At 41.2% G+C, this 72,089-nt stretch overlaps 1 protein-coding gene across 4 annotated transcripts; it reads right to left on the bottom strand.

Moving 5' to 3' along the window:
• Nucleotides 1-25,164: 25,164 nt before the first annotated feature.
• MYRFL (myelin regulatory factor like) lies at nt 25,165-70,812 on the bottom strand. Of its 4 annotated transcripts, none has more exons than XM_048941090.1 (25): nt 70,494-70,812; nt 64,638-64,728; nt 61,124-61,191; nt 60,773-61,031; nt 59,259-59,350; nt 57,343-57,490; nt 55,271-55,466; nt 54,481-54,557; nt 52,922-53,032; nt 52,303-52,393; nt 47,218-47,418; nt 46,722-46,830; nt 46,170-46,279; nt 43,692-43,855; nt 43,040-43,103; nt 41,836-41,921; nt 41,043-41,111; nt 40,885-40,931; nt 40,627-40,788; nt 34,633-34,695; nt 31,330-31,417; nt 31,018-31,092; nt 28,916-29,024; nt 26,850-26,924; nt 25,165-26,755 (listed from the first exon to the last, which is right to left on the bottom strand). In XM_048941090.1, exons 1-25 carry the CDS (start codon nt 70,537-70,539, stop codon nt 26,669-26,671), a joined length of 2,688 nt encoding a protein of 895 aa, XP_048797047.1. In that variant the 5' UTR covers nt 70,540-70,812; the 3' UTR covers nt 25,165-26,668. The 4 variants fall into 4 exon arrangements, with proteins under 4 accessions (XP_048797047.1, XP_048797064.1, XP_048797055.1 ...); XM_048941107.1 differs by having other exon boundaries at nt 43,040-43,100; XM_048941098.1 differs by having other exon boundaries at nt 57,343-57,487.
• Between the last annotated feature and the right edge of the window lie 1,277 nt (nt 70,813-72,089).

Genomic DNA, 72,089 nt, shown 5'->3' with positions numbered 1-72,089 from the left:
TTAGCTGAGATGAAGTGAGCAGGTGTGAGACCAAGAGGATAGGAAGACACATTTACCATGTTAAATCCATGTGTTGTGTGAAATTCCCATCCAAATGTAAACCATTATTTCAAATAGGTGATCCTGGGGCACGTGAGTACCTTTGAAGCTGAACTGCAAACTCCAGAAGAGCAGGAGGAAAGCAGGAACACCCAGCTGAGAGCCTTTCTCTGCCTCATCTAGCCCATCCATTTCACAACACATCTGAGCTGGATAAAGAAGTGTTTTCATCATTCTGCAAAGATTGCAATTTAGAAAATCACATCAGGCTTCACACAATCCCATCTTCTCCCTGGTCTTGAAGAACGAGGCTGTTCCTGCAGATAAAAGACCCACAGGTTCTGCCTGACTCTTGACACTCTGCCTGGGCACAGCCTATAAATAATCAAGTGTAAGAGCTGGAGGAGCCCACACACCCCAAATACTATATCTGAATCCTTGTGGGGGGCAAACTTCTTTTACTTTCCAATGGTTTTATTTCTTCCTCCTTGATCTATAACTCCCCAAGAAACCTCCCAGCCAGATTTCTTCTAATTTCGCCTTTTTGTCTCTATCTATCAGCCATTGGTTATTTTTACTCCCATGTTCCTAATGTAGCTTGAAATGAAGCCTTTTTATTTATGTATCTGCCTCCTTGGTGATGTATGCACAGTTTGAGGAGAGAAATAATTACAGGCTGCTGCAGAAGAGCACAACAGTCTGGTGTCATTATGTCCCAGGCAAACTCCAGCTTTGTTTGCAATTCGCAACATATGGGATTTCTTTTGAAAGGCATTTGATCTGGATGTTGTTTCTCTAGACAACATGATAATTTAAATCAGATCAGGACATGGGCAGTTTCGGACTGCTCCTAAGCAAAGTGTACAGTGCCTTGTAAGGAAATCACAGGAAAAAAATGGGCTGAGGGTGGGGCAAAGAGGATGCGTCCCTGCCGCCTGCTGGACAGGACATTCCTCATCCAGTGATTTCTTACTTTTAACTCCTTGGGCTAATCTATTACATTAAAGTCACCACAATACAACCTCCAGGTTACAGCATATCGCTATCAATTGTATGAATAAGCATATTAAAATACCACATAGAGATATTTCCATCTGAACAATTGCTTATAAGTAATGATTAATTTGGGTGCCCTAGCACGAACCTGGAAGATGCTGATGTGGCACCATTCAATTTTGCCATGATCCATAAAGTTGTGAAGCCAGGACAGCTGCTGGCCTGCGCTCCCACCGATGCAGAAATGCATCCTCTCTGGTTTCACGTAAACCATGGATTTGCTGCCGCCGCAAGATGCCAAGACTTGTCAGGTCTGGAGCAAGGCTTATTCCCTCCTTTTGGCTGCAAAGTAGAAAAAAAGACGGTGAGCGAATAGTCCCTGCTGATCAGCCACTAGCACGCAAAGGCCGTCAGCCAGCCCCGCTGTGCTGCCCAAGCTGATTGTCTGCATGCCCCACAGCCCGCACACAAAGCCCCTTTGTTTCTGGAGAAGTGTGCTGAATTTTGCCACATCTCAATGCAAAACATTCTCTGCCATGTTTTGTCTCTTCTCACTTCTGAGGGAAAGGTCCAGATTCTGCGGAGCTCTCATCCCAAGCTCGCTACCCAACAATGCACAGTAAAATGTCTGCAGAGGAAATACTGACCATTAAGATAATTTTGAATGCTAAGCCACCCTAACTAATTCCTTACTGAAACCAGCATTCGTAGCAAACATAACTCTATTTCAGTGTGATGTCTTCAAAATGGTAATGCTGTGATGACCATCTGACTGCTGCAACGGCTGTGTAATTGGGTGATTTAGGATGTGTAGAGCTTTTGAAATGCAATGTTTTTGTTCCTTTCAGTAAGATTGCTAACATTTTCCTTTAAGTCATTCTTTTTACATCAGTGAATACATTTTACAAAGCTTCCTCTTATTTCAGTACTGGAAGAAAATTCACTTGGGTCAATTTGCTCTCTCTATTCCCATTGTTTTTTAATATCTCCCACCATGTCTTTACAACCATCTCTCCTTTAAATGAAAAAATCTATTTTTTTTTCTATTGTATTTCCCAGAGATCTTTTTTCCTGCTATCATTAACTTTTACTGCCCAGTTCAGAGCACTCTTTGCTCTGTTAAACAGCAGGCAAACAGAACAGGGAACAGTGTTTCTTGTAAGGGGGACAGTGAATTCCTGGAGAGTGAAAATAATGATGCTACATAATTTTTTTCACTCCATTCCTTATACAGTGTTGCACTTAAGCTGTTATGTTTAAACCACTAAGTACATCAACCAGAGGTTCACTGTGAACCTCTGTCAGCAGTCACTCTGAGCTTTTCCCCTCTGTTCCTCCTGCAAATTAATCCGAAGTCCCCTGGGGCAAACCCATCATTCAAATCATGCATGTCAGCAGCTCCTGCACTCCTGGCTCACCAGGGCATGCACTGGTCCCATCCTCCCCACCTCAGCAGGGACACAGCTGTTCAGTGCCATGCCGGTCTTGTCCCCAGCCAAAGCCAGGTCACCTCGAGGCATGAGCTGCCCTGAATGTGGTCCAGCAGCAGGAGGCCCACTTGGCTCTTGCTCTCTTCCATCATTCAGGAAGGGCAGAAGTACGTCTTGTCTCTGCTGCTGTGCTGTAAACCGAATGGTTTGTGCTCCCCATCACACACATGAAAACACAAGGCATGAGCTAATTGCTCTTCCTAATCTGCATGCTCCATGCTCCAAGAGGGAAGTCACTGCCAATGAATAATAAAGCACACATTTGCATTTTTTTCTTTTTTTTCTTTCCTAACTGAAGCGCAGCTCTGCAAGGAAAGTGATGGTCCTTCTCCGCTCTGTGTTTGTGCAGCCCCACCTCAGGCGCTGTGTGCAGTTTGGATGCCACAGTATAAGGACATAAAATATTAGAGTGCATCCAAAGAAGGGCTACAGTGAAGGCTCCAGAGAGCAAGACTTAGGAGGAATGTCTGAGGTCCCTGGGTCTGTCCAACCCAGAGCAGAGGAGCTGAGGAGAGGCCTGATGGCAGCTGCAGCTCCACACAGGGAGCAAAGGGGCAGTGCTGAGCTCTGCTCTGTGTGACAGCGACAGGGCCTGAGGGAACGGCATGGGGCTGTGTGAGGGGAGGGAGCTGGGGGTTGGGGACAGGGTCTGCACCAGAGGGCGGTGGGCATGGAACGGGCTGCACAGAGCAGTGGGCATGGCCCCATCTGGCAGAGTTCAAGGAGTGTTTGGGCAACACTGTCAGACACAGGGTTTGATTTTGCGTTGTCCTGTATGGAGCTGGAGCTGGATTTCATGAACCTACAGGCTCCCTTCCAACTTGGGATATTCTATGATTCTATGGCTTGTCTAATTTTCCCATCTGCTCTTTAGATCCCTGTTAAGATGAACAAACAGTCCTGTGGCTCACCTCCTGTAGGCACTGCTCTGCCAGGTTCAAACCTGACTATTTCCTTGCTCCCTTGGTTGGCACAGAAACATTGTATGAAAGTTTGCTTTGCCTACTGTGTGCTTCACTTACTTGAGGCAAGGCATTTCCACAAGACATTGGAGGCACCAGAGCTTCTTGGCTGGGCAGAGGCCCATCCTTTCATGGTTGGCAGGAGTGACAAAAGTAGTGAGAAACCCCTCGCTTGTGAGAACCAGGAGGAGGCAGCTGCTGAGAGGTAAACATCAGGCTCAATTAAAGCCTCAAAGTAGTGACTTTGGGCAGTATGGCTTCTGTGAGGCGAAGGAAATCTTCACAGGTAGTGTGAATCCTGCTTGCCCAGATGAAAGCAAAACCAGAGGGAAACAAAGTCTTGATCACTATTTTATTTACAGGAATGTCACTGAGGCAAAACCCAGCTAAATAGCACATAGGCTTGGCCTTGAGTACAGTAAAATAATAAAAATGTTCTTCACTGGGAATTTTACATTACAGGAGCTATTTCAGTGCTGAAGATTCTGCATAGATACTTCCATCCTACAAGAAACAATTACTCTTAGTTGTGGGGCTTAGAACTTGTATTCTCTTTCAATAAACTTCTTGAAGGGTAATGTCTGAGAGTAATTCATTTTGTAGTATATTTGCAGAGAACTTGAGTACAAATAATTGTGTTTTACAGTCCTTGAGAGACTCCAGGAAGCAGTTCAATGTCAACTTTTCTACCGGGGGGATCCAGTGTTGCAGATTAAAATGCTATTAAATATACTGAAGATGGTAAACTTGGTAAACTTGGAAGCGGATCTTATTGTAAGGGTAAATTCTGTGATGACTACTTCGTCATTGATTGAAAACCACACCCAACATTGTTTTTGAAGTAGGCAAAGTGCTGACCTGGCAGTGCTGGAAGCTAAACCAGCTAATTCAGGGACACCTCATAGAGATGCAAGCGCAGCATCAGCTCCTGCAGACCGTCTCATTCCCATGTGCTCAAATCTACCCGGAAAGGCTCAGCTTTCAGAGCATGAAAAAAATCCATCCTTCACTTGTCCCTGATCTCCTGCCAAAACTGGGCACAGCAGAACTCTTTTGCAATACCAGCTTTTTGCAAGGGTTCTCCCTGGCTGGTGGCTGAATAACATGAATGACACACACAGATAACCTTCCTCCTGGCTGTAACAGCTATGGGTGAAAACTTCCAGAGTCAGCAGTCTTTACCTCTAACCTGTCCACAGGAAAGCCCATTCAGGGTGGATACTGAACCTGCTTCCACTGCTGTTCCACATGCATGCAGTCAGTCCTGGGTCTGCCACATTCTTTACCAAAGAAGCACATCCTTACCGTGGTCCTGGAGGGAAGTGGGGTGTCCTGGTGGAGTGGGCTCCACTCAGGGCTCTGTCACAGCCCTGCACCCCAGGCAGTAGCTCTGGGCACAGCTGGCAGAGCTGCTTATATCCCTGGCCACCATCCAGGCCTTCACCACCACCAGCACAAAGCATTTCGGAGTCTTCACAGTTTGTTGTCACATAACTAATACAAATTTACTGCTTAATTACATCCCTGTGAGAGAGCCTTTCTCTCCACAGAAAATATTATTGATATCTGACAGGGCTAGTGCTGGAGGGAGGGCAGAGAGGGCAGCTTAAATCTACACTCTGAGTTAGGAATTCTTGGAAAAGGTTTCTTTTACCCTCTTCTGTTATAAGTGATCAATAGTTGTTTAATTAAAATTCAGCAATTGCAATGCAAGTTTAAATACAAGGTAACAATTGTCAATTAATTAATAGCCACTTGATTCAAAGCATTTGAAGGTTAGTAACTTTGCAACTAATTTTATGTTTCGTAATTCCTGTTCTCCAATATTGTTTGAAAAAACCAATTGACACTTAATTAACCTTATGCCGTTGTCCCATTAAATCAAAACAAAAAGTACTTAGGACATTCAATTCAATCTTTTAACAACCCTGTTAAGCAAAATAGCCAAAGCCCCAACCACATCTTCTTAATGAAATTTCTTGAAGGCACATTCTGTCCCCAGCTTCTGGTAAAATGCAGATGAGTCAGATGTATCCTAAGGGGAAAGAGAAGGGCACTGTTGTCTCATGAAGCAGTACAGTTTGAAAAGTTGTTGGTTGTATGCTGGAGATCTTGTCACCACGATCTCTACAGAGCAGAACAGCACTCTCCCTTTCTGCTGTTGAAAAAAGTAAATTCCCAATGGGCCATCTTAGTGTCTTACTCACTGTACTGAAGAGCAAAACCAAACAGCTCCAGCCACCAGATTCTACCTTTAAAAAGTAAAAATAAAAATATCTGCAATCCACTAGAGAATGGGAATAAGAAGCCATGACCATGGCAAGGGGATCGCAGCCAAGATCGTCTCACAGGACACTGAAATAACAAACAGATCTCTGCAACACAAAATGTAAGCAGGCAAATGTAACGTAATTCAAGTTAAGGATAATAAAAGATGCTGCACCTCAGGCATGATCCCAGCACATGAGATCTGGAAGCCACCTGACCTCACAATCACATTTGTCTGCTAAAGTATATGATGGAAATCTTGAAGTGGTCGTGGGGACCATGACTGAGCTGCTGGTCTGGAGACAACCTGCATGGCACATTTCACTCTTGCTTTCACTGTGGCCTGGACAGCCAGGCACATCTAAAAGATGAACAAATCTTCTGCTCACCCAGTTAAAATTTACCCCTACGGGGGGGTTCATGGCCGCTCCCTGACTCTTTCATGGCTGCACACCAGCTCTTCAGCATGACCCAATTTCTCTACAGGGAAACTCCTACTTTCTGCACCATGCTTCCTTCCTATGAGCCATAGTCACTGAAGTCAGAGGAGAAGGACATCACCTCCCTTCAGTGCTGGGGGAAGCAGCTTCCATTTCACTTCAAGCTGAGCCTGACTTAGGGACAGATTTTAGCCTCAGGTCTCTCTCTGCCACTTCTTCCCATTTATTTTGACCTTCTGGTGGGATGCAGCTAGGTTCCACGCAGGAGAAAGCTGCTAGTGCAACCATGTGTGAAAGACTCTGGGAACGCAGAGGACCACAGAATCACAGAATCACAGAATGGCCAGGGTTGGAAGGGACCTCAAGGTTCATGAATCTTTTTTACAGAGGTGCACGTATCTTCATAGTTTCTTTCATATAAAATCTGTGAGGATATCTGGAGCTATTAATTTAAGTGGAGAGAACAAGGTGTGCTCAAAAGGCACACCTGAAAATAACATTTAATTCTATTTTTCAACACATTTGATTATCTCAACACGAGTGGCTGAGATTGGGGTAGATTTGGATTAACTGACCCAAACCTTTTGTTCTGTGCTGTATTTTGTATTTTAAGCACATATCAAAGAATAATCATCATTAGCCAAGGTTTAGGCAATGCATGTGATCTAATTCTTAACAAATCTTAAATAACGATGACTAAGACATCCTTTCCAAGTTCTATTTCCACTCATCTACAAAATAAGTATAAACAGCATCTGCCTGTCTGTCCCTCAGGGAAGAAACACGTTAGCGTCTTTCTTTCAATTTTACATTTTGGGTGATATCTCAGTCCCTATTTATATCGTTATTCTTCCTTATTATTTCATGCTTATCATGCTTCACTTCGACATATATTTGATAGTCTCTCTTTTCAAGGGTATGCATATGATTACAAGTTTATTTTCACAAAATATATGGAGTGGTTATCTCTACTAAATACCAAAACAGCATTCAATCAGGAGAATTAAGCCTGTGAAAGAGATGTTAAGCCAATGTCAAAGATCTTCTAGGAAGACAGAAATTCTATGCAATAACAACATGGTTGGATTAACTTTACAACAAAAGGAAATTAGACTGGATTTCTACAGAGTCAGTTTTGTTATTCTAGCTAACAATATGATTAACATTGAATGAATGGTAAAGGCCTCATTCATGCTTCACTTGGCCCAAATTAATGTGACTGATTACACAGTCCTTCTGCTCTGGCAGAAATTCTCACATCTCCTAGGCCTTGATTATCCAGAGCGTCTCACTTTTAAGGGGACTGACCCCAGCAAGAAGGAAACAGTAGCTGAAGCCTTTGAAGCTTTTGCACTTCATTGCCCTTCCCTCACAACAACCAGCTCCAAATTCTTCCTTATGAGTGTAAAAGTCTATGGCCTCTGTTAGAGTAGGAGATCCAACCAGACTTTCCAACAGACATGTAGGTGTTATTACAATAACTCCAGGAACTGTTCCTTCATCAAGGTTGTTCATTTTGTTGTTAAATTATTCCCACACTTCATGTTGCCAATTACCAGACCATCCTAGATGGATAGTAAGACTGTGCTTGGGATTAGCTGCCTGCCCTCCCAAAGGAGTTTATCTGAATCCCCCAAGAGCTGTAAATTAAGCTGCTGAGGAGTAACCCCTTTCTGCCAAGCACCTGAGGAACCTGACAAGGCCATATGGACTGTGAAAATGCCAATATGCAAACCAAGTGCTGCTTGTGTTCACTGTAAGAAAACAGGTCGGTGCAAACTGACATCAATTTCAGCGTGATGAAGGCTGCAGGAAAAATGCAAGACATGCATTTACCCTGAGAGGCAGGAGACCAAGTGGAGGTAGGTAATCCTCCACTCCTTCCACTCCCCCTGCCCCTTGATATCACTGATGGTCTCTCACTGGACTAAAACATTATCAACATGGAGATCCTTGACTTTTTCTTCTCTTCATTCTCCCCTAGGTACACTACAGATCGGGTAGCGTTTGGAATCACCCACCTCAACCAAAAGAAATCTTTAGCTACATTTATGGAACTGGACTTGCTGGTAAACTGAATGCTTTATGCTGTAACAAACCTGTTTCATTTCATGGCTGATTCACAAGAAAGATGCTACATGCACAGTTACACTGTGCTGCCAAAGTGCTTACCAGGATGTTGGCACGGGCCAGTGGGGATCTTACTGACCACTCTTCAACTTCTGTCTCTTTAGCCATCAAAATACTGACTATGCTCTCTTAAATGTCAGTTTTATTCATTTATGGTGAATGAAGCTGCTGGCACATAGGATAGCACACTTAACAGCTTAGTTTTAATGTAATTTACAAGTATGCAGTATTTATTACTTGCTATAACTTACCTCAAAGTCGGCATTTTTAAAGGTGGATTCAAAACACTTTATTTATTTGTTTATTTATTTATTTATTTAACTTCCTCTAATCTACCAAAGCACTGAGAACACCAAATCTCTTGCTCAACTGAGAGCAAATAAGCCCTGGGCTCCACTCCTACAAGTCCTACATACCTATGCAGATGAATGAAAGTCAGCACATAAACCCTGGCAGAATTAGCAGTGCCATGTTGAAGGCAAAACAAGAGAGGTGGCTGACCCAAGCACCAACTGGAGGGTAGGAAATGGAAGAATATGCACTGAGTCAAACAAGCTGCAGCTTACATGGCTGCCAGTACTGCCCGGCAAGGTACTGGGATGGGAGCATTGGAGATACCACTTGAGAGGCAGGGACATTAGTGGTCCACAGGTGGGAGTCAAATAGAGCAGGACAGATATCCAAAGTGAAAACTGAACGCAGCTAAATGTGTTGTCGTGTTACTTCCATCTTTAAAGGCACATGAGGTGGTTGAATGCCTTACTTAGTACAAGGAAGTTTGAGGTTTGACTATTCCACTAGTAAAGCAAAGGCAGCAACTTTGTTTTCAGTGGACTTGCCCCAGAAGAGTCGCTGAAGGAAATGGTTCAGATTGGTCATTAGGCAAATTGCTTGTAATATAGTTCTGAACACTGTGAACCAGGCAAATCTTAACTGCTGTGTTACTTCAGGTGGACAAAATCCAAAAGTATTTTTACAGTGAAGCTAAATATAAAATCTGTTATCACTGGCTGTGAAACACCTACACATCCTGGAGGCTTCTGATCTTTTAGAGTAGTCAAGGGAGCTTTTTTGCAACGTGCTTGATAATTATTTGAATAATTTGGCCAGGAGGCCATAAGGCTGAACATTAGCACGTACTGTGGACCATTTGACTCAGAAAAAAAGTTCTATTCCTTCACTGATCACTGGTTTGATCGTTGGAAACCACTGTTTTGGTTTGTTTTCACCAACTCATGTCAGAAGCACAAAAGGAATTAGTGAATGAGTTCTCTAAATTGCATACAATGACCAATACCAGAAGCTGCTCATGAGAGTGTGGGAGTTCCCAAGAGGTCCTTCTGGCATCTGCAGAGTGTATGTATCTGGCAACAAGAACTAAACCAAATTCCTCTTCCCAAGATCAACAAGAGAAGGATGGGTATACAACCTAATGTTCTTCCTGGCAAGAGTCTACTCTAGCTTAGTTTTTTATTGCCATCCTGTAGATTATTTCTGCAAAAGAAAACAGAAAGAAAGGAAAAATAAAAGGTTTCTCTAAGGAAATGCATGTAATTTTCATAGCCGAATAAGTCCTTGAGTCGTGCAAAGGACATAACTGTGCAAATGCTAAAGCAGTAGAAAGCAGCCCTACAAGCTGAAAGATTTCATATCTAGCAATGTTTATGTGCATTTTAAAAGGTAAAAATATGAGTTCTTACAGAAACAAGTATTTATAATTACATTTGTATACATATAAAATAAGTTTTGCTCTTGGCTGGAAAAGATAAAGGCTTGTATGTTAAATTGAAAAGCCCTTATAGCACAGGAAATATTTCCAGAATGCAAAAGAAAACTTCATTCCATTAGAGTGCATTATCATAGTTTGTCCTTAGTTGAAAAAAAAAAGGACTATTGGACTATTTTATAAAACCACTATTAATTCTAAAGGTTTCTCATTGGAACAAATAAATGCAGTCTGAGCAAGAGATGAAATTTGATCAGAACCTGCTTGTTGTTCTATCTTTGTTTGCTGGGTTGTTGGTTGTTTTTTTGTTGTTATTGTTATTGTGGTTTTTCTGTTAAGCAGTTCACTACCAGTTAATTCATTTATAGATTTAAATATGTGCACAAAATGTTGGGTAGAGCTGAATGAATTTATGCTTTTTATAACTACCTTCCTATCCAAAACAAGGCATTGTGAAACCACTAGTGTGGTGCACCACTGTTTTGAAGCTGAAGCTGGAAGCCAGTGAGATAGCTAACCACCTTCCTGAAAAATAGTACATTGTTTTTATTAGCATTTATAGAAGTGGGATAGCAGTAATATGGCACTTGGACACAAAAACAGTGGATAGGGAGGGATGATTTTCTAACTGAATATCAGTGAAGGATTTGGGTTTGGGAACTTAAATCGTGACAAGTTAAGACAAAGTTAAGACAAACATTATGTCAGAACCCAGGACAGATTGTATACAGGACTGACTTCATAAGAAGACACACCTCTACAATGTTGATCAAACACTACACGTACGCATATACGTGTGTATACTCCGTAGGTACAGTAGATGCCCAGTGCATTATAAACATTTCTTCTAACCCTAGTGTGTCTCCCTGCTCCATCACACACGAGCTTTTCCGTGCTGGCTGTTTCAAGGGCTGAAGCCACACGGCCAATGTCATACTGTCAGCAAAGCTCTGGGATGGATGAGGAACCTGAGCTCCCTGAAGCTCCTGACCAGAGCCCCTCAGCAGCCCCCACCAGGAAAAATCTGCATCTGTAATTCCTGGCCAAGAAAGGGTGTAATTCATGGGAGGGAAAACCTTGTCCTAGACGCCAAGTGAGCAAAACAAAATGCCTCCTGGCAGGATACAGATGAGGGATTTTTCAAGCACAGCAGATCTAGGCATCAGCTTGCAGAGTCAGGACTGAACAACTAATGAGACAAGTGCAGCTAAGAGGGAGGAGGAGGTTCAGATGGGCCTTGGGAGATCTTGTATGACAAGTGGAGGGATACAGAAGAAATAATCCCCCTCTGTGAGCTGAATGTACTGCTTTTGGCAAAAAAAACATGATAAAGATTTAATTACTAGGTAAGAGCAATCTGGGAATCCCTGAAAAGGAACCTCACATTGTTCAAGGCAGGAATAAAACATCCTATCTATTTTTGTCAGCACCTATATAGTCCAGGCTGAGGTGGAACTAACATTTGACTTTAAATTCCTGATAGAGCGAATCTTCATCTTACCCAGTCAGGGATCAAATATCCACAAGCAAGCTCAGTTGTGGTATCACAAGCCAATAGGATTTCTGGTGGAACAAACATATGGAACACGTTTTGCAGAGTTCATTTCACAAACCAGACCCTGCAGGAAACTTGGAAGCACTGGCGGTGGACCAAATCTTGCAGTTTCACTTTGAGATGTGCAGGGGGACAGTTTGAATTCCTGATGGGAACATTTGGCTACAACCACCAGCCAGCACTTCTCCCCACGGCCTGCTTCTCCCCCAAGGAAAATCCAGCATCCTGTGTTTCACATGTTCTCACAGGGGACAGAACAACAGAGAAAGGCAAGTTTGCCAGCTAAACATCTGCTTGGATAGTGTTCCCCAGCAATCACAGCACACTCAGTAAGCCCTGGGGTGAGCTCACTGAACCTGGGTCAAGTGCTACCACCAGCTGACTTCAAACCCAGCACTGCTCAGATCTCGAGCAGTGAGCTGAAGTGCTGTCAGACATCTGTTGTAACATCTTGGGCTGATTTCCAGGCAGCACAGAGCTGAAGAAATCAAACACAGTAGACTAAATGGTAGGAAGACAATCCCATCTTCTTTTAAACCTCTGTTTTTTTCCCTTGACCCCCACTCTTCTAACGCAAAACCAGAAATTATTGCCAGAAATAATTTACAGATTGACATTGATAAATCTGGATTCTTTCATGCAATACACATGAACAGCCAAAAGCTTATTAAGACTAGTGGAAACTTTTGCTGCAGTCCAGTTAAAACATTATTATGAATATCAGCCAGCCTGTTGTCAATGCTAGTGTAGTTTCTGAACATATCAGAGGGGGAGATGGTTTTTTAATCCTTTGCTTTCTTCCTTCCCTTATCTAAAGAAGCTGAAGTCAGCATAAGGGCAGAAGATTCATCACTTCAAGAAGTTGAGGTTACATGTTGGGAAGTTGATTGCAGTACGTTTCCATTACTGAGTTAGGGAAGGGGGTACTTGAGAATTCTGGACAAGCCCACCTGACTAGGAACATAATGCATGTCAGAATGATTCCTTCCAAAAATATGTTCTTCAGTATTAATAATAATAATAAGCAGTAAGCTTTGTTGGTCTTTGTGTTGGCAACATGAACCATTAAGGTCAGAAAAGACCTATACTCCAACCATTAGCCTACCATCACCATGCCCATGGAAGTCTCATGCCAATTTTTTAAGTTCGTGAGCAAGTTTTTAGCCATTCCTAAACGTGGGCAAATTTCAAGGGCAAGTAAGCCCATAGAGAGAATGAAGAGTAGTAAAGTATTCAGTGGAAGTTTGGGAATTGGATGTTTTCCTGTACAGTCCTCGGACCTCAGGAGAGCAGAAAGAAAGCTGTGGGCAGCAGCTTGGGGTGCTTCTGCTGCAGGATGCACAGAGAGCTCAGTTCTTCCTTACTGTGAGCTCTGTGTCAGGAGCTCACAACATGTGCTTCGCAGAACAGCAAATAAAACAGTAAGTGTTAGAAGAAAGGATATGAAAGGTCTCCTCCACTAAGCTACTGCCCCAGCTGATCATAACTGCAGCTGGTTCTAAACAAAACCCTCTATTGCACCCAAAAGGCAGTTGGACGCCCAGCTGCGCAGCGTGAGCCATCCAAATTTAGGCAAACAGCAACAAAACTTGCAGTGACAGAGTATTTCAGTAGAACTTCTACCGATCTCAGCCACCTCCTCAGGTCCCAGACGTCAGCACCAAGTTTGGTCAAGCACATCATGGTCACCACGTCCTGACACTCACGCCAAAATGTGCCAGGATAGAGCAGGGCTGTTTGGATCTCCAGATGCACAAAGTCAGTGCTGTCTGCCAGTGATGTCATTAACTTCCAGGCTTGTTTAAATGCACTGAACGTATTCAGCTTTCCCAGTTTTACTCCTTCTGCTACATTCAGTCATACATGTGTCACAGAGAATGTCTTCATACCATTTGTAAGAGAAGAAAAGCAGAGAAAGTCCTGCAGAAGATCAAAGAGCAAGTCAAGGGAAGGGCCAGAAATAGAAGATATATCTCCTGACTCGCCACCCAGAGGTCTATCCATCAAACCTCACCTCTCCACCAAGACGTTAGTGTATCTGCCCCACATTGACAAAGTTGCACCAATTCAGAGCTGCTGAGTGTGCAGTCAGAGCACATACAGGATTTCTACCCAAACAAACAGCCTTTGTTTGCAGTGCAGCTGCTCGCATGGATAAAATAAATGCACTAGACATCCATAGACCATGTTTTATAAATATAAAAATCTTGCATCTCAAATTCTGTAAAAATGAAAGTTTACTAAAATATGAAACATGAAAGGAGATTTTGTTAATTTGTACAGTATCTCCTCCTCTACTCTGAATGAAATGCATACTTATGCCCAATGGCCCCTTCAGTTAGGTCCAGTGAGACAATCTGGCCTTAAGGAGCCATTAAAATGCAGAGCAGTGGCACAGGACTAGAAAGAGGTCAGAGCCTGGAGGAATCCAATCCTATAGCCACGCTGGTGATTCAAAATTTCTGACTGGAGCCAAAGTTGAAAGAGTGAAATTCTTTCCTCCCTTGGGTCAAACCTGCTAGTTTCCTAATGAGCCAGAACTTCAAAAAACTGCTGAATCATCTAAGCCATTCACAGCCAAGGGTGCATCATTTCCCAGGCTGGACTGGCGTGGTATCCAAGTAAGCACTTGGGGAAAATCTGCAGTACAAGAAACCCTTCTGAGTTCAGCTCTTGCTGATTTCAGATGGGGATTATGCCCTTCAACCCTGCAAATGCTGTGGAACATCATCTCTACCAACACGGGTCCTTCTTTATAGGCTGCACACACATTCCCTCCCTGCCCCTTGGTTCTGACGAATGCCAACTGCTCTCCCACCTACTGCTCCAGTGGCCATGGTGGTGCCATCCCCAGTGCTGAACCCCAGCTTGGCGCTGAGGGGTAATAAAGAGCTTCTGCAGAGAAGCAGCGGGGAGCACTTACCTCATTTCAAATCACGAAGTAAGATCGTCTGTAATCACCTGTTCAATATGAGAACACAATAGGCAGGTTTCCATAAGTTTTGGCCAGGCTTTTTGTGAGGTTCGAGGAAGCAGAAGCCACTTCTACACAGTCAGAAAAAAATACTAAAGGCAAAACCAGATGCTAGAAAGCCTTGAACTCTGAGGAGTTTCTCTTATTCTAGTTCATTCCGAATATTATAATTTCACACAGCTATTAGCTGAACATCGTCTCAATTGTGTGCTCTAGCACCATCTAGCTTGCATTTCGGGTAACTAAACTCCATTATTTCCTCCTCAAGCAGTCAAATGTCTAATCCTGTAAATTCTGACTGTGTGTACTTTGGTTATTTTGTGTCCTTTGACATTATAATCCAAACAAAAGCAAAACCAGTGAGTGCAAAGCAGTCTCAGAGACTGGTTAAACATCTTCTGCAGCCTGCATGCACCATCCCCACCTCACAGCAAGCCTGTACCATTGTGCCTTTAAATAGTTTGCGACTGAAGAAAGAGCCATCAAGCAGAATCTCATCTGGAAATCACTCAAAGTGCCTGAGAATGGACAGGGCTTCTTCACTGAGCAGTTCCTCAGGCAGTGTTCCTGTCCTCCTGTGAGTTCCTATCTTCCCTGCCTGCTGGGCTTGAGCCAAAGATACATCAGCATATTAAATATTTCTAATATTCACATTTCCAGTTTTGTTTAATTAACTAAGGTTTCTTGGAGGAACTCATTTAGAAGAACAACAAATAGTGGGACAAACAAAATCAATACAAGCCCTTGTTCCAAGGGATAAAGCATCACATAATAAGAAAACCAGAGTAGAGTTGCTGCTGGCTGGACAAGCAAGATTAATGATTGATTCTGGGAGTGGGTTTGTTTTTGGGGGATGAAGGAGGCAGCCAGTGGCCTTTGTGCTCCACAGGCTCCCTCTGGCTCCCATCTTGCAGCTGTGATGTATGGCAGCCACAGCCCAAATGTCTTTCAGCAGACTGGGAGCTGGTGTTTAGCCCTGGCCACCCAGTAAGTTACACAGCATGAATGCATTCAACACTTGGCCTGACATCAACTTGCCTGCCCAGATCCTTGAAAGAGAAGTTCATCACCAGGACAAATATCTGAAGTTATGCAAACTGTGATAACAACTACCATCATCCTGTAGTGTCAAGCAGTGTATGCAACCAAGGTAACGACTCATATTCTCCTCTGGGTCACTAATGAGCACAGCCAAGTGACAGCACCTCGGTTTCATAGTGCTCACTGCAGAGATCAGGACGGTATCATCCAACAGCAATCATTACTGCATCTTTCTTGCACATGAAACAGCTACACACTTTTAGTTTGAGTAGCTAATGTGATCCACTGAAACAGTAACAGAAGAAAAAGAAAAGCAAAGTCTCCAGGTTTTCTTTGGAAGATGTAGTACCCACTCTTTTACACAAATGGACATCTCCCTGCTCAGACATGCAGCGTACTCCCTGCATAAGCAAGCAAGGAAATTGGAAATATTTACTTCAGAGACATAAAGAGCTGGATATCACTGTCCACATCTGGACCAGAGCTGCTTAGCATGATGCAACATTCAGTAGAAGCAAATTCACATCACTCTTGCTCCATATTTACAATTCCCCTGCATTTGTCACACAAAAAAACAAGGGCTTGTCTATTGAAGAGAAAAGATTAGTAATCTTCAGCATGCTGAATGAAACTGTCACATCCTCAACATGATCATGCCTGCCTTTCTGAACAAACCTTTATCAGACTCCAGAACTCCTTGACAGCCTACACAAGTTCACCGTTTGCCACTTACTGAAATGTAGGCACAGAGCAGAGCTCTTGAATGGGGTTAGGAGATGTCCGTGGGAGAATAAAGATGAGCAGCTGGTTTGGAGGTGTTCTGCAATTTGGAAGATGCAGTTCCTCTCCTTGCTCTGATAGTGCCCTTATTGGTAAGGTCAAGTATTTCAGTCTGTCATGTTGTTCCTAGCTTAGCTTGACAGTGCATTGCCTTGTCCCCACTTCATGGACACCAGAACTGCTTGTCAGCTAAAGCTTGGCATTAACTTACTGACATTTTAAGCTACACCACCAACAGTGTGGTTCTATGACATTATGCTGTTCTGGCATGAGCCATCTTCATATTCTAGGCATTTCTCTCTTCTTCACTAAGAATGAAGGCTTATATATGTCTCAAAAGCTAGAAAATACTACAACTTTGGTTGTATTTCTATTAGCAAATGATTGTGTTGCTTTCTTTTTGTTTGATATAATGCTTAAGTGACACAGCCTATTTGTATCAGGTTGGATCCTGTTCCAGCTGAGGAAAGAACCTGAATATAAAAACTCAATTCTTGTTCCAACCCTTCAGTTTAAAAGCTCTGTTTAGTTTTCACAAACCATCGTCATCCAATCAAGTCAATCAAGCCCAGCAAATTACTTTTGGAAATTGCTCACACTGGGAAAATGTGCTACCCTGGGCTCATAAGCAGCAGCAACTGAGTGAAGTGTCATTGCTCAGGGTTTTGGTAAAACCCTAAACATTGTATTATTTATTGATGGTGAAAGTACATCTCAGGTGCTGCTTGAAACACGTTTGTATATTGTATAGTTTGCTATCTCATCACCAAAACTGAACAGATCAGCTCTGAGGCAAAGACAACACCCCCAGAGCTTCAGGACACCAGAACCTGTACATTAGCACTAGAGGCGTTCTTTGTTTCGTCTGCTGGCTCAGTGGGAAGAGCTCTGCTGTGCACTGGAGGTAGAGGGTGAGGCTTGCTGACCAGCTCCCTGAAATGGTCGTGGGGTAGGTCACATCAAACCAGTGCTCATGTTGTTTCCTGCCTGAACCTGGGCAGCCCCTAAGATCGCAGTGCCTCCCATGCCAGCTCTGCCAGCCTGGGGCGCAGTCTCAGCTCCGCTGTAAAGGATTATGTTTAGCAAAAAGGACTTGGGACAGACACTGGTTTGGAGGTTGTTCCAATTTTTGCTGTGTTGAAGATTTAGGAAGGGACTTACATGGTTTGTCTTCCTGCCATCATCTTCAGTTAGCTGGTGAGTTACAAAGTCATGAAGCAAAAAGCATAGCAATGGGCAAGGAGGCCCATTCAAAATCAGTTCTATCTAGACAATAAGCGAAGGCCATCCCCTGCCCTGCATTTCTGTCTAAGTTGCAATGTATCTTCACTTGTTTATGGGAAAAACTCTGTCAGCCAAGAGGTTTAAAAATAATTTTGCAGTCATGGTTAAGTCTCCAAGATTGGCATTTTTTTTGTATAACTTGATGAAAAATACAGGAACCATGCTCTGTAGGGACCAGTGCCTGCCCTTCACAGCATCCCCTGACTCAGCACTGCTACAGGACAAACCATTTTCAGAAAGAGCCTTTTCCTGCCCAGAGGTTACAGTAGACTCCAAGAGACATAGAGCTTAGTATTGGGCCTGACTTGAAGCTGGTCCCCCCACTCCATGTCCTCACACAGTGCCTTCCCCAAGTGTTCCTGCACCCCTCCAGCCCCGGGTGTGTGTGAGAGCATGTGCCCAGGGACGTGCGGCTTGCCTGCTGACAGTGCTTGGCAGAGCTGCATTATTTCACAGAGGAAACTCCATCTGTCACCATATTCTGCAACAGAACCTGACCTCACTAGCACTAAGGAAGCCCCAGCAGATTAACATTTAATGATGCTTTCAGTTTCAGCCCTTGTAGTTTTTCATTTTTCAGAGGGCAGGCATAGAAGAGAAAGAAAGTCATATATTATGTACAGTTTGTAGGTCTTCTCGCAGCCATCTCCTTAAACATGCTTGACTTTGTCAGGTTAGGATTTCTTTTCTTCTTTTTGCACTGAAAAAAAGTCTCTGCATATACTTTATACCAGAAACATTATCATCAGCTGCCACTTATATATACAGACAGGTTTCTGATTTGTGTAATCACATTGCCTAACTCAGTTTAAATACGTAAAAACAGAGGGTATGATTCTTGGTAGCTCTCTGAACAGAAGCAAAGAAACCCAAAACTCATTCATCTCCAAGATTTGCTCCAACTTGAGGGAGATCCTTTAGGTCAGCCTTTTTTGTTGTCTTCAAAAATACTCTTAGCTGCATAACCTAACATAAAAAGAAATACTTAAGGGACAGTAAAGTGACCCAGGAAAACAAAGTTGGCAAACTTCTTGTTAAGAAGTTCTGTTGATTTTTATATCTTCTGCTTTGTGAAGTGCTTGTGTTCTGTGCTAAGGAACATGTGTGATTGAACCCAGAGCCCTGCCCACCCCGAGGCCTGGGTGAGAGAAGGCTACCAGTGTTACATGGAAGCAGCTGAACCCTCTCCAAGCACAGAAGCCCACTGAAGGCATGTAGGTCACTCTGCAAGTAATGCCTCCTGGTTATTTCCATGGAAACTACAACATAGACAAAGAGCACAACAGTACTATTTGATAGAGCAAATCTCACTGCAAAACACTATTTTTCAACAGAGTAACCACTGTTAGGTGTGCATTTTCACCAGTGATGAACAAGAGCCTGCATGCCCCACTGGTAAAAAACCTGCACCAGCAGAGGTGACCCACTGTTTCACGTCTGCTATGATGGTGTCACTGCCAGGAAACTGTTGCCCACACAGTCTATCTTTCCTCAGTCTTGACAGACAGAAGGCAAAAGGTGTCAAACCCAGGCTGTGCAGTGGGTGTGGTAGGACAGCCCAGACTGGCAGATTGCTCCATTATCTTCTCCATAGGGCCTGGCATTACTGTGTCGCAAGAGAAAGGTTGTCTTCTTCTCTGGCCTGACTCTGGATGTTCAAGCCTTCAGCTAAGTCAGGGTCACAATGCAGTGCGTCAGAGTCAATGGTTCATCCCCATTCCAAGCAATCCAGAAACCTCTTTTCAATCCCAAAAGACTTCATTTTACCTGCTGAAGGCTGCGTTTTGTGCTTCTATGGGGAATTTGCATCACCATTCTGAGGACTGACATTTTCATTCTGGTTGTTGCGGTGACACCACGTCTCGCCAGCAATAATGATGTGATCCATAAAACTGTCACTTTCAGCCTCATGTTAGTTCAATATGTCCTGACAAACTTGCATATGGCGTTCTTTCTGGTCCTGTGTGTGCATTAAGTGGGATCCACCTGGCACAAACTTTGAGGTATTCCAAAGTCGCCACCTCTGCTTCCAATGCATTGAAGTTGATATTCAGCTCCACACACTGTTCTCTTATCGTAATCTGCCAATTCACATGGATGATCTGCTTGAGACATTCTTCATTAAATGGTGTGACAATGGTGCATGGACTTCCAGAAAGTAGTTTGCTTTCAAATCACTGTTGCCATTGCTGAAATGCACCACACACCACCTCACCATGCTCACATAGTGTTTGGCCTCCACAAACGTTCAGCAAGTGTCAATGAATGTCAGTGGGTGTCATTTTGTCCACGAGGAGGAATTCAGTGACACACTTTTGCTTCATACAAACTTCCATGTCAGATGCAATTGTGTCAGACTGCCCCTCTGCTGCCATCTGTCACACAACAGCAAAATGTCATGGAACATTGGTGGGAAAGTCCAATCGCTACTGCTGTACCACAATGTCTGCCTGTGATGTCATGGGCAAACACAATGAAATGTGAGGCATTACTTTCAGAGCAGTCCTCGTGCAATATCATGGTATGAAAGTTCATTAAACATGCCTTTATAACCTGTGAGAATCCGAGCTAGCGTTTCTGAGAAATAGCAAACGCTAACAGGAATTTACATGACTGTTGGCCCCAAAAGAGGAACAAGTATAAAAGCAAGAGGATTGCAAGTTGCTGAATATTTCTGAAGGATAAGGGCAGGGATTTTGAATTTGACATGATATTTACCAAGAGACAAAGCAAAAGCAGGTAAACAAGGCAAAAAAATCGATCCTTAAAGCAAGTAGGTCACAAAAAAAAGTGATAACTGTGAAAAGGATGGCTTGAGCTCCTTCAGTCTCTGTGCTATAGGGAGAAGCAAGATAGGAATTCAGGATGCTATAAGGGAAGTCATCAATTGAATACTGAGACAGAGCTTAGCCACTGTATGTTCTGTGTTTCAGAAAATGCCTGAGAAAGCAAAAGTCCAATTAAAACAAGAGCTGTGCAGCCGTGAGGAGTCAATTAACCTGCCCTACCCAGTAATCTTTTGGGTTTTGGTGGTTTTTAAGTGATGCACACAAACTGTCTGTATCCAGACAGTCAATGCCCACCAGCATCGTATTGACTGGAAAACAGACAAAAGTGGAGAGTGGAAACCAGAACTGACATTTTTTCACCCAAAACCCTCCAAATGCTGAAGACAAAAATTGCAAAACTGTAAGGTTTTGCAGTAGATTCCAAGCCAACCCAGAAAATGAGAAACAGTCTTCAAGGTAAGAAGAGTCTGAGGGATTAGTATGCATTACTGTTTACATTGAGGCAGCAATCACAGGCATCCACCATCGTTTTGTGCTCACTCTGTCCCTACCCTTACTCCAAGTTATGTGTTGACACAGTTCCCAACAGCAATATACCACAGGAAGGGAAAAGTTGAGCTCTCAGCCTGTGGAAAATTCTCACTGCCTATTTATCCTTAAGGGTAGTGTCTTGGCTGAAGTACAGGTGGCATAACTACAGGATACAACCATGTTAACTATTTCTTTATCCAAAGATATCTAAACGCCTCAGCAAGAATATTGGTGGTGTAAATCATCCTTGTGAGAAATCAGGAAAGGACAGATTACACTGAGTTACTGCCTCATTTTGTTAATGAGAGATAATTGAAAACACGCATGCTAAAGTGATTGCCTAATCATCACTTCAAATTAGTTTAAAAAAATCAATTCATCGTGCTCAAACAGTTATTTCTGTAAATAAAAATAAAACTGACAACACACAGAGCACATCCACAATGAGGTGTACTCAGGAATGCCACTTGTTTAGGGTGAATCTCATCTAGTATGGACAAACAGCTTTCATGCAAGGAACTTGTACAGAGCAAGGAGGGCCCAGGCTGTGTCCTATTGGATGAATTTTGGCAGATAGAGCTGCTTTCCCACTGCTTACCTTCCAACCTCAGTGGTTGGACCAGATGATCTTGTGCTCTTTCCCAGCTGTAATGATTCCATGATTTACCACTGAGGAATCCTTGACACCTGGATCAATGCTCCCCTTTTTCCTTCTACTCTCCTTTTACTCTCCTTCTACTCTCCTTTTTTCCCCTGGTTCCTTCCATTTTCCTTCTACTCTCGAAGTAAAGGTAACAAGGGTCCACATGTGGAGCTCTCAAGACTCTACCCCTCTGAAAGACAGGATTTGGCCTATTGACAACAGAAGTCCTCAGTCAGCCCTATCCCCAGTGACATTCTCTTCATCAAGGTTTTCACTGAGGACACGTGTCTGCCAAATATATAATGAATTATTTGTAATTTAATCTGAAGAGCTTTGTTCCAAACTCATGTAAGGCTCTCTGCATATAACAAAGCATTCAGGGCATGACTTACTTTAGGCATCAGCAATATGCTTTGAGCAGAAATCTTGATTTGTAAATACTGCATTCTGCTCCAACAGATTTCCTTTCTGATAAACCATGACCACTTCATAATTCTAGGGCAGAACCATGAAGATTAATAAAAAGCAGAAAGAGGATTTTAATCAACACAGCCAGCTGGTCTGTGGTTTAGATTATGTTGTGGAAGGGAAAGTGTAACGTTAAGATTGAATGAAAAATGCAAAACACTGATTACCCCACAGCGTATCTCTGTGCGCTAAATGAACATTAAACTCAAATTTGCAAATCCTGTGTTTATATTACTGTGTGTAGGCAATTGCAATATATTTAACATCAAGTAGAAATTAAAACATCCGCCTTGAAAATAATGAGTTTTGCTTTAAATCCTGTTCATAAAAGTCACTTTCCCTTCTACCCCTTGCTAAGAAGATGACCTACTTTAAATCTCATTGATTAGAATTACTGTCACAAGCTCCCTGTTTGGAAAGAGTGATGCAGGATGGCTGGGAAGCAGCTAGTGAGGGGAGAGGAGAGGGAACCCACCGAAAGCCCACAAGCAGAGGGATGAAGGCTTCCCTAGCTTGGACCAACCAGGGAAACCCAATGACAGCAGCTCGTTATGGAGACAAACCAGAGAGCTGCCGGGCTGCTCCTCGCCAGCAGACGTAGGCTGCTGCCAGCTGCTGAGGGGAGAAGAGGGAAAGACTGGCTGGATCCGAGCCAGGTGGCAACAAAAGGCGCATGCATCATACCCACATCGCCGACTGTGCTGGCCACCCAACCTGCATCAGCACCATAGCAACCAATGTTAAAATTGGGTCAGGATTGCCAGTGTGAAACTGGTTATTTTGAATATAGGGCTTGCACTTGCACTATGTTCACTCCGGTGCAATTTTGGTAGAAAACGTTATCTGGGGAAGCTGGAGTGGGGAGAAGACACTGTGAGGTGATCAGGCTGCCTCAGGCTGCAAGTGCAGCAACGCTTTCATCCTTTAATCAATACTGGATCTGTGTAAGACATACTGGGACCAACCAAAGTGCCTGAACACCTCTCTTGCTGTGCCTGATCCTCTCCTGCATCCAGGATGTGGCCCAGTGACAGCTCAGGGCAGCCTACACATCTGGCCAAGCCCTCCCCTGAAGGCAGCACCCACAGGGCTTGCACAGCATCGCCCAGGCATGCAATCACCATCTGAGCAAATTTGCAGACAAAAATAGATAAAACCTGGGACAGGGACATGATTATGTCTTGGCTTTTCCTTGGGATGAACTGTCCTTTCAGCCAAACACTTTTAGAAGTGTGGGACACAGCCAGCAGCTGCCATTGGGAGTATTATTCGGAGGCTTGAAAATGTTCATTAAAGTTATTCATTCCACGGTGAGTAAAGATATATCTATTAGAATAGAACAAAGTGACAAGTACTGTGCATACACAGGGGAGCAGGATGTTGAAATTTAGCAGCAAAACCATTTCTTCCAATCAGTGCTGTCCCCTTAAAAAAACGTTCATGCTTTTGCAGAAGAAGCATCTCTGTAGGAGACAGCTACAGAGTTCAAGCTGAACAAGGACTTTGAATTAACATACCAAGACCAAAGCATTCAAACTGAACAGCTAAAGTTAAACACGTGCAGTTCTCTCTGGGGCAATGTGAAGGTGGGAGGAAGCAAATATTATGTGGCTGAAAGATCCAAGGGATGGCAGAGCAGATGGGTTTTTTCAGCAGGGCACTGTCAGGGTTCAGGACATAGCTCTACAGGAAATTCAGTTTCTTTGTGCCACAATTTAGATGAGACATTAAGTGAATTATTCAGGGATGAAGGTAGGATCAGCAAACTATAGCAAGTTTCCTATATTCCTATAATAATTTCTATAGCAAGTTTCTACCATACATGTTCAGTGCTTCTAAGTATACTGTGCTGTCACTATATAAAAGCCTTCAAATAAAGCACCACACCAAACAGAAGTCTTAAAACACTGCAATTAGTTTAAAATACTGCAACTAGCTTCTAAATTATGATTATTTTTCTATGTATCCTGGAACTAGTTTCTATATCTACAATGATTACTTCTAAGGTACTCTAGCACGAAGTTCAACAGTGAGAGGAGGAGTAGATGTGATACAAATCTAGTTTCAATTTCTATTTGGATTGTCTTAGGTTCCAATGGATTTTGTAAGATAAGAAGTGAATAATTCCTGAGTGAGGAACTTCTCACTCTGCAGGTATAACTTCACTTGCTAATGATTCTTAATGCAAATATTTTTCTGATTTCAGAAAGCAAGCTAAAGTAGTGCAAAAAAATGCAGGTGGGGAGGACACTTACTTCAACCCTGTGCTGTGCCAGACCCTAACTCAGTTTTTAGGTTGCTGGCTTCTCACAGTAGGTTCACATCATCTGACCAGTGCACCAGGAGTACTTTCCTCACTACTTACCAGACCTCACCCAAATGAAAGAGAGCATTGTTTTACATGAACTGAGCTGCAGGCAGAGAGCAGAATGATCAGTGTACAGCTTCAGCTCAGGTTGTGCCTGAAGGCAAAACAGTTTTACTGCCCTTTCCAGATGGAGACTTACCCCAGAATCACTCACTTTGCTCTTGTACCTCTTTTTTTTTTGTTTCCATAGGACTTCCCATCTATAGCCTCTTCTCTTAGCTCATCAGGCTTTCAGGTGACCTCAGTCCTCATTAAAAATGCCACTGCTAGATCAATGTCTGAAAATCAGGCTATGCAGTTTGCATTAAAATCAAGTAAAAATATGAATTGTTGTATCATATTCTTGATATGAACAACATGGTTTGAAATCGAGCTCAGATTGTACCAGATTGCCCTATTCATATCTGGCTTGTCACCCAGGCTGGAGTTTGCTTTGCCTCAGCTCCCCCCACCCCTCCTCCTCCCAAGTTAGCAGAAAACATTCCAGGGATGTCTGAAGGTCTCTGCAATTCAGCCACATTGTGAGCAGGTCCAGGTAGAGCACATGTAAAACATTCGTAACTCATTAATCACAAGATTTGTTTCAAATTACATTGTAATGCCCGCTATTAACAACTGTTGTAGCTTTGTCACTGAGAAACAGAAATGGCAGAGAAACAAGACTCTGGAGTGCTCTAGAACCACATTTTTCATTTGGAAAAATCAATCTGTATTTTCTTTCAAAATGCACACAGCATTATTGTTCATCTGAGACTGGGTGATGTTTCTTAGGAATTGCTGTCAAGCACGGACCATAAAAAGCTACAGGCACAAACAAACGATGCTTTTGGATTTGAAGATTCAAAGTACAACAGAACATGTCATCTGCTTTGTAAATACTTCCCAAGCTAAAAAAAAAATAACCACTAACAGAAACACATAAAACTAAAAAAATCAGTAAGAAGATCACTCTTAAAGGAAATCCAGAAACACTGACAAAGGAAATAGCAAATGAAGCCATAGAAACAGAAACAAATTAAACTCTGCCATCACTTTGTCAGGCAAGAAATATGCAATTAAGATGCATTGGTGTTTACAAAGACTATGGTTAGCTCATATTCAGAGATTAATTTTTCTTCCTCATGTTTCCTTTCCACCACTAAATAAAGAAGCTCACGCAGAGCAAGGTTGCCCACACATTAACTTTTACATTATAAATCTTAGAAAGCCTACAGTCTCACCATTAAATTTATTTTCCCTTCTCCACACAAAATGAACGGTTGGTTGTTCTAGGCATGTCCCACATCACTACTCATACTGTTTTTGGTTATTCCATCTGTGCTCCTTTTGTCTGAGCAACTAATGTGAAATTGCATTTGACTTTTTCCCATGCAAGTGTGTATCCACATCCATCTTGGAAAGCTGTGCAGGCAAGTCATTATTCTTCTCAAATATTTCTCTTCTTTCATCACACTAGCACAAATCACAACCACCAAGAAAATTAGGAGTAAGCAGTTCATTTCTGCTGTAATGTTTTAAAGAAAAGTTACCTGAAACACATCTCATCCAAACAGCTGCAGCTTTGTTAAGTCACACAACTGTAGTGGTAACGAGAGCCTACTTTCTGAGATGGAAATATTTACACACAGTGGAATCAAACTGCTGTTACTCAATTTACAGCATTTAATTTAGAGGACATTTGCGCAGCGCTTCACTTCTCCCTGGAAATTTTGTTAGGTTCTGGAGAAGAAGTAGGTTTATGTACAAACAAAAGGCAGCAGGTACTAAGAGAACTTAAATTGCTGCAGGACAGAATTACGCCTTCTAACTGCAAGTAACATTTTATTATCTTACCATCTTCTGAAGGCTGGAGTATATCCCAGTTCAGCAGAGCTCCCACCCATTTGTTTTTGTCTGCTGTATGTATACTATCATGCAACTGCACTAAGATGGATGGGATTATTTGTTTATACGTCATGTACTCTATTGCCTCATGACCTTTTAGAAACAGTTCCTGGAAATGTAGAACTACAGTTGTTGTCAAAAATTTTATTTTTCTTTAATTTAAAAGCAAAACAAACAAGAAAATGGCATACAACTCAGTAAAACGCTTATAAAAATCCAGGGCCATACACAAGTCTCTTTTTCATATCAAGAACTTCATTTTTTTTCTTTTTTCCAAAGTACAGAGTGATCAGCAACATTTTAGTTACACTTCCGATAAAAATAGAAGTAGTAATCAGTAAAAAAAATTCCAGCATAATAAGGATCTGTTGAGCAGCTCACAAGACCCTGCAGAAGAAAAATAAAAGAGATTCATACGGGATCTTCTCCTTTCAGCTCAAATGATATTTGTCTCTTGTGTTCCCATTTGAAAAAGGCTTACCGGTGCGGCTACGCGGAAATAGTAAGCGCTGTCATACAGCCTAGCGACTGGGAGAGTCCAAATATGCTGACGTCCCTAGATGATAAGTGAGAGAGAGATTAGATAACCTGATTTCACATGAAACTGTTGAGAAGAATAGGCTCTGGAAACATTTCATTGATAAATGCAGTGCAAAATAATTACGATAACGAGACTTGATAGCCGCAGGCGGAGCATTTAAAGACAAAGTGCTGACTTTAAACCTTGCAAATCTGGGTTTCCTCTGATCAGCTCTGCATAGGATCTGACAGACATCTGGCTCCCTGCAGCTCTCAGCTGGCTCTGAGTAACTGTATAACTCTAGTTTTCCAAGCAAATCCCACAGCAAGTAGGGATTGTCCCTGATGTGCCATGTGGCCCAAAAGCTTTCAAGCATAACAGCAACAAATGGCAATTCTGCTGATTTTGAAACAGCATCATTAGCAGTCCTTGGAAGGCAGTGAAAATTCCTACACATATGCTAAAGACATGAGCAGCACTTTTACTCAGTGTTTCAAAAAAGTCTGAAGGGAAGATTTCACTTTTCTTTTGATTCCAGCGTCCTGCCAAGTATAACTGAAATAACAGATTTTGTATCTGAATTTTTTATGCTACACAGAATAAAATTCAATCTTCACCTCTTGTTGACCTGGTGATCCATTTAGGTATGCCTGTGATAACTCATTTCTTCAGTTTCAAGTGTTTCCTTCATCTTTCCCTTCCTTCTGACACATTCTCTGTTGGAGATGGTGTGTTCACATGGTAAGACTTATACATATATTGCCTGGAGTCTGAATGATTGCCATCCTGCCCTTTGGTAGGTAATAAGCCTTCCAGTCCTTAGAAAAATCCTCTTGACAAATATTATCCAACCAGGCAGCATTTCTATTCCAAGTCACATCAAACTTAATGCACACTGCTGCTGGAGGCTAGTTAGCTTTAGTCTTTTGATGTAGATTTCAGGTTGACACAGAAAATCACTTTGACCACTTTTGGCAGTAAGCTTCAAGGATATTTCTGCACGGGAAAACTCTCTGGGACTGACTTAATTTCAAGAACTATTAGAATCACAGCTGATAGATCAAAACTTGGACAACTTATTTACTTCAGTCTGATGACTTTGCAGCAGTTGCAGAGAAGCCTGCAACTTTTTGTGAAGACATTTAAAAAGTTTATCAGAAAGTCAACTTAAGGACAAATGTATCCCAAATGCTCTGATCTGTTAAAGTGCAAAAAAAGTAATTTAAAACTAATTAAGAACTTATTGTGAATGGTACCATGAATCAGAAATCTAGAAGATCTCGTCTTAGCAGAGGTTTCTTCTACTCCGTTTAGGAGAAGTGTTACTATCCTTGCTTCAGCCTTTCCCACTGTTTTAGCCAGAATAAACATTTCCAAGCTAAGTGGACAAATCTGAGAACCTGGTCACGTGGAAGAGTCCTATACTTCCAGAGAACTGGAGGGGAGTTTAGGGTCTTCATTAATTTACTGGACACAATCGAAAGTTTGCAAGATCATCTCTCCTGGGAAAAGTTAAGATGCTTTAACTTTTATTCCCATCAACAAAGAGAATGACAGAAAACTTTTCTTGCTTTTTCACTGAATAATTTTCCCTAGAGGGGTTTGCTGGTAAACTCCTGTTTGCACAGAATAAAGGGAAATACTACCAATATTTTTTTAGTGCATTCAAAGCTTAAAAATTGTACTTCACTGCCCATATGACGATAATGGAAAAGTACAGAAGATGAGAGGTTAGACAACTCTCCTAATGCCCTGGGTGAAAAGTACTCTTAACTATCTCTGGAGTTGAGTTAGACAGACAAGCAAGTGAAGATATGAAAGCAAATAAAATACTTAAGCACTGTATGGTTTCAATAGCCAAAACCATCAGAAAACTGAATACTTTTTTTCTACACGAAGCTCAATTTTATATTCACTATGGCACAGTACCTCCATGAAAGAGATGAAAAAACAACCACATGGTGGGCAGTGTGTATAGTTGATTCCTGTAAGCCAGAGTATTGTTTAAAGAATTTAAAGAACATTACCTGTGTGGTTTCTTGGAAATTTTTCACACTGTTTCGTCTTGAAGAATAATAGGAGCAATAATTTCCAAATGTGATTTTGCAGAGAAATATAATTAATGGTTCTGTTGTGCTTCAAGAAAGAGAAAAACAAGGATCTACCTCATCACTCTTAAACAGAGAAATCACAAACATAATACAATATAATCACAGGTAAACATTCCAAAGAATTCAATTCTGGAGAAATAAAGCAAAGGACCTTACTTCATTGGTTCATACAAAGGAACCTGAGCCACCAACCTCTAAACTTGTCCCATTCCCCCCCAGGCAGGGAGGAAGCTTTGTATTTGGAAACCTGGGTGGTCTTTGCAGCTGTTAAGATAAATTTAGACATGTACACTAAACTTCCTCAAACTTCAAGCACATTCATACCAGAAGCTGTCGTATACGAGTTTTTGTACAAATTAATGGTTACAACATGCCTGAATTGTATGGCTTATGTCATCCACAGGCATCACATGCCTATGTCAAAGAGTGCTCTGGCACCTAAACACAACAGCAGATAATTTTATAAAAAACAAACATAAAAAAAGCCTTAAGATCAGGATCTATATAAATGTATATAAATAACTTCCATTTGTCCCTGTACACATGCAGATATATCATGAGAAGAAGTAAAAGTGTCCTTGTCTGGGTATACAGTGTTAAACAGAATTTCATTCATAATTCTTCAAGAGCAAAGACCCTATAGCCGTATCTTCTCCAAACTATCCCTAGAGATTGCACAGCATCTCCTATCTTACCAGATGCATCCAGAGCAAAGGTACTCTGGAGATCCAAAGGAATACATATATGCAAATGGCTAGAGGCAAAATAAAAGCAGAAGGTGTGGAAAAGTTGGCATGACTATTTACAGTTTTTGCAGTGGGGAGCAATGAATTCACATACAGCATTCCCTGTGTCCTAAGGGACTGTCAGTATCATGTGTTAGTTTCATTTGATTTTACTCTGTGGGCATAAAAGTTTCCCAAATTTGTAGGTATTCACAGTGTTTTACAGTACTGAGACACAGCAGTAATCTAGTAAACCACTCTTGTTTGGTTCTTGTTGGTTTTATGTTGTTCTTCAGCTTTGTAGCTATTTTTATTGAAGGCACATACTGGAAAAACTCATCCCCAAATTAAAAAAACAATATCCAAAATAAATTCAGCAACTGTTTCAGTGAAACTCTGGGAATCGTGTATTAATCCCTACATGAGAGTGTTGTGTTATTAGTTTATAATGGCATACACCCAATAGACAGATGCTCAACTGTTGTATGAAACAAGCAGTTGCTTCAGGACTACCATTGTATTCCAAAATCAAAAAGCTGGGCCTAAGGGCCATACATAACTTTATAAAGCACTGTACTGAAGACAAGGGAATCATGAAGTGTCATCAAGCAGTCCTTGGCAGCTGTTCTGGCTATCAGTGACCTTTATCAGAGATGATCCCCAAAAGAAAGGATTTGTTACTATGGGAGAACATGGGAGAACATGATGAAGCCAGATTTATATTTGAAGTGAAACTAACTGCTTAGAGGTAAGTCTGCTACTTCTTCCTGCTACAAATCGTAATGTTACGCATTGCCAAAGATTCCTGCACAAGAATTCCCTTTTACAGGGCTTAGCATAACAGGCAAAAAGACAGTCTTAGTCCCAAAAACCCTTCATGTTTAGAAAAGGTGTTCACATAAGTTGTTTTTGTATGTTCTTAATAATATTCCTCTACGTTTAAAACAAACAAACAAAAATAAGCTCAAATTCCTATGCCAAAGGCCACATCCATGACAATTCATTAGTACATGTCTGCTCAAATGAATATTAAGATTCCACCTGAAGATTACTGCATTTTAATACCTACATCGATGGATGAAATTGTCCTTAAACTGAGATTGGCACTGGGCCTGTGTTGCAGCAGAAGATCAACCCAAGAGTCTACAAGAAGGATTTGCCCGTGCATAGATTTGTCCCACTTCTCTGAATATGGACAAATTAGTGCCACAATAGAAATAATGCAAGAATTACTGTCAAAAACAAAGTACTATCTCATAACATTATCATTATATTATCCTTAATTATACTTACTTGATTTCCAGTGAGATTTCCACATTTATGGGTGTGTACTTGCTAATGGGAATACTACAGCTGTAATTTCCAGACCTGAAAAAGATGACATTAGTGCACATAGGATTTCAAAACAGATGGTATATTTGAAAACAAACAAACAAACAAACATGGAAATATATTTAAATTTGAAAAAGAAAAATTACTTAAAGGGAGGAAAAAATGCACAGACACAAGAGGAAACAACAGCGAGAAGGAGCCAGCCAGACAGTCATGCCACCTTAATTGTATTCTACCCCAGTATAATGAAGCATAATAAAATAATTTACTTACCTGCACTGTAGATTTCTACTACAATAGCGACTGTCAATTAGTTGCTGTGTTTCCAAAATCTGTACGGATCTGATCGTTGTATCAATCCCTGAAGATATAAGAAAAATAATGTTTTCTTCTTGTTTGTTTTTTGTTGGTTTATTTTTTCCAAAATCTTAGATAAAATCAAAATAAAACTGCAGATAATGGAGCAGCAGCTATTCCCTTGCATGCAACTGCAGGAGTTGCTACAGGTCTAAATCAGCTGTCAGTAAAAGGACTTTGATTGATTGCCTTCTACAGTTACAGGGGAAAAAATAATGCTTGTTGCATTCTCAAAGACATATCCATGTACTAATACTGCAATACTTTCTTTTGAGCAGACAATGAAGGCTATTTTGATGAAAGTCCAAGTAGGATAGAAACACGGTGCACTGATTTCAGTTGGGATAGAGTGAATTTTCTTTCTTGCAGATCATAGAATCAGAATTGTTTGAGTTGGAAGGGACCTTCCAAGATCATTTAGTCCCACTTCCCTGCAATAAGCAGGGACACCCACACCTAGATCAGACTGCTTAGAGACTGGTCCAGCCTGACCTTCATACCCCCTTATATATTGAAAGGTCACTCTCAGATCTCTCAGAGCCTTTCTTCTCCAAGCTGAACAGCCCCAGCTCTCTCAGCCTCTCATAAGGAGGTGTTCCATCCCTTGGATCATTTCTGTGGCCCTCCTCTGGACATACTCCAACAGGTCCACATCTCTCCTGTACTGAGGACTCCACATCTGGATGCAGTACTCCAGGTGAAGTCTCACCAGTGCAGAGTAGAGAGGGGAAGGATCACCTCCCTCAATCTGCTGATCGTGCTTCTTTTGATGCAGCCCAGGACACAGATCGCTTTCTGGGCTGCAAGGCCACATTCCTGGCTCTGCGATGGTATGGTGCTGTGCTTTGGATTTAGAATGAGAATTATTTAGAATAAGAATAATATTGATAATTCACTGATACTTTAGTTGATGTTCAGCAGTGTTTACACAGAGTCAAGGACACTTCAGCTTTTCCCGGTGCTCCGTCAGCAAGGATACTGCAGGGGGTACAATGAGCTGGGAGGGGACAGAACCAGGGCAGCTGACCCAAGCTGGCCAAAGGGATGTTCCACACCATGTGGTATCATGCTGAACAAGTTAACTGGAAGAAATCAGCTAGGAGGGCTGCTTCTGCTCAGAAAATGGCTGGCCATTGGTCAGTGATGATGGTGAGCAACTACTCTGTGCATCACTTGTTTTGTGTATTCAATCATTACAATTATCGTCACCCTTCCCTTTCTATCTTATTCAATTCTATCTCAACCAAAGTTTCACCTTTTTTCTGATTCTCTCCCCCATCCCACTTGGGGTAATCGAGCAAACAGCTGCACAGTGCTGAGTTGAAGCTGGGTTTAACTACAACAGTCCTCTCAGTGCCCCATGTTGGCAATAAGAAGAACTAAAAACAGCACTAGCAAGACTGATAACTTCATAATAACTACATCCTGAATTTGGCAGAAGTTTACAGCTCAATAAATGGGAACATGGAATAAAAACCTCTACCAAAAAAGAATCACATTCCGGAATTAGCTCAACATCTTATGTATTAACAGATGTATATAAATTGAGTTTATGCATATGCACATATATGTAATATCTTTTTGGGTAACACAGAATGCAGTTAGATGATTAGATCCTGGTAATTGAAAACACTAGTTTCTAGAGGAAAAAGGGACCTTCAAAGCACAGCTGGTGCACTGATTACCAGGAAAATAAGGAAAGTAACTGATCATCAGAGTGATTTTGCTCCTAGCCAGGATGGATCAAGTTCCCCTGCTTGCCACAAACTTCCTGTGACACCTTGGGCCAGCACCTCTTAGTTATGGTGAGCTACAATGACAAGGCTTTTCCGTGAGGCAGATTAGCCCTGTGGAGTGTTCAGGGCAAGAACCAGCATGCTGACACAGCTGCACAGCTTCTGCTTTCAGATCTGGCTTTGGAGTAACTGCATTGATCTGCATCCCAAAAAGCTTACTTGCTCTGGATACATCTATAGCATCCATCAGTGTATGCGCATGATTAGGCAACAACTCAGACCCTATGCCAACCTCAGCCTGTCTTGAGGTCCATAAACAGAAGGGAATTAATTGGTTTAATTCCACCAGGAAGATTGAGATTCACACTGCCAATAGGATGGGGAAAACCCAGGTGCGGATGCAGTGAGTGAGCTACACTCTGGCTCTTCCCTGAAGTACAGAGGTGCTCATATCTTACATGTGACAGCACGTAGAGGACACGTTTCTGCAGGTCCAAGCCTGTTTTCCACACTGAACTGTGAACACTGCAGAGGAAGTTGATGATTATAGGCTGACGTGTGAGTGTATCTACTCAACTTCCAACAAGCACATTTCCACATAGATGAACACTGAGCACGTTCATTCCAAAGAACTAGTGTGGAAGAACATTTCCCTGTGACACAGCGCCTCACTTCAATATATATCACAGCAACGCCACAGAGGCCCTGCTTTGAGTTATGTAGCCACTGTAAACAACTTAGAAGGGGAATAATTTTTCCAAGATCATCCCAATTGGAACACATCCAACCTACAAACAGAACCTGTGTTCTGTTAGTCGTATGACGACTCCAGGTGCCAACCTGCTTTAAGTTCATGTCAGTATACAGACATTTTATTGTGCAAGTATTCCCCAGTCTTTAATCAAACATTTTTACACAACCAAACAAGCAAACAAAATACCACTTGAAACAGAGCTTCCACATGACTAGAAAAGTCTAGAAAAGACTTCTGCTCATGTGGAAGGACTGATGAAGGCAGAGATGAATCCCTTCAGCAGCTGATGTTGACCTAGCATCCTGTAGGTCATCTAGGCCAACCTCAAAACATTTCCTTTACACTCTGTCATGTTTTTTTCTGCCACAGTCATATGCTTAAGCATTTTGCTGTGTAGGAGTTAGCACTACCTATCACCTTACAAGATCTCAGCTCATGAAGAAAAAGTAACTTGTCACTTTACTGCATCTGAAGCCAAGTAGTAGACCTCATTGAAGAAGGCAGCCAGAATGTCTACGAAAACCTACTGAAGATGTAAGAATTGCAATAAGAAAATTAAAGTCAACTGCAGATATTTAACAGATTCCTAAGCTCTAATTTTCTATAATGACCAGTAATAATTTTAACTTCTCCAAATTCCAGCAGTATAATTCCAACCCTAAAGGCAGCCTTTCAAATTTGTACAATTACACATTTCAACAGTTTTTTTTTTTAAAAGAAAGGACTTACAATCAGTTCCAAGATCAGGTCTCCCATCAGCATTTCCTCCAAGCAGCACATCACATTTGTTTCCTGTGAGAGGAGTATTTACAAATTTCCTCCAAGTTAGCATTTCATAGTTATAACAATAAAATATGGATACAACTCCCCAAGACATTTTTGTCAATTATCTCTCAGATAAAGGCATTTATAACCAACAGGAGAAACCTTTAAAATGCAAACCACCTCTATTAAGAAGAAGCTATTTACAGACAAAAGATGTCTGTAGGTTACAAGAAACAGTTTTCTGAAATTCTGCAGGATATCTCAGATATTTCACCAAAAGAAAAAAAAAGAATAGCCTAACAGAAAATATTTATCCCACACCGAGAATATCACAAATAATCATAATAAAAAGACAAAGTGAAAGGTAACATCCAGCCAGGCACTTCAGCACAAATCTGATCATAAAGCAACTCTTTCTTATTAGTGAGAAAATGTGGAAGTAGGCATCTGCTGTGCAGAGGTGAGCGAAGAATAACTTAGCTTTCTGAATCTGAGATGTAAGATGCTGAGGACTGACCCAAGACACGGTGCTTCAAACACAGAGGGATGTGTCATTTAACCAAAGAAACTCATACATAACTCTAACAATATCATCACCACGGTCATGATATGTCACCTCTGTAATTTCTAACACTGAATTAGGCTGGGAAATTTCAGTTGTTGAATTTTCTTTTGCTCTATTAATTTTCTCAGCACGCAGCACTTATCCAGAAAAGTGAACCTTAAAGTATTGTTCGAATAACCATTATAGAGTAGAATCTGAGGAGAGCAAAAGGCCCTTCAAGCCCATGGCAGATGGTTTAAATCTGTTCTTGTGCTTTTACGCTAATTGCCAGCCAAGCATCCGTCCTGAGAAATGTCACCAATAAATTGGCACTGAGAAATGTGGACCTTGCCTAAAATAATATGCTTCATCAAATAACATTTCATTTGGACAAAAAATGGAATCATGCATTAATAGAATACTGAAATACTCCATTTCCATGTTTTCCAAAGGAAACATGCTGATTTAGAGTGACTGTTTAGAACAGAAGTCCCTATTTCACTATATAAAAATCTGCTTTCAAAAATTACGGGTCAAAATGCATCATATCCATGAGACTGAAACAGAACAGCTGCATTTGACACTACTGTTCATTTATTTATTCCAGATTTTGGCTTTTGTTTTATTTCTGTACTGGGAAATAACAACATCCAGAGATTTCCAGCATTTTTCTTTTTTGCTATGTGTTACTGCTGCTAGTTATTCTTTGCATCCCTTTTCTGTTTACCTGCTCCTCATAGAGATTTGCCAGTTTCACCAACTTAGATGACCTGCTGAGAGAACTGAGGGCGAAGAAAGGGTTGTACAAGCTCTGGAAACAAGGCTGTGTCACCTGGGAAGAGTACAGGAATGCCGTCCAGACTTGCAGACGTGGGATCAGGGAAGCCAAGGCGCAAGCAGAACTGAACTTGGCAAGGGACGTGAAAAACAATAAGAAAACCTTCTACAGGTACATTGCCCAGAAGAGACAGGCCAAAACGGGCGTACCTACTTTGGTAAATTTAAAAGGAGAACTGGCTTCAACAGATGAAGAGAAAGCTGAGGTGCTGAATGAGTTCTTCACCTCGGTCTTCACTGGTGGCCAGGATTCTAGTCTTTTTCACGTCCCTGAACCCTGCATCCCCAAACCTCTATGTGGGGACCGAGGAGGTAAATCCCTCCCCACTGTAAGGGCAGAGCAAGTCCGAGAGTGCCTCCTTAGACTGAATGAATACAAGTCTATGGGGCCGGATGGCGTGCATCCCAGGGTCCTGAAGGAGCTGGCCGAGGTGGTTGCTGAGCCGCTCTCCATCATATTTGAGAAGTCGTGGCTGTCAGGTGAGGTCCCGGACGACTGGAGGAAGGGTCATGTCACTCCCATATACAAGAAGGGGAGCAGGGAGGACCCGGGGAACTACAGGCCGGTGAGTCTCACCTCTGTGCCTGGGAAGATCATGGAACAGATCCTCCTGGACAACATGCTCGGTCACATAAAGAATGAGCATGTGATCCGAGACAGCCAGCACGGCTTCACCAAAGGAAAGTCATGCCTAACTAATCTTGTGGCCTTCTATGATGGAGTGACGGCATTGGTGGACGAAGGGAAGGCGACCGATGTCATTTACCTGGACCTGAGCAAGGCCTTTGACATGGTCCCCCACCACATCCTCATCTCCAAATTGGAGGGAAGTGGATTTGATGGGTGGACGACCCAATGGATAAGCAATTGGTTGAAAGGCCGCAGACAGAGGGTGGTGGTCAATGGCTCTATGTCCAGGTGGAGGCCAGTAACAAGTGGTGTCCCCCAAGGGTCTGTCTTGGGACCGGTGCTCTTTAACATCTTTATTAATGACATCGATGAGGGAATTGAGTGCACCCTCAGCAAGTTTGCTGACGACACCAAGCTGAGTGGTGCGGTTGATACGGTGGAAGGAAGCGATGCCATTCAGAGGGACCTCGACAGGCTGGAGGGCTGGGCTCGGGTGAACCTGATGAGGTTCAACACGGCAAAGTGCAGGGTTTTGCATTTGGGCCGGAGGAACCCCAGGCACCTGTACAGGCTGGGAGGAGTGGTCCTTGAGAGCAGCTCGGCAGAGAAGGACCTGGGGGTCCTGTTGGACGAGAGACTGAATATGAGCCAGCAGTGCGCTCTGGCAGCTCGAAAGGCAAATGGGATCCTGGGCTCCATCAGGAGAGGGGTGGCCAGCAGGGACAGGGAGGTGATTGTCCCTCTCTACTCGGCTCTTGTGAGGCCCCATCTGGAGTACTGTGTCCAGGTGTGGAGCCCTCAGTACAAGAAAGACATTGAGATTTTGGAAAGGGTCCAGAGGAGGGCGACTAAGATGATCAGGGGGCTGGAGCACCTCCCCTATGAGGACAGGCTGAGGGAGTTGGGCTCGTTCAGCCTGGAGAAGAGAAGGCTGCGGGGTGACCTCATTACAGCCTATCAGTACCTGAAGGGAACCTACACCCAGGAGGGGAGTAAACTCTTCAAAAGGGCTGACAACAGCAGGACTAGGGGAAATGGTTTTAAGTTGAAGGAGGGAAGATTTAGGTTAGATGTTAGGGGGAAGTTCTTTACTAGGAGAGTGGTTAGGCCCTGGAACGGGCTGCCCAGGGAGGTTGTGGATGCCCCGTCCTTGGACGTGTTTAAGGCCAGGTTGGACGGGGTCCTGGGCAACCTGATCTGAATGTGTATGTTTGATGGCCCTGCTAGGCAGGGGGGTTGGAACTACATGATCCTTGGGGTCCCTTCCAACCCGGGTGATTCTGTGATTCTGTGTGATTCTGTGAGATGGCAAGTGCTTCATTTAGAAGTCATCTGCTATCTGGTGTGTTAGCAACGCACTGAATGTTCCCTCATGTTTGCATTTTCATTAACTGAAAACCATTCTGTAGGAAAACCAATTGGTAAAAGCAATAGATTATTCACTGAAAGAAAGATGTTTTCCCCGTAGGTATAATACTTCAACTATGCAAGTGCTGGCAGGAATACTCATTATGTACTCTGAATTACTAAATATTTAATATTATGATTTCTTGTCTAGCAGATTGTGGAAGAAGGCATTAAGTGGATACCAGAAAACTGTATAAAACTAGGAAGAAAACAGATTTTCTTAACTGAGATTTCAACAATTTAAACTGAGTCAATTGCCAGTACAGATTTTTTTTCATGTAGTAGAACTCCAGTTGCTAGTCCACTACATCAGGAACTACTGAAAAAACACTGTAGAGTTCAGTAAATGGCGATACGCTTCTGCTCTATCCCCTACAGCAACTCAGATGTCTTTCTCAAGGATCCTTGTGGGGTGGGAAGTTCCACTTTTATTCACTAACAAATACAGAAGTATGGACATGACCAGAATGAAATAACAACCTCACTGTCCAGACACAATTCACACAAACTTATCAAATAAATCTGGTATACTTTTTTACACAAATACACAAATGGGCAAGCAATGAGTATTACTGGAATGGAAGCAGTTGGTAGAAAGGCCCAGATGCCAAAGAGTATTCATTCTTTGCATTTCCACTCAAGCCAGCAGAAGTCAGAAAGTCTAAATCTTTCAGAGAATCCAGTTTTTATAAGAAATAAAGTATGAGGAAACAACGCCATATTAAGGTAGACTACACAAAGATGTCCTGAATTTTTGCTTAATAAATTTTAACTTGCTTATGAATGCTTTCCTTTCTGGCTGAGCACTCATAACAGCTGCCTTCTCAACAAATTTGAGAAGTTAGAAATTAGGATCTGCAATGGATGTGCTCAACAGTAGTCTTTACACACAGAATTCAGAATTTCATATGGCAGAACAATAAAAGGTCTACTGAGCATGCACTCTGAAGTTAGCATGTAATTCAAATAGTTTTAGCTTTCCATGAAACAAACTTATCAGTTGATTATAAAACATCCACATTTTATCTTGATTATTCCCCATACTTAATGCTCAGCTTTTTCTTCTTTTTTGATTTTGTTTTTCATTTATTTTGGCTACAGCTACATTAAGCAGCTTGTTGGTTTTCCTTCTGTTTAGATTTCATATTGACATTCTTCTGTCTGGGGATAAATTCAGCTTCATTAAACTTGGGCAGCTCTGAAATCTTTCAGTAGCTTGTGTACTGTGTTGATTTTTCACTGTTGGATCTACACTTAATGCTATTTGGAGCATAAGACCTTGAGAATGTAATGCTTTGTGTTTATTCTTATCTTCTCTTTCCACCTAATATCAAAAGCAGCCAGCTGGGGATAGAAGGTTTTCATATTTCATTTTCATCTGTCTCCAGTTCCCTCATTTGTAAATGAGATTAACATCTTTTTAATTAATCAACACTCTTTCAGGTTTCAGACTAATACAAATCACTTAAATATATGACCTCTTGAAAGCGTTGTACTGAGCTATATCTGCCACAGGGCTTACTGTGGCATTAATCACAAGAATGGCAAAGACCACTAACATGCAGCTTGTCTGCAGACAACAGCACTTTGCAGTATAAAAAATGGCCATTGAGCGAACCTCACTGAAGCAGTTCATGAGGCAAGAGTTTCACAGCAAGTGGCAATGCCTGTCCTTGTAGAAATTTGTGCTTCAGAGGCTGAACTGTGTCTGTCCCCAGTTTCACCTCAACACATCAATTGTGGTTGATGCAAGAATTTTTGCCAAGACCAAGAAAGAAGAAGTATGAATACTGAGTTTAGTAAGACTAACACTTACTTCTTCACATTAACAGTGTTAAGGTCTGTGACTGAGGAATACAGATTACAACTGGCACATAACTCTATGTATAAACTCTTTCTTATATATGTCTTAAAAGTTGTGAGCAATGCACTTACTCGTATATTACACACATAATATCTGGCAGACAATATCTGAAGGAGAATTCATTCCAATAAAAATAATTTATTTCATAGAGCTCTGCCTTCAAATAATATTCCCCTACTCGAAATCACTGCCTGAATGATGAGTTATAACTGGAAGTTTTATGTTTTCTGGCAGTTGAATTTCTGTTTCTGCCCACAGAACAGATGCAGTATGATCACACTGTGACACTATTAAGTGCTTTGGGTTTTGTTTTAAAACTGTACATTCACCTTTCACTATGCTCAATGAATTCCTGGCCAACTGTAGCCAAAGGTTAATTAAAGGGATTAGTGATCTTTCTGGTTCGTGTCAAATCATTTACTGTGAATGGCCAGGAAGAACAGTGACATCTGACAAAACATTTTAGGACCCAGAACTCTTGAAGGTAACCAGGCCAGAGATTTCAAAAAATACTGACAGCAGTGATTACTAGTTCTATCAGCAGTTTTGAAACTCTCTGGAGTAGGCCCTATCTCACATAGCTAACTACTTTCAAATATTCCTGCTTCTTCCCTCACTCTCTTCCTATAATCTGTATTGAAATAGCAAATAACAGAAATTCACATTTCAACTTACGTGTCCTCTCTGAATTGGTTTCCTCATAACTTTGATATTTGACCATTGCTTGATGAATTGGACAACAATAAACCTTGTCACAAGGCAAAAGATCACAGAAGTTCACATCAGGAATCCCGTTGACGGTTTGTGTGCTCTGAGAAATTGTGCTTTCCTGTAATGCTAAAGAAAATACGACATAATTCTCACCAGTGCTATGTGTCTATTGGAATTTATAACAGCCTTTTATTTGCATTCAGATTGGCAAAGATACAGTACCTGCTGTAGTGGTAGAGGGAAAGAGTACAACAGAACTTGAGGTATTGCTGATGGAGAAAAAGAAAAACAATTCATTAAGAAATGGTCCTCACAGTTCTGGACCAAAACAGGTTGGTCCGCAAGCCAATATTAATTCTAGAACTTGTTCAACTACTTGCCTGGAAACATGTTTCTCAAGATATTTGTCATGGATGCTAAGTACGTAAAGGGTCGATATTGTCAAAGCACTGTAAAAAGAGAATTTTTCTGTTAATTCACATCAATCTTCTAAGTGACACAGTGATAACACCTTGCCCAAATGCAGTAATGGAAGGGTTAACTAGCCAATTACTTCCCCTTTAGGAAGGGGGAAATCTCACTGAATTAAATATTTTTTAGATTAAGTACTTGCGTACAGATAAATTCAAAACAAACTATGGTTATTTTTTCCATTGCAAATAGAATCAAAACATCAGTTCAAGACACATGGAGAGATTGTGAGCCACAGCTTTGAAACAAAAATGGCAATCTCAATGTCCCAAGTAAATTTTCTTTCTAAGAATCCGACGTCACAAGTTAAATTTTCAGAGTGGCAGAAGTGCCCATCACAGTGGGATGGGTAGTTTAATTTCACACATCAGAACTTGTACTTAGGCAAAGAAGAGTTGCATAAAACACACAGAGCCTCACAAGTCTGACCTGTAGCACGAGCCACTAAGATGCATTCAAGGTGCATCACACATTTTTACATGGACAGTGATTAGTTGTATGTGTGCCACACACAGACCTCACTTTCCTAAAAGAACTTCAACCTTGACATATGACCAGACACATTCACTATTAATTCTAATATACTGTGTTCTTTAAGTAGGAAGGATGATAGAAAAAAAAAAAATCACATTTTTCTTTCTGATGAAACTATTAGAAAGGGGGAAGGGAGAAACAAGGCAACTGTTGATAATTAGTTGTTACCATAGTGCCATAACAGCAACCAAAGCTAATATAGTCACCCGGAAAATCTTCCTGGAGCAAGACTCTTTCCTCTTCGATATACAAACCTAAAAAAAGCATGTTTGGTCAGGTAAAGAAATAAAGAAGTAATGCACTAGTCTGACTTTTTCTTTCAGAGGGATCATATGCACCATTCTTAAATGGTGGCCAACTTCTAAAGCAAAACACTTGGGCAATGACAGGCTCTTGAAAAGCATGAATGTGCGCACTATGGATAGTCTGGGGACACAAACATTACACAGAAAGAAAGAATGGATAAAAATGACAGCTCCTTCTCTTTTCCTGCTGCCATTTTTCATGTTCCACAAGAATTTAAAAATCAAATGAAGAACTCTGTAAGCAGTGGCCACATCTGAAAGATGAGCTGCTTTCAGTGTATGATTAGACCTCATTAAACCAGAGCTGGTGTAAATGCAAAAGAAAGGTACTTTTCAAGCAAGTAGAATGAGTTTAGGTCATAGAGTATTTGATTGTTCTTACAGATCTAAGAACATTCAACCTCTTATTTTCTCTTGCACTTTGTCACTGACAAAGCAAGACAGGTAAACGTGCACTGAATCAGCTTAAAAAAGGACCTAGCATCCTAGGAAGGCTGTCCTGAGAGAGATCAACCTAGAGATATTCCCTAACTCATTCAGTCCCTATTAAAACAGCTCTCTTCATTCTATTCAGGACTGGCAACTTACAGTCATGTAGCAATAGGAAAGACATCCTATTGCTTCAGGTTGTTTCTATCGCCTGAAAGATAGTATTAACAAGTAAAAACAAGAGATGCAAACAACAAGCCACAGAGAAAGACTCGACCAAGAAACTGAGCTGAGAAAGAATGATTGCTGTACATACTTCCAAACTGCAACTGCATCACTTTCATGTAAGGCTGCACTGCATCGTGTAAGCTCACCAACTAGCTCAGCAGTTCTTTCCTGATGGTTTCCTCCTGCCATATTGGATCCACCCCATACACACAAAGCATAGGCAAGAAGTAGAATTGACTCATACATCTTTTATATCTTAGTATAGGGAGCTTTTGAGCTTCTAGAATGATGCTAAATAATTCTAGCTAAGGGATTTTATTATATTTCTAGAAGCACAAAACTTTCATCTGTAATTCAGCACATACAAAAACTCTCTTGTAGGCATCTTTCACATATTTAGTGTCACTCACCTTGCTGGATTTTGGCTGGACTGATTTTCTCGATGGCAAGAGACTAGTGACTCGACTACAACTGCTGTAAGAGACAAAGCCTCTTTGACATTCAAATGCTTCAGCAAGCAGTAAATGAAAAAAAAAGTGACATTTTTCACTAGAGTGTCAATGTTGCTTGCTTTGCAATTGTAACTTTTAAAAAGAGAAAGGCAGAAAAATCTTCAGATTTTTTTTTCAAGAAGAAAAGCATCCAGTTAACTCATTGGGATGTGTGTTATTAGATGCTACATTTGATTTCAAAGAAAAGTGGCTTAGAAATAAGAAATAATCATCACTTTTACTGAAGCAGTAATGAACATATTTTATTGCAGAAGAGGCTCTGCAGACCTCTCTCAGCACTAATTTCCAAGTTGCAGGCTGTAACTGGACAGAATCTATCTCTGATTTACACAACTGAAGCAACTACAGAAATGACTGCAGTGTAATTGCCATTTCACTATTAACTGTGGCAGTGATTTAAAACACAAGAATTTTGCAATTTTTTGCCCAACTTCATTGCTTGAAAAGAGCTGAACTCAACTATCAAGCAAAATCAGTTTTCATTTCTACCACAGAGACTATTTTGTTAATTTCTGTGACAACGATCAGAGAATATTCCAGACTGAGGTACCTGACTGTGCTCCTTTCACTGACTGTTGACTTTAAACTGCTTAACCGTTTCAGCCTGGCCAGTTTTCTGTTCCACTGTTCCAATTCTTCTATTCTGACTTCAAGGTTGTTGGTTAGTTTGCAAAGCTGTTTTACTGCACCTACGTTTTCCATGAAGATCTGATCCTAAGAAGCAAAATGGGCAAAATAATGACAAAAGCAGGTACAGTACATTCATCAATTAGATGCAACAAGCAGTAGTGCATGCAGAATTCACCTATGGAAGAACACACTGAATATTTAAAATGCAAACACAATTTAAGCCACTGTAAATGGGAGGTCACTTTGACTATAAAACCCATTTGCTAGATTAAAAAATTGCTTGTACTCAATTTGTAGTAAATTGAAAACGAGGACTTACCGAAAAATTTGAAACTAAAGGGCTTGGAGACCAAGGATTTAAACTATATTTTGAATTCATACAGTGCTGAATTTTAAATACTACATCTGTCAAAGCAGGACCTGGCTATTTGATTTGTAGTGTTAGAGCTGAGCATTGATTTCAGAAACCCCCAACAGAATGTCCATCTATCCATTTACCTACAGCCAGGCTCTTTCCACATATAATATGAATTATGCAAAAGCAGTAAGACGGGGAAAGATCCAAACCAGAAGGTTAAGCTGTGATGGTCAGATACTGCCTTCTCCTCTTCTGGATGCCACCTTAAACAAAGCTATTACTGGCAGTTAATGTTGCTAACTGTCCCAGCCTATTTAGGCCATAGAGCAGTAAGGCAAAATTAATTTTGCCTGTTGCTTTGTAAATACCTCACACACCTTTCATTTAAAGGTGACTACATTCTGCAAAAAACAGACAGTATTTTGTATAAACAAAACCAGATCACAGGTATCTCAGTGGTAAGTTGCAGACTTCTCCACTGACAGATGACCTTAGCAAACAGCCTGTTTATAAAAGAGTGAGTTCAAAATAACCTTCTGTGCATAGAACTGTGAAAAATCAATCCTACAAGTCAGTCACCCTCATGTCAATTTTACACAGAAGCCACTCATTCCATTCTCTTCAAATCAGGCAAGAATTTATTCTGGGTGGCTTCAGGTAGTCAAGAAAATGGCTCACCCTCAAAAAATGAAGGTATACTTTATTTTGAGAAAAACAAACAAACAAACAGATAGGACTGATCAGAGTTTTACTGACTCATTGATGACAAAAATATTCAGCACTGTGAGGTTAAGGAGAGAAGAATAATTCTTGTCCCAAAACATCAAATTTCCACATCATTAAGATATTTCCCTAGAATGTAACAGAGCCCAGTTCAAATATGTAATGCAATGAATCAGTTTTACAGAGCTTGAGAGCTCTCCACAGGCAACTAAGACACAACACACCAGCAAGTACCTTGCTTATTTTGAACAAAAATTGGAATGCAAGGTAACAAAGCTCAAGGCCTCATCATCTGCCTGACTGCAAGCAAAGAGACAAAAAGCACCGTTATACACAGGTACTCTTGTTACTGAAGAGTCTGAGATATTCAGATGATGGGAGCTCCAGGTACTTAGCGCAGATATTCTATCTGAAACATTAGATATCCCAAAGCTCTACATTCAGTTTACATCTTGAGGTGTTAGGTGGAGCTCTTTCTCATTCTCCTGTCCCCCCTACATCAAGGTCACAGAACTGAATATTCACATGTTCTGCCACAGCTGTTAGGAGAAAGATGGTGTTGCAAAGATGGTGCTGCAGCAATTTACCCAGCCTTGCTGAAACAGCAGCAAATCATAGAATCATAGAATGGCTTGGGTTGGAAGGGGCCTGAAAGACCATCTAGTTCCAATGCCTTCCTGGAGGGGCAGGGCTGATACCCACTAGATCAGGTGGATCAGAGTCCCATCCAACCTGGCCTTGAGCAGCTCCAAGGATGGGGCAACCACTTCTCTGGGCAACCTGTGCTAGTGCCTCACCACCCTCTGAGTAAAGAAATTCCACACACGTAACATAAATCTCCCCTCTTTTAGTTTAAATTTATTTCCCTTTGTCCTATCACTATCAAACCACGTAAAATGTCTAATCCTAGTTCTTTTCTATAAGGATCTATAAATCAGCTATGAAGGCTGCAAATTTTCTAATCTTCCTTTCAGTGCTCTCTCCAGAAAGCCCTTCTCCACACCTGCTCTGGAGTCCAACCCTTTGGGCCAATGCTATGAAATTGCTATCCATATTTTTCAGTGAATTTGAAGTTTTTTGTATGTTCCCTGCTATTGTATGATTTATGATGATGTTTTAATTCAAGTAAATACTTCCTGTTTTTAAAAGATTCGTACGTTTACTAACACCTGATGGTTCCATTTTTTTCAGGAACATGACACAAACTGGTTTTGTACAGGCTGAGCTCTTTGTATAAAGCACTGCATCTATTCATAGCACCACACATGAAAGGAGCAGTCTAAAAACACATCCCCACTTTCTTGTTCGAGACCATACCTTGTCAACCATGAGGATGTTTTCTATTTTTTCGCCGTTATTAAAAGCGACATCTCCAGCTTCTCTAACAGCCTGAGGTAAAAGTTCCTTCACTTCCTGTGCTATTATTCCTGTTCACAAGATAACAGAAACTAAAGTCAGGAAGTGCAGTGACATACCACTGATCATGACTGTGTATTTAAATTGAGTTGTCCGTCCTACAAGCTGCAAATAGGGCCAAACATACTCTAGAATGTATCTATGGTAGGAAAATCCATGATTTCACAATTTTTCTATTCTACAGTAGAAAGTCGTAAGAACAAAATTGTTTCTGATTTTGTACTTCATTCTTGTTACACCTCTGGAAAAATTATCACCTGTCTTTAATAATTGAAATAGCAGCTGGAAAAACACCAGAAATGCTCAGTTTAGGCACTTCTAACTCACAAGAGAAACACAGAAAAGTAAGCAATTATAGTATTCTAGAAATTAGGATGAAATTTTAAAGGGCAGTAGGGCACAATGACTAACACTGGATGTAACTGAAAACTGGCAACAGAACTGACTGAATACCTGTTTCATGAGTATTTTCTATTCCCATAACAGATGCAAATTCAGGCTTGTAGTTGTATTCCACCAGCCTCATTTGTGTTATTCTTCTCAACTGCTCATTTGTATCGACCTAGTTGGACAAATACCAAGATTAGTGTGTTGAAGCACCAAGGGTAGTAGTGGCCTTTAGGACTTCACTGACATAGCAACAAGCCTGATATGGTCGTTTAGTCAATCTCAGCACCAAACAATATGAACAGTGTTCCCATTCCTCATTAGCAGAGTGCTATTCGTATTTGTATTGCCAGCTACCCTTCAGTCTAAAAATTGACATTTACAGATACCCCCAACTTCTACAGGCAGGCTCCCAAAGGCTGCTGGTCATGGCTCTGCTGAATCTCCTTAGGCCAGAATTTCAGCACACTCAAGTTAGAGGCACAGCTTCGTGTATCAGAGCAATATCCATAAACACGCTGTGGTGCAAACACAAAAGCCCTAAGTACTCCACAGCCCTCACCTCCCGGATATTCTCTTTTGCTCGGCTGTCAGATGGATGCATGACTCTGCCCATAACTTTTGCATTTCCACAGACAACCAGTGCTTCGTCTGGTGCATCTGTGTTAATTCCTACTCGACCGTGACAGACTACTGTCTCTGGAACATGTCCTCGCTGCCACAACACATCACTGTCGTTCTCAAACTGCCCTGGGTTAGATGCCTGCAAGAAAAAATATGTATTTAAAAATACAATATAGCATAGATGTAGGTATTGCTGTATTCCACTGGGAATTTGGAATAACTAATCTTTAATGTTGCAATTGCATTCATGAGAGGTTTTTAACACATTAACATAAAAAAACAGAGTGGAGTCAATTTCTGCTCATACAGCACTTGCTTTGTCCCCTGAGTTCTTTTTTATTACCACAGTAAGCTAAATTATCAACGTTTAAACCTTTTCAAATTTTAACATAACGTAGCCTCCCTTGATTTCACAAACATATTCAGCACATACTGAGAGCTTGTGCTGAATAGATCAGAGGTGATCTTGCTTGAATTCACAGGACCCATAGAATAGATGCTCCAAACCATAAACATCACATATTGCAGATTTCCACAAATAACCCTTGAAAACAAGTAAGTGGAAAAAAAGTCCGATTACATTGATTAAATGGCAAATTACAAACTTAACTATAAATCATCTGTGGAAAGGGATTGTTTTGTTCTCTGTTAAGACTGCACCAAGTACAGAGGAGCCTTGCTCCTCAACGGAAATACTGAGACAAGGAGCAGAAAGGGAGGCAGAAAGAGGTAGTGAGGTCACTACCCCTACACTGCCTTTTCACAAGCATCAAAACATCTGCAGGGGAGCCATGATCATGGAGGAGATTGGGTTTTATAGGGCTTAGATTTTCTTTTTGGGTCCATTCTATTTCCTGCAGTTGTTTTGCAGCAATGTCACAGAGACAATCACATAGCCAGAACTGAAGGAATGGAGAACTGTGGCTCAGGGAGAGAAGGGCATCCAAAACCTGCCCCGGGGCTTCAGCTTGATGTACATTCCTTTTGACAATAGGACCAATGTAAGCAGCCCACTCCTGACCACCACCCCCACCTGTGAGACCACAGCTGATACCCTGACATAGAACAGGATGGAGGAGCCAACCTGACTTAAAATTAACCAAGTAAAAAGAATTAGATTTATTTTTAACACCGATCCATCCCCATTCCAGTTCATTGCAGGACCCCAGAAAAGCAGTTCTGCCAGCATGACTGAGGAGGAGTGTGGCAACAAGAGCAAGAGGCTTGATAGGAACAAAAATGGGTCAAGCATTGATCATTCAATGCTGTCCCAAAATGAAATGTACCTAAGACCAAATGGCCCAGGAGATACGTCTTGTTGTGGGCATGTTCACAATAAAATACACATATGCACAAAAAGGTCACTAAATAAAAAGTCATTTGACATTTTGAGCAATGTAAGTCTTACTAATATGCCACAAAAAGAAAACAGAATGATGATATATTTTTTAATTATTTGTAGTTTGGGGCTGGTAGAAAACAAGGCTTAACGAAACAAGTGGGAACAAAATTGCTTTCCAATAGAAATTCCCGCAAGTTACAGCTACCAAATGAATTTTGCTTTCATTCAGAAACTGAGCTACTCAAGTGTAAATTACATTCAAACCCTGTTTGCTAGGCTCTGCAGACCTACAAAGTCTACAAACAGCATTTGCTGGAGAGGACACCGTCTGGAAACACAAATCATGACAACTATCCAGTTAACCAATTGCCATTTTCATGACGGATCCAAAAGTAAACATATTTTAAAATTCTCTAAACCACTCCATAGTGTTCAAAAGGAATTCACATTAGAAATTTCATGTTGAGCAACCAGCGTCTTCCAAAGAACACACACACACAAAATTGTGTACAATTAGAAAAAGCATTTGTTTTCAATAATCAATTTTGTTGATTCATTTATTCCTTTTATTTTTTAAATGTTGAATTGGCTCTTTCAAATTTGAGCCTGACTGGGGGACGATTGCAACAAGAAATTTGGGTGTATTTAAAGTCTCAGGTTTTCTCAAGCCTTTGACATCCACAATGCACTGTGTTGTGCACTTCTCACTGTTTGCCTCAATTAGAGCATGATCTGATATGCCTGATAACCACTATTCAGATGGTAGTTACGTTATGTTATGTTTCAGGGTATAAAGGGCCAGAACAGGAGCCACTTTCTCCAGCAGTGCATTTGTAGAGCTGTGCTCCTTTAAGGGAACCACTGGCTATCTCAAGATCCACTGAAATCCTTTCAGATGCCTGGAAAACTAATTTTTGTTTTAATACTGTCCAGCTTTCCTGTTGACATTTTCACTGCTTTAAATCACAGCCAGTGCTTTTCTTTCTGCTTTTCTGCCTTATTTTTCCTTTGGCTGGAATAGTGGGCAGGTTTGCCGTATCTCATTCACCGTATTTCTTTTTAAAAACTCTGTTCACACATGCATCAAAGAAGCACTCTTCACTGAAATTTCAACAGAATCTAACATTAAAAATTAGAGAAGAATGTGCATTTCTAAACCTTAGTCCAAAATATTTATCATGGAAATAAAAAGAATCCCAAGAAGGAATCAAATGTGAAAATTCAATGGCTTTCCCACATTAGCAGGGAGACAATATTTGTTACATTGCCAAATTCAGAAAAATTCAGAGGAGAGCACTACTGTGGAAATTAATGAACAAAAAAAAAAAAAAGAAAAGAAATAAACATACAGAAACAATACCAACACAATGTGTCAGTGCACTGAAATGGAAGAACACACAGCAGCAGCCAGAACAACAAAACTCTTTACCATACTATTGAAATTTCAAACTCTGCTTTCAAAGCTCTCTTGAAGCTCCACTCACAGAGGGCTCCAGGCTTTATCACTTTCCAAAACCCTAACCATGGCTCCAGGAATGAGTCTTGTGGCACAAGAGGCATGGCTCAGACAAAAAAGCAGCCAATAGTGAAATGGTTTGAAATTCTTCATCTTTCTTCAGCAGCCTCCATGCAACACTACACATCCTGGGCATATGCACTTTCTTTCCAGACCCCAGCCATAAACCAGACTGTAATCCTAAACCTAGGCAGATAAACTGCCACCAAAACTCATCATGAACAACTACACAGAAAAAAAAAACTGCTAAGACTGAAAGATACCTTAAGAACTCATCTTTCTTCAGAAGCCCCTTCCTACTCCAACAGTGCAAAAGCTCTTGGTCTTACTAGACTCTAAGATAAAACTCAAAGCCTACTACTAGCCATAACCAAAACCCCAGAAATGCTCCATGACCCCAACAAGAAGCTCCATGATGGGCCCAAGTAGAAAGGTTTTCTGGACAGCAATATTCTGATGGCACTCATATTCTTTTCCTAGACCCTAGGACTACAATTTCCCTCAGCTAAAAGCCCTAAAAATAATCTCCACACTAAAATTAAACATTATCCAAGATAGTGCCCAGATCAGATGTGAAATTTAACCTACAAATCACAGTAAAAAAGAGTGAGAACTGAAAGGTTTTAGCAGTCCTCACCTTCCCCTTGCAGCTCCACTGTACTCAATCACACACACAGGCTCTGCACTGTCACCACTCAACTAATCTTAACTGTAGGTAAATCTATATACTGCCCAGATCTGACACAGAACACTACCTTTGGCTAACGTGAAAAATGGGCTAGGACTGAAAGCTTTTGGCAGACCTCACCTTCTCTTTGCAAGCCCTTTTCAGCCCAATTAAGCCCAACAGTGGAGCTCTGGACATTTTCTCTCAGCAAAACCTAAGCCCTAGTCCTACTCCTAGGAAGCACCTAGGTGCCACATGAACCCCCTCCTAAGACTCACAAGGAAAACAAGCCAGAAATGAAATCTCTGGGGAACCCGTACCAATCTTTCACAGCACCAGGAGAATCCAACTCAGTATGGGGCTCTGGGCTTCCTCTTTCAGCAAACTATAACACAAACCAGAGAAAGTGCCCTGGTCCAACAAAGAATCCCATCAATGGCTCACACAGAAAAAGAGACAGGTTTTTGCAGCCTTCACCTTTTCTTTGCTTTTCATTTTCAGCCCAAATCACCCTGCGTAGGCTTTCTCCCTTTACAAATGCTAGCCCTAACACTAATGACTAGGTTCAACACAGACCTGCACCTAACACCAACACACAAAAGGGGCTGGGACTGAAAGCATTTGGAAGCCCTTACATTCCCTTTGCAGTGCCATTAAAACCCCATTCACAACGGAACTCTGTGCTTCCTCTCTCAGCAAACCCTAGCCCTAACCGTGGACGAGGCCCAGATCCAACACAGACTCCCACACACAACTTACATGAAAAAGGGGCCTGGAATAAACGTTTTGGAAGCCCTAGCCTTCTGTTTGCACACTAAGGTATGCTAGAGCTCCATGGTACCTCAGTTTTCAAACATGAACCGCATCTTTAGTCAGTGCTCAGGAACAACACAGACCCCTCAGACGTGGCTCACACCAAAGAAGAAGAATCTGAAAGCAGCCCATGTATTCAGCTGCATCTCTTCACTTTATTTCTATCTCTAAAATCCAACTGGAACCCTAATCCAAACTGCTGGGAAAAGCTAAGTTCCTGCATGGCTTTTAAATCCCTGCACAGCCTCTCCATAACTCCTGTTACATTATAACTATGAATTTTTAATCTTTTCCAAGCCTAAATGAAGGCTAAGGCTGAATATTAAAAGGATAATTTTTTCGACTCCCTTATCCATATAAAGGTAAAAAAATAAGAGAGAAATTTTCCCTGTTACTGTTTTGAAACACGTATTACAACACCAACTTAATTAAGAGCTCATACACACAGCAAAGTGCCAGCAATAGGTCTTAATCTTCCAAGAGCTACTCATCCTTCTTTGCTTGCCCTACTTCTAACATTTCAAAATCCTGGTAATTACAAGATACCAATGGATTCATATCAGATGCAACTGATATTTTTTTCTGGATAATTTTTATTTTAATAATAATTTTTATGCCCAAGGATCCCTCCCAACAGTCTACTGTCAAAGCAGTAAACGTGAAAGCAATATATGTTTCTACCTACCCTTACAATGATCTTTTCAGAGATATTTGCAGACAGCAAGTAGAATTGGTCCTGAGAGACAGCATAAAGTCCAACCACCAGCATGAAGTATCTAATTTGAAATTGATTTAATGGAGAAAAAAAATGAAATAACACTGTCATAAAGGGAAATGTTTTAAATACAATTTCTATTACTGATACATAAAAAGATAGTCACAATGTTTATAAAACTTATTTGTAATATGAAAGCAAATATGAAAGTTTTTCCTCCACTCTCAAACATTACGCTTTCTCAATCCCCCAAGTCACTTAAAAGGAACAAAGTTGGTATTAACTGAAATATTTAAGTAAGGATTGGGTTTGTTTTTTGCCCTCTTCATTATGTAAGGCAACATTCTGGCAATGTTTTCCTGAAATGATCTTTAACCACAAAGATAAGGCGTTCCTCTTTTTTGTTTCTTAATTCTCACACCATTCTGTGACGCTAGAAGAGGGGCCTTAAAACAGATACCCAGTATCAAAGAGTTTGAAAGCAATGAACCACAGATTTGGCAACATGCAGATCCATAAACTTAAGCTCCATGGTAGAGTGGATGTTCTTTCCACTTCCCACACTCTGGCCAATGAGCTACAATAGTACCTTTGGTCAGGATTAGGTTTCCCCTTTTTTCTCATATTATTTGCTGTCGTTTCACTGAAATGCAGCCTTCCCAATGTCACTTTAGTTATCTGATCCCCTGGCAGATCAACTCTGAAACAGGAAAAGAAACAAGATCAGGGAAATAAATGTTTACCTGGCTCTAGCCAGATTTTTTCAAACTCATTAGAACAGTCTTAAGAGAAACATACAAATGAAAGCAACAACAGGGGAACTCCAGTAAAAATGCAGCAAGCGTGGTTTTGTGAAAGTGCATTAAAATCACAATGATTATATCAGTGATATAAACAGAGAAATTGCTCTTATTAGTAAGAATCATTGTTTCTTGGTCTGTTTGTACACGGTCTTGAACATAATGAATATATATGAAAAATGTCTTTACAGAAACTTGTTAAGCACTGGAATTAGGCTTCTCAAGGAGGTGGTTGAGTCACCAACCCTGAATGTGTTTGGATGTGGTGCTCAGGGACATGATTTAGCAAGGGGTTGTTAGAGTTGGGGTAGTATGGTCGGGTTGATGTTGGACTGATGATCTTTGAGGTCTTTTCCAACCTCAGCAATTCTATGATTCTATACGATAAGAATCTGTTGCCTGCAAAGGGCATCATTTCTCACTATTGGATTTGAATTTGCACATCAAAATAAAATAAATAAATTTTACTGCTTGACGTTTTGTTCATCTGCATCTAATTTGTGTGTTTGAAAGTATAAAATGTACACATTGTGGCACCACTTTTGTAAGTGATTACTAATAACATTAAGGAGTTTGCATGGGGAAAAAACAGTCCACCTTCCATCTTCTCAGCTGCTACGGGTGCAAATCGCACCATCACCACACATGGAACAACTGACACGCACCCAGATGCATTACTTTTCAGAATGTAAAAGGAAAGACAATGCTATGATAGCTAAGTGAAAATCCAGCTCTCTGTCCAAGTTCAAAGTTCAGTTTTGCAGACTGTGTACTGCAACCTTTGTCATAACACTGTCCTGTCAAAGTTGACACCAGCTTATCTTTTTTTTTTGCTCTAAGGCTTATTCAATTATTTATAAAGAACACATCAGCTCCAGCAGGAGACACACCAGAAAAACAAATAGTGATTCTGCCACTGACTAAGATGCGGAAGAATGGCAGACAATTCCCAAGAGAAGTTGCACATATGTCTCTAGCAGAGCCACTTCCCCTTAAAAGCACTGCAAACACATCTCATCCTTGTGTAGTCTCATGTCCCTGTAGCACAGGAACAGGAACATTACTTATATTTCTTAAGGTGGGAAATGCATCCACCACCCAGCGTTAGTGCCACACAGCAATGCTGCCAGCTGAGTACAAATACTTTGGATGGGCATACTTCATACATTTGTAAGGCTGCCAAATTTCTCCCTTTGTGAAAGAATACCAGGTATATATCTGCAATTCTATCTGCTCACCCAGAACGAAACCGAATGAAGACAAGAAGACTGGCTTAGTTACTGTGAGTTTCCAAGAAAGAAATGTGTCAAATTGAAATAAAATTGAATAAATTTCTCAGAATTCTTACCTAACAGGATAGAAAGTTTTTTTACTTCGATCTGACTGAGACTGCTCAATAGCAATTGTTTGATTTGGAGCTTCCATCTACAAAAAAATAATGACAATAATATTAAATTTGGAAGCACACGAACTTTGCAATATTAATCAGTAGGCAAACTGTGCCTAAAACAGTGCAGTTTCTCTCGTTTCACATGGAACAGCTGAGAAAGTAACAGGGAATTGACACCTGTTCAGCTGACAGCTAATCAGTGCTCTGTTCTATGTACTCTATATGGCATAACTTGAAAGAAAAGAAAACAAAATAGGAAAAAACATGTAATAATTTGCAAAAGAAAGATTGATTTCTGAATTTTGCTTGCTTCTATCCCAAATCATAGATGTAAATATGGTTTTCTGCATGTGAATTGTTCAGGGGAAAAAAAAAGATTTGATTCATCTTCTTTGATTTTTGAGCTTTCCTTTTAACACTGCTATTCGGCCAGTGGATAAACTGGCCACCTACACACCAACTGGCATCACTACACCACCCACAGAGGGAAGAAAATTCCAGACAGTGAGAGGGACGTGACTGAAACATAAGACAAACGTTATATCTTTCACCATGTATCAAGCACGAGCAACCACAAAACATCACTCCCGTAACGTTCCACACAGAAGTCATTAGTAAATTGATGAGTTGTCTTTTATCAGTTCTTGGTCAAACATGTTTACAGAAAGGATTCATTTATTGATCTTATTCTACGGATAATTGTGTAATAACATTAAAAGCAACGCACACAAAGAGGATAAATACTTGCCCTTATTCCAAAAGCTTTCAAGTAAAACTTCTCTATTGGTTTCACCCCCAGCTGAGTTTTGACATATTTTGGATGACCAGTGATTCTAATATGGACTGTGATTTGGAAATGATTCTTCTTCTGGCACACAAAGGCATCATCTGTTGCTGAAAAATTAAATCCTTTGTCTGTGACAATGTGATATCCTACAGCAGGTCTGTGAAAACAAGAAAGGATAGCAATTTTAAGTACAGGCATATTTGTATCTTTAATTCCCACTTTTGCATGGATTACAAATTCATCTGTTTTTACAGACAAATGGGAGTGGAAATACATCATTCAATCACCAGTTCTACAGTTATATTCTTCTTAGTTTCTTCAAGGTGTAAGAATGAAAATGCACGTAAAATGTACTGTAATTCTCATCGGACACATTAAATGCTTGAAAAGCAGACATGGGGAGCTTACATAATCCTCATTTATAACTCTGAAGATGATATGAAGGAACTCTGTGCACCTACAAGTACAACAAAACATTTTAGTATATTCAAGTATTCATTACAACATTGCTATTAACCACAGAGTTGAACTACTAATGCAGACAACAATGCACTAATGAGAGAGAATGATTCCCTACTCTGTTCCTCAGTTCCCACATGAAGTTCCTCTGCAGCCTTTGCTCAAATTAACAGCAAAGTTATAAACTGACCCTCTGGACAGACCACTACAAAACTATAAAAAGTTGGATAATTACTACCTCTTGTCTGATGCTACTGTGAAACTCTCATTACATTAGGAAGGACATGAGGAAGTTTTACTTTTCAGAAAGGGTGGTCAGGCACTGGAATGGACTGCCCAGGGAGGTGATGGACTCACCAACCCCGGGGGTGTTCAAGGAAAGACTGGATGTTGTGTTGAGGGACATGGTTTAGTAGGAGCTATTGGGAATAGGTGAACGGTTGGACTGGATGATCTTTTAGGTCATTTCCAACCTTGGTGATTCTATGATTCTATGATTCTGTGATTACTACAACTATTGAAGATGGCTTTTCAGAACTCATCCATTTATTTGCATGTTATTGGTTGGAAGAGTCAAAATGTACAGACTTCCCAGGCAATGTACAAACTTTGTTATCTTTTTATAACTGATGAATCAGTCCCTTCCAAACAATCACAGACTATCTGACACAAGAAATGAAAAGTTCTTTAAAACTACTTCAGAACAACACAGTCAGATTGTTGATAATTTGTGTTCTCATTCGGAAGCAAAAGCTGTGTGCTGTGCTATAAATTACAGCGCATCTTGGAACAACAGCTCTGCCGCTGACCTCACTAAAGTGAAATACTGATTTCTTCTGCTAATAGTATCTTAATCGCCCTTCATGGTAATCACACATGGTTTTGGATTTTTTAAAGATAAGCATCACATTGTCTTATCTCTGTTGATACAAGCTACCAAGAAAGGAGAATTTGGAATTTCAGTCTTAAGTCTGCGGGAATTAAAATGTAAGTGGGCAGGGAGCAGGTGAGAAGTCTCCCACCATCATCTCCAAGATCTACTGTAGCCATGAGCTGAAAGTATAGCAATAATCCAGATGGACACTTCATATCCCAAACACATCTGAAGCACTGGGAGGTTTCTTACAGCTCTCCTTTATACAGGAATATTCTTAATTCTTGACTGAACATTTTACATACATGTCTGTAGCTAGAAGACTTCAGTTATGTGAGCCCAGAAGTAAAACAGATATCTTCTATTTCCATTTCTTTTATGTTCAGTAAGTATATTCACTAATATGCTTAAAAAAATAAATAAAAACTAGCAGGTATTCGGGTTAAACTCTTTTTTTTTTTTTTTCTCTGAAATCCCTGAAGGGAAATTAGAAAACCTAGCATGAATTTCAAGCAGTGTTTGAAGTTGAGCTTATCTGATACATCCGAAAATTCATATCCTACCACTGCTACACCTCCTTCTCCAGTTTTATATTCAGGAAGAGCAAGGGATGACAAATGTAGCATTTATTCCTACACAGTGCCAGAAAAAAAAATAAAGAAAAAACTTTTTTTTTCCAAGTGCAATCTTCAGTGCTTACAGTTTTTCATAATTAGAGTTCACTAAGCTGTTCCACTGAGAAGTTTGATATAGTTGCCATGTTAGAGCTTGGCAGCATTTTTCCAAAGCTGCATTCTGTCCATCACTGTCATATTCTTGCACTTCAGCAGCACAGTCCTTGAGAACTGCTGTAGAGAGATAGAAATCCCGCATTAACATCTTTATATAATTGCATACATAAAGCACAAATTATTCCAAATATATTTAAATCTTAACTTTCCTTCCAACTATTCCAAAAGACCTTGTCCTAGAAAATAAAATTTTCCGCTTGCCTGATTTGCAAAATATTACACAAGTAGCATTTCCTATTTTTATTACCTCCCAAAGGAAGTGCAGTTCCTTTGGAACTGGGGGAGGGGAGGAACCAGCCCCAAATGGAGAGCTAAATAAGTAGCTCTGTAAGAAACTGTGCATGAAGCAAAGTGGGATAAAGAAGTGCAGTGCAAGTACAAGAAGCAAAAGAAATACAGACACTTCCCATTCTTTCCAGTGGAAGTTTAAACTGAATGTACTCACTGCAATAGGTTCTTAGTTCCAGAGATAGAGACACAGTTTCCATTCTGGTTACCTGGTTAATGCTTTTTGCATATATATGACAGCATTATGAGACAGTGTAAACTGTAATTCTTAAAGATGTTTTACATTTCATGATGACAGAGGAAAATGCAGTAAGGGAGACAGATAAATGGGGTGCAGTAAGGATGGGAGAGAATATGTTAGGGTTGTTAAGCACTGGAATAGGCTCCCCAGGGAGGTGGCTGAGTCACCATCCCTGAATGTGTTCAAAAACCGTTTGGATGTGGTGCTCAGGGACAAGATTTAACAGGGGATTGTTAGTTTGGGTAGTACGGTTGGGTTGTGGTTGGATTCAATGATCTTTACGGTCTTTTCCAACCTGAGTGATTCTACGATTCTATGATTGTATATAAGCAAAGATATTCCTGTGGCCTGTGGCAGCACAGTGAGATAGAGCTCATCTTGAGCAGAACAATTTCAGACCCAAGCATCATTTGTGAATCCCCATGTCTGACACACAAAAGGGAGTGAATATACTAAAAAAAAAAATAATAATTTAAAAAAGACATTCACACTTCATTTCTAGAAGATTCCCATGCCTTTTCTTTTCAATGGTTGTGTTCTTCTTCCTGCTAAGTGTAGATTTGTGTGACACAGACTCCTAAAGATAGCATATTTAAAATCATGTCTTTGAAGTATTAAAACCAGCAACAACAATTTCAGAGACAGAGGCTCTGGAACTGCCTCTTTTCTTCTTCCAGTAGTGGCAGACTTAGAGAGCCAGTCACGAGCAAGTGACACTGACCAAACAAAAGGAGGCACCAATGGCAAACTACCATAGTGGGTTTCCACCTGCTACTCATTAATAAAAAATCTAAAAGACTTAAACTTAGAAATAACTAACTCTAAGGAAATGACATGCAACTCTCACATTTTCCACGAGGCTGAAAGTTCCTCAGGCAAACTGCAGAAAATGTATGGAGCTGATAAATTAGATCAAAAAGAGAAACTGTGATCCGTTTTGCTCACACACCAGATTAATTCCCTATTGAACTGACCCACATTTCTTTGCCCATTCTATTTAGCACCAAGCATGTCAGCAGAGCATGGTGTCATCCTCAGGCTCACACGTGGAGAAAGGCACAATGTTTGGAGGGCAGGCAGGCAGGGAGAATAGATGTAATATTTCAAACCTCTTTGCAAAATATAAATAGGTCCTTATTTTCAAAAACACTGAAAAGATGAACTGCTCCAAAGCTGGTAGTGGCAAATGGGTTGTCAATACCTCTACCATTTCAGAGCCAGTAGGACATATGCTCTTTGAATACCTACTTGCCTGTGGTATGAAATATCAAATCCTGTTTGCATGGAGCTGCTTACCTTGACTGGAGTTGTTGCACCAGACTTGAGGATCGGTGGTATCTCCAAGCAACTGTGAGAGCTTCCTTTTTATGCCTGATGCTGTGGGAGTGCTTTTAAAAAAACACATTGAATTACTCATTTCAGTCTAAACACAGTTATTAGAGTCATATTATAAGTGAACGCCCGGCTATCACAATCTAATTGTACTGTCACCCAGATCTTAATTTGCTGGGACGAGGAGATTGTTTATGGCTTTTAAAAACTGAATTATGCATTTTTCCTTCTAAAACATAAATTAATATATTTTTCTGTATCATATTAATGGAGAACTTAATCTCTTACAAAGGTTTACAGAGTGCAATCAGCAAAATCACAATATCCAAATTAATAACATAACATTTTCTTGACTGATTTTACTCTACTGAGTGTGGATTCATTTTCTTATACAGAAAACAAAATACCATCAACTGTTATTAAACTAATCTGTTAATAAAGACATCTCAAGGAAAAACTGGTTGGACGCAATTTCTCAGAAAGTGAGATTTCAATATTTTCCCTTTCTGCAAAGGAGAAACCTTATTCCAAAATTTTGATATTATAAGATGGAACTTGGAATATCCTGATGGATGGGTCACTCCTTCTGGAAAAAAGCCAACCCAATCTCCAAGTCACAGGCAGTCCTAATAGGCTCGGAAGTTTAGCTTTCTCCACAAGTAGAAGAAAAGTTTTTTCTGGATTTGTTCAGAAAATCTACACTAGGTTGAGAAGTATTTTGCACCTTAAGTCCCAATAATGAAAACTTCTTCTCAAAAAACGATTATGACCAACTGGAACCTTCTACAGCAAAGGAAACAATTCGTATATAACCAGTTTCACCAAGGAACCGAGGTCCAGCTTCCTTTACTCGCATCACCAACATAAGATGCTACTGACTTTCACACAGAGAATCTACAACCCCAAGACTCAGGCTGATGAATTCATACGATCTCCCAGCAACTGCGCAGATCCCATTCCAGCACACATTGGTCAATTCATTCTTATTTAGTAGGTATCATGGTGGGATGTCCGCACTACCCAGTGTATTTTAAACAACCAAGCATCCAGAACACACTAGTAGATAAATATGGCAGATGGTATATGAATACCATTTCACTTGCTTACATGGATGTGACAGTTCTTTTTCTCTCATGCCATGTGTCAGAATACTTCCAAGACCCTTATGGACAAGTCCCTACAATAAGTACTGCAAAACCCCTAACTGTTTTTATAATCCAGTTATCAGCTACCTGTGGATTCCTCCTTAGCCCTGTATATTTCTTCAAACTGAAATGCATTCCTCGGCATTTTAATCCTAATTTTAATCAAGACGTTTAAAGAGCCCTCAACCGTAAGTTTCTCAAACGCGTCTAAACACTGCCATCCTGTGGAAAATTCTGTACCCACAGGGATTTTACACTAGTCCGTCACCACATCTTTTACCAGCTCTATTTTTTTTTACTGTATCTGCCTCATTTCCTGTATAAAGGCTTTACCTATAAATCTGAGATACATTTGGCTGAAAGTATGAATAATTAAAACCCAAAGAGTTGGAGGATGTAGAGTCATTCCATGGAGTCACAGCATTATCTCTCTTCATACTGCAGCCCTGGGGAATGCTGCAAGGATGTCCACTGCTATTGGGGTCAGAAGAAGTCTCCAGGAATCTGTAGGGAAGCTTGCTGGGTGCCACAGCCGATGGACATGGGAATGGAGACTGCTGCCCACTTGGCAACGTAGCATCACCCCACGGGGCTACAAGCAAATAGACAAGAAAGCAAATAGTAAAAAAAAGAGCTGGAAACCTTCCTACCAGTTCGGGGGGAGCCAGAACTCACGTCACCTACTCTTGAGCTGTGGTGGAGAATATGCTTCTGACCCAGAGTCTGGTGGAGAGTCCGGCAACTGTCTTTGCCTAGGAACAAAAAACAGATTTAACTTTTTACTGAGAGAAGATGTGGAGAACAGACCTCTCTTTCTCATGGAAATAAGGCAAAACTAAAAGCAGCTGGAGAGGGACCACAAGGCTACATGGAATGGCTTTCAGGATATATTGCTTACCAAGGTTGCAGCCCCTTCTCACAGATCAATGACAACCTCCTTATCTTGCAGAGAGCTCCCATCGCCACCAATTCTTGACCAAACATCCCTCCAAGGCAGGGGACTCAAACCCCTCTTCTTTCCCATGAGCTGGTCTTCAGTAACTTCTGGGCACACCAGAGCACACGGGCTCAAAACAGCTCCATTCTCTCTAGGCTACATTTTAAAGATCTTTAACACCTTTGTCAGCAAACAATAAATAATTTCTTGAGATTAGTTTGGGCACAGCACCCTCAGTCACCCTCAAGAATTCCTTATGAAATCACCGGAAGTGTCCAGAAGCTTAAAGTGGGATTTCCCTATATTACAAGCTACTTTCCCTCTTCATAACCCTACATAAATTTCCTAGTTCCATTTGGAAAACACTGAGGGGGACCAACACCTTCCATATCTAAATGATGAAAGAATTAAAAATAAAGACAACTAAGAGGTCAGCCCCAGGAGCTTCTCAAAGCAAAGATTAATTTGAAAAAGGCACAAGAACCCCTGACTACCATTGCTGACTTGTTGCATATAATACAAGGGTTTAGCAGCTGGCAGAATCTTGACATGTACACTTGAAGGAAGAACAAATTTTAAGGTGTATTGGAAAGGATTTAAGAGTTTGGACAGCAGGAGCTGCAGGCTGCATGAAGGGAGGCAGCCACGAGCCCAGTGCCTATCCCAGCTGACTGCAGCCAGACATGAGTGGTTCCAGATAGTCCCAGCGCTCACAAAGTGCAGCAGACCATGCAACACCACACACAGCACTGCCGCTCAGCAGCTCCTGTGTCACACCTGCAGGACAGCACTGTGCAATGCCACATCCAGGCAGAGCTGGGCTGCCCTCTGTGTACGGTGACACGAGCAGAGGCTCCTTTCCCACTTCGTGTTACATGAATGGGGAATTAGGAGCACAGGAGGAATCCTCACACCCCTCTGTGAGGGAAGGTCTCAGCTCCTTCAGCCACCGTGGCTGGCAGCAGGTGTGAAGGCACAGGGGCTAAGAGGCAGGAAGGCAGCTGTCCTCTGACCAGAGCCAAGCGCTGGCAGCCTGACAGAGGAATCCTGGCTGGGGACTCAGATATTCCACATGATCCACAACAGCCTCTGTGCCAAAACCCATAGACAAGCAGGAGAGGTTTCTGTTTTAGCAGCCTTGCTGGGAGAGGTCACTGAGAAAGCAAAGCAGTTAAAAGTGTGTTATTGCCTAGACTGATTTTTAAAATGTTTGCTGGTTGTTTTTGTTTTTTTTTTTTTTTGGTTATTCAGACAGATGCATCTAAGAGAAAAAGAACTGGTTCCTTTTAAAGAACTTCAGGAATGCTGCTCTGTACAAGAACAAGCTTGCCTGTGGTATTTTACTGTTGCTGCTTCCTTTTGATTTACAGGTGAAAACCAAACACTTCCTTGTCTACAGCTGACATGAGGAGCATTGCTCTGTTTATGGCTCAACAGATACCCAAGAGCTCAGCCTCACTCTCATGGTTGAGGTTTGAAAGATGTTTCTTGATTATTTATTCTTTGGCACATTTACTTGATTACACTGTAGCACACGCCATAGAAGTTACTGTAGTTTATAGTCTGTTTTACTTTTGTGCTTCTGGAGTTTCTCCTTTCAGAGATTGTAAAGGATTACTCCCTTAGAGAGAGGTGTGGAACCAGCCCATGATTTAAGCTAGGGCAAATCCCTCCTGAGTAGCTCACAGCACAGCAGCAAGGCGACATAGCAAAACCATTTCTTCTGTGCTGGAAGTGGGAGCAGCTTAAGTCACCAGCAGACTGTTACAGAGGCTGTGCTGCTGGCTTCAGTCAGATGAGGGCATAGGTCTGTCACATCTCATAATTCTTTTAAGTTTTTCAGCTCTTCACAATCATGTTTTAAAGCAGTTTAAGCGAGAGAAAATCCCATGCCATCTTGCTGTTCAAACACAAGGAAGAACTCCTTTACAGTAAGGGTGACAGAGCACTGGAACAGGCTGCCTAGATTGGCTGTGGAGTCTCCTCCTCTTGACATACTCAAGACCTGGCTGGATACTTTCCTGTGCGACCTTCTATGGGGAGCCTGCTTTAGTAGGAAATTGGACTGGATGACCTCCAGAAGTCCCTTCCAAACTCTGCAATTCTGTGATTCAGTGAAGTGACATAACAAAGCGATCCTCAATTGCATTAGAAATGATGGAGGTTCAGAAATTGGCTTTTAACCCTTCCAGGCATACTTACCAACTGTAGGTTCAAACACTGCCTTGGAGCAGATTATTTTCTTGCATATGTACATAGAGAGTTGTAGCACTGCAACCGTAATATCTATGTAGCGTACCTAAGCTGCATGACAGCAGATACGTACATCTATGCAACTGCTACATGCTTTTGGGTATGAAAGCAACAGAATAACATTTGAAAGTTATGATCAAGGAGTCTGATAATCTGTTCAATCTGATACATATTTAGACATTTGAAAATCAAATGCTATGAAGATCTATAAACAGCATTCATTTCTATTTCATGACTGTGGCCAGAGAAAGAATCAAGTCATCATTTGTTATTTAGAGTAGAGAGAAGCCTACTTAAGCTACTGTGAATAAATATGTGCAATGGCAAGTGGGTCCACAGTGAGAAATCCTGCAGGCTGTTACCCTATAAAAAACATCTACTATAGCTTTGCTCTTGGCAAACGTCGGCACATTTGTAGCATTTTGAATCTAACCACAGTCATGTGACAGTTGTCTAGATGAACAGTTTGGGTCTGAAGTCTTTGATAGATGTGTTGCATAACCTTTCTCCCTTAACCATGACCCCTTGTATTACGCAGCCTTTGCAACTCTAAGAACAAGTCTCAGAAAAGATTGATGGTGAACTCCTCTGCTCTGAAGGGAGCATTAGAATAAAAGCAGTAGCCCTGTTTTCCTTAGACTGGAAGGTTTACATTAGTCTCTCAATTTATTATACAGTTAATCTCATTTACATCATTTACTCTGCACATAAACACTAAACTAGCACTTAGTTACATTAAAAAATAACAGCTTTGCATTTAATGCCATAATTAGCATAACAGTTGTGAATTGTTCCAGACTTCATTACCATCCATTCCGTTGAACTCCACAATAACACATTTCCCTTACTATCTGCGGTTTATATTTCCAGCTTTCACGCAGTTTCAAGTATGGAAATTAAGCACCCCACAATCCTATTGAACCTAAGAGATTTCAGGTCTGACTGCTGCTTTCAGACTTTAACCAGTGCACCACTGAAAACAATTTAATTTGCTGCTATAGTACTTACAAGGTTCCAAACTCTAAGTCACTGCTGAGGAATTCTTCCAACATACTGGTATCCACCACGGGGTTCTCCAAGGCTCTATGAACATCTTGCTCTGCAATCAAAGATGTCACTCTTGGAATTTGTCTTTCTGACATTTGTACACAGTCATCAGCACTTCAGACTAAGGAACATTGCCCACTATCTCACTCAAAGGAAAATAAGATCAGTCCTGTCCTACCACAGGTGAGCATCTCGTGTGTTACAGACAAGTCACACTTCTATTTGGAAGTATGGGCATATTCACTGAGGGAGAAAGAATGACAGGAAATGCAGAGTAAAAGAGAGAAGGTGAAGATGACAGAACCAGAAAAGCATCAGTTTATGCCTGTCACGAAGGCCTCACAGAATTACCACAAGCAGGAGGGGCTCCTTGTTTGCAACTACAAAAATAAGGTTCTGAAGATAACTCTACACTCCTTTATGTTGGGATCAAAACAGGTGACCCAAGCAAAGCTCTGATGTCTCACAGAGATCCACTCCCTGCATTAGTATTACTAGTGAGTTTCTGAAACTGTTTTAAAACCCATTATCCTAAGCTTTGATTAAGGAAGCATAAATAAAGCTTTAGAAACACTGAAGGAATTTGAGGCTTCTGATTATTTTCCTAGAGGGAAAAAAAAAAAACAACAAAACAGTCCAATAATATGCTAGATGTATTATTGAGCAGAAAGGTTCAGTACTTTGTCCTCTGCTGCTTGGTTACGGAAGGCTATAAACAGATTTGATGATTGTGAAGTCTTTGAAATTCTCCAGTTCTTTTGTAGAAAGCCAAGCAAGTCAGCCGGAACTCTCCTACAGAAAAAGAACCAAAAGCAAACAAAACAGTGCAGACTCACCACCTTTCCAGCAAGCCTTCTATAAATAAAGGAGTGGCCAGTCAGGAGAGCAAGATAAGGAAGTTTAAGTTACTGCTCTCTACAGTCATCTACTGGAGCTGGCCAACTCTGTCCCACTGCTGTACAGGACAGAGTGGAGTAGCTTGAGAGCTGCAGGGCTCAGCCCTGAGCAGCTGACACCAGCTATTTTCCCTTCACTCTGCCACTGCCTGGGACACAACGTGCATAGCAGAAGTCATACAATTTCTTCTGTTTTCTGCTCTTGTTCCCTGTGCAGTCTTGAAATGGTGGTGAACTTCTCTGTCTGCAAAAATGTCATGAAAATACACAAGGGGCTGGCTTTCTTCAGCTATCTTCCTCAAACTTGAACACCTGCTCAAGTCACCCAGCCCTCATGCATAGTTAAAAAATTTTTGCTATTGATGTGTTTTTTCCTGCACCACAAAACCAAGAATTGCTTATTTTGACCAAGGTCAGAAACAAGCTTTTCTGAATTGTGGCCATAAAAGGACAGGGCCTTCAATATGGGCAGCCCACAGTCCAGAGAGTAGGTCTCTTGCAATGCAAAAGCAACAACAGCAATACGCCTCATTCTCTCTTAATCTCTCTGCTTTGCATAGCTAAATGGGCAGGAGGAGAAGGAAGGAAGAAAAAGGCAAATCTATGCTGGGAGAGGAAGGAAGCACACCAGCAAGAAGACATCTGCCACTAATGAAAGTTTCATAGTACCAATGCACAGAATAAACAAACTACAGTTGGCTGCGCTGTAGAGCCTAGCTCTAATATTTTTTTATTTCTAAGTGTACTTCCTTTCCTGTGCTTGCTTTGGCATCTGTTTCAGCAGAGGAGGAGCTGTTGGATCATATGCAAACTCATTTAAAACACTGGCATCCATTTCCCAGACCTTGATCACAGTAAGCACTTAAAAGTTACAGGCTTTGGGTAAAACACACTGATATTTTGACTGAGAATTTGGTTACTGTTCTTGTTGCTCCCTGGTAGCACCCAAGCCAGCTATCCAAAGTCACTATGAGGGCAGAGAACAATGTGTATGTACATGGAAAAGGGGACCCGCAGAGTCAGCAGCCTTTATCAGCATGCTTGGGGATCTCTGCTCTCAGTCCACACTCCAGTCTACAACATGCCCTGGTTGAGCGGTGTCACTGCAGAGGATTGGTGTCACTGCAGAGGATTGCCAGAAACCCAGGAAATAAACAGTTGTCATCCGTGAGGAGCAAGGGAAGATGAAGGTGCAAGGCTGTGTTGTGACATGGCTTTTATACACAGCTGCATGCAGAACAGCCTGCAGTCACAGGCAACATAGGATCATATTTTGCCCATTTCTCCATCAAACCAGTATTCTGTTGCTCTGCTCCCTTTGATCTGAAGTCCAAAGCCTCTCTTCTACATTGGCTTCTATTTCCCTGCCCATTCTCCCCCAGCCTTTCCCTGTTTCCAGACACAGGCACCACACTATGCTTATCACTGGCCTTCTACTTTATCTCTCTTTTTGGCAGCCTCCAGCCACCAAGCTCCAGTAACCTGGCTCCTGAGCTCCATCTATGCTCCTGAAGACAGCAGCCCCAGACTCAATCCCTGAATCACCTGCCTCATTAATTCTCCCAGCACTTCGCTGTAGAAGCCTTACGCACAACTGCATTGAAACCAGTTGCCTTCTTTCCAGCAACATCTAATGCAAAGTGAAGGATGAGGGGAATGGTACTTTTGATGCCTTCCTCAGAGTAGTTATCTCAGAGAAGTCAAACACACGTCTGAATGTGGCTTAAACCACAGCCACCACTTTCCAAAGGAGCCAGCAAATAACCAAGCTATTTGTGCTGTCTGTGTGAACAAATTCAGTCCACAACCAATAAAATATCCTTTCAAACATTTAGCACTGACTAAAACAGTACTAAATTGATCATTATGTATCATTAAAAGGGCTATGCCAGGAAGTTCCTAGTCAAGTCCAGCTATTTGTAGTAAGATTTGTGTTAAAATATCAGCTATTCTATACAGGAAACAATCCTTACATAAAGCTGGAGATATAAAAATAACACACAAAACACATTCAATAATAATTAGTACCTGTTTCATGGAGGACAAAATCATGAGGTTTGCTACAAACTCTTGCAACTTGAAGGAAAGGCTTTCTTGAGAATTAATAACTAATCTTCATCTGAAGATACTTTACCCCTAAAATACTTTGAGTCACTATACAAGCTCAGTGGGAAGTCCAGCAGAACTTCATGAACTTATACTGACTGAGTTAGCCTTACACAGAGGGCTAATTAATAATTCCTTAATTTCTTTCACACTAAAGGACTCCAGGTATTGCTCACTATTTAAGTTGTGCAAGATAGTCCTGGCCATTTTGACTAAAACAGACTACAGCCATTGATAGAAGCTGCTCATCCATCAGAGCCAAGGACATGGAGCTCAGGCACATGGCAGCAATAAGCAGGAGAGGATTTAGGTCTAAACAGCTTTGCCTGGCAGAACTACAACCTGTGGGGACATACCACAGACCACAGGTATTCAGTGGTGGTAGAAACTATAGCACTCCAGAAGGTAAGGAGTAAGCTTGTGTCAAGAAAGACAGCTTTCCCCCAAAGTATCAGCGTTTTCCAGAGAAACAGAAATCTCACAGTGAGTGCTCAGTTCCTCTTTAAATCCTGTTTTTAATCTCTCATCCTTAAAATAGTAGAAGAGGCCTTTGGTTTTTTCATGTTTAAAGCCATGTTTATTCTGTGGCTTCATTCATTTGCCAAGAGCACCAAACTATACTCAGTGTTATCCATGCAGGACAAGGACTACAAAGAGAGGGGGTGATTCCACAACCAAGAAACATCTTGATATCAAAGGGCACTGAGGCCAAACACACGCATCTCAGACACAAAAATACCTTCCAGCAATTAAAAAAAAAAAAAACAAATAATAGCGTAATTAGTTTGGCCTTCATTGAGTGTCTCAGCCTACTGATAACATTAGCAATAAGAGATTGCTCTGCTATGCAGGGGCAGGCCCTATCCTTGGCAAATAGGAAGTTACAGAGTCAAAAATCTAAACATTTTAGTAAGTATTAATTTTAACAGAAACAATGGAAAAGTTTTAGGTCAAAACTGGAGTATCGAGTGTGAGAGGAATGAAATGAGGCAGAAGACAGCAGGCACAACAGAAAAGCCATTTACTTCAATAAGAAAAAGCCAGGGTCAAATCCCAGTGAGTGTCGTATCTAGTCTGTCTACTGAATAGTGAAAGTAGGTACTGATAGGAAAACAAATATTATATTATGTCCTTTTTCTCGAGAACTCCAGACTGCCCTCTCTCAATAACATAAATGCAAGTTGATCATACCAATGACTGTCAAAACAAACACACAAGCCAAACCACCAGCTGTAGCGCTAAGCAGGTTCAGCGGAGCTAAGCCCTGCATCAAAAGAATGCAAACCATGCTTCAAATCAGACCTTTCCCATGTACCAGTGCTGCACAGCAGAACTTCATTTTTCTGAAGGATGTCAACTTTCCAAGATGTTTCACCTTTCCTTTTACTTGGCGGAATTGACAGAGCTTCTCCTTCTCTCCCTTCCCTATACAGATGTTCTACCAAACGTCATTTAAATCAGTCATTCTAGAATTATTAATTACCATTAAACAGCTAAAACCCCTGACATACCTTCTACCAAAGTATCAATGTCCCAAAAGTCAATATGACACAGTCCACACTCCTTAGAAAACCCTGCTTCCCCAGTCAGCTTTTCAGGCATTGTAGGTAATTCATGTCCAATGCTATTTAGAGAATTTAACAGCTGTGCAACACAGTACTTGAACAGTAGCTTGATAAAAACAAACGCCTTGCTAAAAGCAAAGCCAGGAAGGTGTACTAACTTGTGACCTTTGTGACTTAAAGTAAATTTAAGAAACATGAATTTTGTAATATCTAGAAAAAGACACATTCGTCTGCTAGCAGCCAGAAGCTGTGAGTCACTGATTTCTATTTCTTGCCTTAAAAACAATTCCCTGAGGGCTGCAAGCAAAATTTTAATTTCCACATCTGAAATTCAAGGTCAAAAGTTAGAGCTGCTGCCACCTTTCAGTTAGACCACAAATGCCAGCTAAAATAATAGTAGTAATAATAATTGACCTATTTAGCATAATGGAAAATTAAATGCAGGTGAAGAAAAAATGCCCGCTTTGGCCAAGCCAGAGAAGTAGCCTTTCTAGATAAGACCAGTATCACAAGAAGAATGCCTGGACACTGAATGAAAAATAGAATACATAGAATGAAAAAGAATACAGAAACTTGGAATTGCAAGGTTAACATGGAAAAAAAATGCAAAGAGAACACTACAGCGAGGAAAGAAAGATTTAGAAAGTAAAAGAATACATAACCTTTTAACAGTCATTTTTAATTACATTATGGCAGGGTCTGAGCAATGCAGTTTGATCAAGGAGTCTAGTAGAAATTCTCTGTGGTAAGAGGAAGACAAGAGACCTGCCTGAGTGGGAGATGTCTTGGGAAAAAAGGCAGAACAGACCTCAGAGAAAGGCAAAAAATGGCAATTATAATCAGACACAGGAGTGGAAAGAACAGCCATCTTTAACCCGAGCGGATGAGCTGGAACAAGGAGGGAGCTCCCTGACCTCATGAAGATCACTGGGACGTCAGAAGCAAGAAGCTGCCAGGAGCCCTCGGCCCCTTCCCCATTCTCCTCCCAGCAGTCACCAGCGCCGTCCCTCCCACGGGCTCAGCCCTGGCACCTTCCTTTTGCTGCTCTCCCTGAAGGAAAAACGCACAGCAGCACATCTATCCTGCCAGGGCTGTTTTCATTCCAGGATCACATTACACCACTGCTTTGTGTAAATAGAGCTTTAGTTTGGGGGCTTCCTCCTTCCTTCTTCAATTCATCTCAAACAGTTGGTGTACTTTTGCTGCCACAACAGATTGTTGAGACTCTTAAAACCAAGCCAAGCCCTTACCTTCAAAGAACTGCTGCAAGGCCTCATTTTCTCCCACCACATCCATGCTGAGCCACTGGAGGCCCTTTACTTTCCTGCAGTCAGCAGCGTCCTGCAGAGGAAACACGCCGTCCCCTCCCAGGCAATCAGGAATATATGAAGGAGCGAATCATGCTTCCAGCAGAGCTTTCGGCTGACTTCATCCCAGCTGCTCCTGTTCCTTCATATATCCTGTCAGGGATATACTTCAACCCTGCTACGCGTAAAGAATTTGGAACGAAGTTTGAGGCAAAATGAAGGCGATGTGCTTTCTTCAGTGCAGTGAGCTTAATGCTCGTGTCTGAGGGACCTTTGGTCCCAACACTGATCACAGTTACACATGCGCAAAAAATGCGGCAATAAAAATGACTTGTCTCTGTACTTTCACACAGGTGATACAATTACAACTCCTGGTGAAAGACCAGCACTTCCACCAGCTGCAGCAGCTTTGCCATGTGCACTGTCCCACCAGAGCAGCTGAGCACCAGGCTACCCAATGGCTCTAAGAACTGTTTCATCTTGCAGCTCAGATTACGGAGCAGAATTACGTTGTCGTAATGAATTTAAACTACAGACTAGTCTGTCCGTCCCAGGTAAGCCTATGGGAAAGCTGAAAATTCAACTGGGGCTAACAGCAAAAACTCGTTTCACTCCATCCCAGTTGGTTTTTGCACACTCAGGTTTGGCCCTGGTCTGTCATCTGTAACAAACAGGAGACAAATACTCAGACATTTTGAGTGGAGATCTGTAAAAGGCCTTTGGCTAAGCACAAAAGCTCCGATGGAGTCAAGAAACGTGGGAGGCAGCCATTCTCTAAAGCAGCTGAATTTACCAGACATGTAACCGCAGTGCAGTTGTTACCAGCCCCAGACACCCATAGTGTCACAGGTTTCTCATGATAGGCAGTTTGTATTTAAAAAAAAAATAGACAATAATTTTGGGAAAGGGACATAAAGGCAGAAGCAAGCCCAGTATTTACAAGACATCAATGCAATCAAGCCAAAGAGGTATTACCACTTGTGGTACATCTTTGTAGTTCTTCTACATGAAGACAGTCCCCGCATAATAAACTTTAGATACCTTTTGTCTAGGCACTATTATGTAGGAAAAAAAAATCTCTTTGCTTTAATGGGCAACACCTGTAAAGGATTACTAAATCAGAATAGCAGCAGCTACGGGCTATAATTTAACTACTGTTAGCTAATCCCGGAAACAGTTTGATTTCATTATGTAAACCAAAGATTAACAATCTTTAGGAAGCATTTATGAGCCTAACGTAACAGCAATAAATAGAATTTGTTTTCTTAGACAGAGAAACTAGACTTCCTTAGCTCAACTGAAATAAGAAATAACCTTCCTTTAGCAGCTGCAGTGAGAACTCTTCCAGGTTTCTGCAGCAGAAACTCTATCTGCCACTGCTTTATGAGTACCTGTGATTGACAAATGGCTGTCATAATCAAGACCCCAGTGTTTTTCCAGAAGGTCTCTTACATGCAAATCTCCTTGTATAGGGCTCATGTGGGAAGGTTTTGGTAGCTGGGGCCTGCAGGGATGCACTCTGTGAGCAGAGCTCTGGCT

Source organism: Lagopus muta, chromosome 1 (genome assembly GCF_023343835.1).
Source record: "Lagopus muta isolate bLagMut1 chromosome 1, bLagMut1 primary, whole genome shotgun sequence".
NCBI classification, from domain to species: Eukaryota; Metazoa; Chordata; class Aves; order Galliformes; family Phasianidae; genus Lagopus; species Lagopus muta.
The sequence above is the reverse complement of the archived record's forward strand: the minus strand, read 5'-3'. Positions and strand labels throughout refer to the sequence as shown.

Coding starts and splice junctions, on each gene's coding strand:
- MYRFL (XM_048941090.1), bottom strand. CDS start 70,539: ATGGATGTGGTGGGAGAAAATGAGGCCTTGCAGCAGTTCTTTGAAG. Junction 40,932..41,042: donor CTTGAGAAACATGTTTCCAG/GCAAGTAGTTGA, acceptor TTTCTCCATCAG/CAATACCTCAAGTTCTGTTG. Junction 26,925..28,915: donor ATTTCCAAGAAACCACACAG/GTAATGTTCTTT, acceptor CTTATCATCTAG/GGACGTCAGCATATTTGGAC.